This window comes from Strongylocentrotus purpuratus, unplaced genomic scaffold (genome assembly GCF_000002235.5).
Source record: "Strongylocentrotus purpuratus isolate Spur 01 unplaced genomic scaffold, Spur_5.0 spur5_scaffold_15, whole genome shotgun sequence".
In the NCBI taxonomy this organism is placed as follows: Eukaryota; Metazoa; Echinodermata; class Echinoidea; order Camarodonta; family Strongylocentrotidae; genus Strongylocentrotus; species Strongylocentrotus purpuratus.
The window spans coordinates 3375546-3438996 of NW_022145600.1; the positions used below are offsets into that span (position 1 = coordinate 3375546).

At 37.2% G+C, this 63451-nt stretch overlaps 2 protein-coding genes and 1 long non-coding RNA gene across 4 annotated transcripts; 1 reads left to right on the forward strand and 2 right to left on the reverse strand.

Annotated features, from left to right (window-relative positions):
• Positions 1–25596: 25596 nt before the first annotated feature.
• On the reverse strand, positions 25597–60514 carry LOC115918624 (nucleolar protein dao-5-like). Of its 2 annotated transcripts, XM_030985379.1 has the most exons (13): positions 60408–60514; positions 58959–59073; positions 52007–52068; positions 51257–51491; positions 50507–50596; positions 40894–41127; positions 34621–34843; positions 33856–33919; positions 31281–31379; positions 30009–30094; positions 28873–28936; positions 26783–26845; positions 25597–26124 (listed from the first exon to the last, which is right to left on the reverse strand). In XM_030985379.1, exons 2-13 carry the CDS (start codon positions 59035–59037, stop codon positions 26002–26004), a joined length of 1422 nt encoding a protein of 473 aa, XP_030841239.1. In that variant the 5' UTR covers positions 59038–59073; positions 60408–60514; the 3' UTR covers positions 25597–26001. The 2 variants fall into 2 exon arrangements, with proteins under 2 accessions (XP_030841239.1, XP_030841240.1); XM_030985380.1 differs by lacking the exon at positions 40894–41127.
• On the reverse strand, positions 36547–39895 carry LOC115923980. The gene is made up of 2 exons (XM_030985378.1): positions 39696–39895; positions 36547–39080 (listed from the first exon to the last, which is right to left on the reverse strand). Exon 2 carries the CDS (start codon positions 38953–38955, stop codon positions 37366–37368), a length of 1590 nt encoding a protein of 529 aa, XP_030841238.1. The 5' UTR covers positions 38956–39080; positions 39696–39895; the 3' UTR covers positions 36547–37365.
• LOC105442571 lies at positions 46313–47851 on the forward strand. The gene is made up of 3 exons (XR_972452.2): positions 46313–46463; positions 46817–46927; positions 47753–47851. It is a non-coding gene; the product is annotated as an uncharacterized LOC105442571 (long non-coding RNA).
• Positions 60515–63451: the final 2937 nt, after the last annotated feature.

Sequence of the window (63451 nt, forward strand, 5' to 3'; positions counted from 1 at the left end):
TCGGTCGATTGAGTTTCCGTTTGAGTATACGGTTAAGCGGCGTGACGGAAGCAATATGAAAATGACAGCGATACGCGGTTCTCATCATAATATTGCGTGACTGTTTTGATGGAAAACACGATGAAGGGTTAGATATCGTATTTCCAAGAGAAGAAGGATAGAATGTTTTTCTAGTAACATTACTATCAAACGTCCAAACCATTCATTCACATAGTCACATTGCGGCCTTGACTTTGCTCCAATATAACAATCACATACCACCTGTCACGCTTGATCTACACATTTCTGTTTCTTGCACAGGCATCGCAAACCTGGATTCCATCAGACTTTCACGTACTATTAAAGACCATCTGAAGAAATCTGGTAATAAAACTACAAGCGTTTCAAGATTCAAAAGAAACTATTTACATGATACATTCTAACAGATGATCATGTAGTATATGAGAATGTTGGTAACATTTGGTTGTTTGAAAAGGTAAATAGCAAATGACAAAATAACGTTTGCGATGAATTGGCTATTTACGACGTACCCATTGGATAAATAACATGGATTTGCAAATGAAGGACAATATTCACATGTCACCCTTTCAGTTCAAAAACCCTCTCTGAGAAAACTGCACCAATGTCTTAATATTTTTCATATCTTTTCTATCAAATCTATTCGACAGCTTAGTATTCACTTACAGAATCTAAAATTCATTATTGTTTTCTGCCTATACGATTCTTGGTCCCTCGGAGAGGACCTAAATCTGTCGGTCTTCTGGTTGCTTACTATCAAACATTTATGCTTTCTAAGCAGCAGGTAAAATAACTAACCACCACAACCGCCACTATTCTAGGATTCTAAGAGAATCCTTATTTTCCCTATATATTTTCCCTGTAAATCATGAAGACCACCTTTAAAAGTGAACGTTTTTGTCTGCACCTATGTTTCATCCCCAGCTTTTAACTTGTTCACCCTCTTGGTAAGCTGTACAAACCCATCCCGCAGTGTGACTCCGCTTCTCTTAGAAACGGTGCTGAATAGTAAAGCCCGTTCACACCACTACTCGAAGTGGGGGCTCCACCCATTGCAAAACCTGACATTCATAATGTACACAGTAATACCATAATAGGAAATATTCGTAATGTAATCAAATTTAATGCATAAATCTTTGTGAAGTGCCATGTTACAACTTATTTCATTCGCCTGTTGTGAATAATTGTATTTCAACAGTCAAATAGATCTCTATCCTCTTCTCCTCATTGCCTATTCCTTTCTTCCTTTCTTCTATTTATAAATTATTATGTATGTATTTGTGTATTCGGGCGTACCCAATACAAGTATATGCTTACTGGGATTCGCGCCTTCTCCCTTGTAATACAAGTTCTTACATTTTGTATGCTCCTACCAACACCCCCCTGCTCCTACGTATAAATTGCATTGTTTGAACAGATGTCCAAAATGTTAATTTGTTAATTGTTGCCTGCAGGTAGGACAAACATGGCTGATATATTCTACCTACACCTACTGTATTAATTACATTTGATTGCATTGTGAAAATTGTACATTATCCTTTTCGAGGCATCTGTTGTTCGAGAAATAAACGAATACCGGATTTAAAGGGATCGTTTAACAATGTTAAATCTCAGATACACGGCCCTAAGTGTCATCAGTGTCTGTGATATGGTGTAATATTGAAGCCCTAAAAAAATTGCGCTTCAAAATGATCAAGAAGTGCCTCAAAAAAGTAAAAATCTTTGAGTGACCGGTTTTACCATACTCGTTTTCCCCAATAGACTGTAGTGTTATGAAAACCGTCAGGCGAACGGTTTTCAAAATTTGTAATTCCAATCATAAATATCTTGATAATCAGACAGGCGATCGGCTTGTAAAAGTCATGGGGCTCCTGACTGACCTAAAGGTTTATAATTATCATTGCATCATGAGCTAAATCCAGAATTTTGTTTCAGAATCTGAGACAAAGTTACCGGATCCCTTTAATAGTATTTAAAAATCGGATTGGTGCACTTATACAAAATGTGCACCATCTCCACTCCCTATGAAGCACTCGTCTCATGACGATCACTGTAAAGGTGTAATGATAGTGGCAGATCCGATTAAAGTGCCTTCCGGTATGATATATGAGCACCAGGGTCCTACTTCTCCCCTGGGTAAAGAGCAGCAAATATAGATTCATGTCTTGGCAAAAGGGACAATAGTGTCGAAGCGGGATTCGAATGAATCGTTCGATCCATAGTCCCGAGAATGTATCCACTAGACTACGACTAAGGGGGCTGCGCATCGCTTTAAACAGTGACACATGTTTTATTTTGTGGTAGTGGGAAGTGGGAACCCACTATCCAGGGATGCCTCAATCCGCACTGTGTCCACACGGAACTGAAGTACATTGCGTCGTTACTTTCTAACGTGATCACTCTATGATCCCCTGTCACATATTTGCGAACCGCCAAAAACAACTGCGATTGGCGTTAATTTGATGAAATTCAGAATGATATCCATGTGTACTACATCAGCAAATTAAAGTGAATGCATCGTGATTGTGTTCGTTTCACGCTCTTGTCGCGAAGACGACCGTTTCAAATTTGTTCCGATGATAAGAAAACAGGTGCTGCTGCTTCGTACTGTCTCAAGTAATTAGACTGGACTCGAACAGGAGAGGAAAAGATCAATTTGCTGAAGTAGACATGTATAAATAGATTATAATGTGGGAGTATACATATAGAGGTACATTCCATCACTCTGTATATACATATTTTCTTTTCATTTTCTTTTGTTAGTGAACGCACCGCTCGCCCCATTGGCGACAATAGTCACAACTGACTAATCGCCATTGAGCAGAAGAAGAAGAGTAGTGAAATGGTACTTTCATGATACTCTATGAGAACCATATCTAATTTTGAAATAAGAAATAACAGGAAATAACCACGTTAAGGTAACAACCATACAATTAAATCTATCAACAAATCTTGTAAACCCAATTGTTTGTGACGAACAATAATCACGGAAACACCATGGAAATAAACTTGATGAAATTAAAACTTGAGTGAAAATTGATAAATTCTCCAAAATTATGCAGCAAAAATGTGAGTTAACTTTCCCGCACAGGCACTAATTATTAAAAGTACAAAGTATAACATTGCGATCTCATTGCGTGTGTATTTAGTAGGGAAAAAACATGGTAGTCATGGTAATAGTAACGATTTTAGTTAACCCAGGAAAGCCTCATCAGTATCACTGATGTTCTTCCAGAGGGACCTGCAATTATTATTACCCAAGCAATTGCCAGGTACCCATTAACACATGGATGGAGCGTGGCAAATGTGGATTAATGTCTTTCTAAAGGACGTTAGGACCAGGCTGGGATTCGAACCGTCAACCCTTGGATTAAGAGTCAAGGGAATGAACCACTATACCATCATGACTTCATCTCAATAATAATTATTTCAATAGGATAATGTTATTGTCTCCCTGCCTTTCATTATACAGAGTCCTTTATCCTCTGTTGCATGCGCAGATAATAATCTACATTATGGGTAAGGTATATACAATGTACATGCATATGGTGTCATGCTAACCGAGTAAACAAAAAAACAGACAATATGTGTTTACCAATTATTCTATTTTTGTTTAGCTTTCTTGTGGTTTTCTGGATGTTTTTTCACAGATGAATAATGTGGTTAAGCTGAAAATACATTTTGTTTCGAGTGACTGGCTTAGCCATTTCATAGCCGCCATAGCGAAACATCCACGAGTTTGGTTGTCCCCGCGAAACTCATTTAGACAAACAAAAAAACGCTATGTAATAACAATATCAGGCGTCGTTGTCAGGGTCTAAAAAATCCATAATTAGGTTTCCTAAGGTCAAATCAATGTTTTTCGTTATTGTTGTTCCTGCAAAATGGCAGTGCAAAGTGTAATAACAAGACATGGATTTATGGATAAAGCACCTTATCCGTCCATGATTGCTCTAATAGCTTTCCAGATTACCCTAGTCATATTAAGCTTGCTCGCACACATAGTGTGCACATTATCCACACCCTGTGGAACATTCTGATCAATCGCTCATGGAATGCATACTGTGATATCGTGGCCTATCTTACGTGGGAGGATAATAAATATTGTAATGATTGCATCAATTAGAAAATAACATATAGTTTTCATTGGTTGGTATCATAGAAAGAGGATTGAAGAGGATACGTATACTTACAAATAAATAAACACCACGGCATGATGAAGGTTGGAAATTTATCCATTTTTGTTCAGTTGTATCCGATTTATTCAGGGCTTTAATCCAAATTAATCACACAAGTCCGTGCATCAAAATATTCAAGTAGCAGAACGAAACGCACCGCTATCTGAGGAATGCCAGTTGATTAATAATCATTAATAATTCCGTAGTCAAGTCCTGGTAACGATATGGACGAGAGGCATCATTTATTGGTTATTTTAGCTCGAAAGGCGAATGGAGCCAATAAACCTACCAGTCTCAAGCTGAGGAATGTGAGTATAAGCAAAGTAACAATTCTCATTCGCCGATTGGATTACTGTCCGCCGCTTCGACACTTGATTACAACAAACTCGATCTTTACAGACAATGCGTTGCTCGCGACACCTTGGTTCATTCGCACGTGTTCTTTGATCGTCTGACTAACCGACACAGCACTCCCTTATCCAACAACTATTACGACAACATGCAGTCCAATGACCCGTGTCAGCGTTCACACCTTCCCCCTGAGATCGCAAAAGCACCGAGAGTCGATCCCCAGAGACCGTAAGTTAGACTCGCTTTCCGTCAAATGACGAGCAGGCGACCACGACGCCAAAAACTATCGCAGAACTTACGAACTTGTCACTCCGCCGACGCGTTAAGTATAGCTGCAGGCCACAGTACGTGATTTACCCCGATTCTGACAGCAAGTTGTCCGCGGTGAATGCACGATAAACTGTACAATGTCTGTCGTCTGTATTTACCTGGGAATGCTGGGGTCAGTAGTATTATTGTCATTCATAAAAGAAGTGTTTACTTCGTCTCGAGCTCATCATTATTCATGACTGTCGTCAAGATGATGACTAAGGCGGAAATACTGTAGCTGTAATGATTCAAAGTCCACTGGGTTGTAACCATATTTCAATACAACATTATTTTGCTCCTTACCTTTCATCTAATCTCTCGTGACCGTATACTTTTTTTCGTTTAAAGGTAAAGACCAGTTATGGTCACGCGATTGCATTGTGAAAGAAACGTTGTGGAATCGATCAGAAAAGGTTGATCATCTAGCATCTAGCATCTGCAAGGTTCTGGAATCATCAAAATGATAAGAAATTTGGCCCATTCTTCGTAAAGTTACAAGCACTATACACAGAAAGATGTATATGGGACTACCCTATATCTCTCACAGACCATGAGAGAAACAAATTTACCAAATATATGAATAAGTAGGCGGTTTCCCGGCAAAAATTTTATCATCATGTATTAGTCAAAACATATTCTTTCACATGATTGGTAATGAGAGCTTCCATTTCATTTTTTGAAATTGGGGCGTTTCCAATACTGGTCTTTACCTTTAAGTAAATCAGAATGGGTAACTCCCAAGACATTATGAACATAAATGTATGCTCGGAAGCTCCGATCACATGGCATAATATTTGTGCTTATCATTTTCCCTTCAATGAAATTATTATTAATTTATACGTATTAAAGTACATGTTTATAAATCGATATATATATAACGATATACAGAACACAAACAAAAAATCATGATTTGAACTTCACAAACGCTTTTGATTTTTTCTTGTATCCCTTACAGCGTTATGATTTCTACATTATATTTTCTTCTTTTTTCCAAATGAATATCGTCAGACCTTGCTCTTCTGAACATTTTCAATATAATTTTGAATGGAATATAGAATTACTTCAGTAGTAACTAAAGTATGTCACAAAACCAAGCGGGATCACTTACATTGAGACATTGATAGTCGGCTATATTGAATTTCAAGGTGTGTTTGATGCATTTTTTAAAGGATGAAACTCGTTAAACTGGAGGAATATTGTATGTTATTACTGTAGTCGATAAAGTTGTATAAGCTACAGCAAATAGTAATATCGTATGAAAAATACATACGACATTTAAGACACTGGCAATTGAAGGCTTTGCGATGAAATGTAGGTCGATTCTACAAGGTCAATTACTCATATTTGGCCGACATTAAAATTAATGATCGATTATTTGCGAGTAGCTAATTTGTTGCAAAAATCTATACTCACATGACAATGACGCGAAATACAATGCTCTAGTCAGAGGTTAAAGAAGAACACATGGATATTTTTATTTTAATTGCCTTTCAGATTCTATGGCAATATTCTCATCTCGTAGGCATCTTAGTTCATCATTGTAACTTTTACTTTTATTATTATCATCATTATCAATATTATTATTAGTATAGTTATCAATGTCATTATAATCATTATCAATATCATTAATTATTATCACATAACTATTATTATTGGCAGCATTATCATTGTTGTTGTTGCTGTAGTAGTAGTAGTAGTTGTTGTTGTTGTTAAACATTATCATCACAAATATGGGTTTAGTGTGGCTTTTTTACTTCTCATACTTAGAAACTGCTCAATGATAACAGAAAAGAACGATTTGTCTAAAGACTACCCTCCATGACCGCAAGTCATTATCTCTCGATAAACCACTAATATCTTTAACATCTCATTGGAACTATCTTTGCTTTTCTGCATTCGGCAAATGCTCTCTGACCAAAGGTTGAACTGTTAGACAGACGCCCGTCCATTCAACTTGTCAAAACCCCTCAAAGAACTTTGCTCATTGCTTTTGATAAACGAACTTAGGTGTTCGCAAGAGGGCGGTATGCTGGATTTATCATACAAGGATAGTACATTTTACAGAGGTGTTGTAAATTCGTCCAGGGTTTCTAACTCTGAAATCGCACAGGCCTACAGTTCAAAGACTATTTCCCCTATTTTCATTCGTTGGTGTATATGTTGATAAACTAGAAAACAAACCATTAACAACTATAGGGTTATGAAATTCACTTAATTATGGAGCTTGGTGCCCATATTACTTTAGAGTATTAATTTGGACTGATTTCTCACATTAGGAAAGTTGAAAGTATTTTGAACTTAGTACTCAACTCGACTATGTCTGATGTAAATAGACATTATACATGTTTTGTTTTTTAAATTACATGCCAAAATCCTTTCAGAGATTTAATGGGCTCATAATTACATTATATTCAAATTCTTACCTAATTTGTCCATTTGTGATGAACATTACCCAAAGTGCTGGTAGATCATTATGATTAAGAACATATATTTTTCTGTTTAAATAAATCATCAACTGCTAAAAAAAAATGTCAGTCTCATAATACTGTGATTAAAGGCAATCAGCTTATACCATCAACACAGCCAAATTCACTGTATAATCGTTGTTTCTACAAATTAAAGTTCATTCCTCCCAAATTATAAATAAGTACAGAAGGAAAAACACTTTACTTAAAAACGCTTAACTAATCGCCTCTTGGCTTTCGGTGTTGCACGCGACACCGTTTCGTTTGCAAGGGTGATCATGTAAATCTTGCACGAGTCTGGAAGAATCATTAAAAGTTCCTCTATCACTTCTGTTTTATATGTGAGCACCTTTGTTTTCTTTTGAAGGGATTCACACGTCGGCCTTGTAGATGGGAATGAACTTTGTTGAAAGAAAAGGGATGTGTCAACGGTCCTCTCTATATCAGGGCTCCTAAATACATAAGGAAGTGTAACAAAATTCGTTATTGTGGGCTGTCGTTCTCGTGGGCCAAGACTTGGCAAACGAAATAGTTTACTTACAAATTTTGAAAACTCTCCCAAATCTTGGAAAATGTTCCAAATTATATTTTACTGTGAATCCAACGTGCATGTGAACTTTACATCACATGACCTAACCGTCCTAACGTAATGCGATATTAAAAAAAAATTGAATCAAGATTTGATATGTCACAAACTGGGGAAATGTAGACTTTCTTCAACACTTTACAACACGGTAGGCCTACATGTAAGTATACATATACACATTTTGACAGTGATTGACTATTCCCTTTCACACAAAGTAACAATGACTTATTTTTGAACGATGCGTAACCAAGTGCGTCGAAACCGTGACTGATCTTTGTAGCAAATTATAGGTAGCCCGTGATCAACGACTATGACTGATCACCCTAACCTACATTATCACGGCGACATCGTCCAGTGAAGCACGACGACGACGGACCCATCACAGCCTTCGTATCTCTGTTATCCACCGCTACGCCATGGTTGTATCCCTTGATACTAGATGAGATTTAAGTTAGAGCCGACACGTCTACTGGAGATGTCTTTATCGTCAAGCATCTCTTTCTCCTGTCGTCCGTCTGTATGTCTGTCTTTATTTCTTCTTCTTCTTCTTCTTCCGCTCTCTCTATCTCTCTCCATTCTATCCTCTCTCTTTCTCTTAATCATTGTTTCTTTCTCTCACATTTTCTATTTCGCTCCCTATATCTATATTCTCCCCCTCACACCTAAATATATCTATATTCTCCCCCTCACACCTAAATATATCTATATTCTCCCCCTCACACCTAAATATATCTATATTCTCCCCCTCACACCTATTATATCTATATTCTCCCCCTCACACCTATTATATCTATATTCTCCCCCTCACACCTAAATATATCTATATTCTCCCTCTCACGCCTAAATATATCGGTATCTTTATCCACACCTTACAAACCCCTCTTTCTTTCATTCTCTCTCTCTCTCTCCCCCCCCCCCCCCTCTCTCTCTCTCTCTCTCTCTCTCTCTCTCTCTCTCTCTCTCATTTCTCCTTCTTCTTCTTTCTTTGCTCTTCCTCTCTCCATCCCTCTACATAATTACATCCCTCCATCTATCTATCTTTACATCTTTACCCTCCCTTATTATACATCTTCTTCGTCAAATATAATAGTGTTTGTCATCAATAGCGCACCATATTAGTATAGAGTCAACTCATGACCCCCCCCCCCCTCCCCCATAAGATGGGCTACAAAAATGATAAATCAGTAGTATTCGTAAACTCTCTGTGTGCCTATATCACAACGAGGCTATACGCCCCCCCCCCCCCCCTCGCCGTATATCAATTTTGCATAGGTCTTGTTTTTCTCTCCTGCTCATCAGCATTCTAATGCATGCTTGATACCAACTCTTGTATACTACGATGCTCACGATTATTTAAAAGCATTTAAACGTGTTTGTTTTATGGCTCACTTGGTTTTATTGCATTATTTGTATTATGCTTTGCACGGTTGCTTTACTAAAATAAAATGCAACCAGTGAAGTATACATGTTTTGGAAAAGGCAGATATTTGAGAGAAGAACATAATAGTAACGACAGTGAGTGTGTAACCATGGACATGGACCTTCTTAGTACTAGCAGGAAGATTCCTGGTACTATAGCAGGTCCATGTTGTAACATTCCTGCGTCAAAACATGACAGCTTCCGAGCTCTAGACCGGCCTACCACGCTATCCCTCTGAAGCCGGACCAGCTTACACTGATGTGTCTTCCAGAGCTGGTGTCGACATCATTATCTTTGTTTTAGGATGAGGACCAAACAAATGTGATCCAATAGTGAGTGTGTGCCTTCCAAAGGCGCCTCTCTAAATACTGCTAAATCAAATGATGGTCGGGGTGGTATTGGGGAAGGGGTGGTATTGGAGAAGGGGTGGTATTGGGGAAGGGGTTATTTAGTCGGCAATCGCTTAAAAATATTTTCTGCATTTTCAGAATGTTGTCTGTCGATCTAAATATCTATTGTTGGTATGCCTTTTTACATTTTCTCCTCTCCATTAATGCATACTCAACTACATAAAGTTTTTACACCTATTTCCCTTTCTATCTTTCTCTTTCATTTTGATAACGACATTGTTTACACTAAAAGTCATTTTGAGAATCAAACAGTGAACAATGTCAACAACATTAATGTGAGTTTTGAAGCTGCAAATTAGTGATTGGTAATGCAATACGTACTACTCATCATCATCGTTTAGAGTCCATTTGTCCCACTTTGTGGGGTTGGACATTTCATTTCTTTAATGGCCTCCTTCCAAGCTTTCCTGTCTGAGGGATCCACACGTATTACTGAATATGGTTAATGACACTTCCATTTAAAAAAAATCTTTTTCCCCTCCCTCCCTCCCCCCCCCCTCTCTCTCTCTTCTGCTCCTCCTCCTTTTCTTCCTCCTCCTTCTTCTTCTCCTCCTCCTTCTCCCCTCTCTCATCCCCCGTCTCCCCGTCTCCCCTCCCCTTCTCCTCCTCCCCTCCCCCTTCTCCAAATCAAGGGAATGGTATATTAAAGGCCCACTGCATTACTTGTAGCTACTTGCGCCCTCTATATAACAAACAATGCCTAATCGGTGACCATTGGTCCCCCATGATCCTCTTTTTCTTATGTTAACTGAGAGCTGAGTTGATGAGATAACCACCTGTCCAGTGACCTTGCAGGGCGGTCTAATCCCTCCTGTAAACTATGGCAGATAAGCTTTAAAACTGTGACATTCTGGGAATGGGGCGAGTTAGCTGTGGACAGGCTCTTTGAATCCCCTTAAATTAAATAAAAAAGTAAAAATGTTGAATTCTATACATCTACGCTAATTTTGCAACGTCATCAACCTAGATGTTAAGCGTCGATCTTCTTTCTCTTTTGTGTTAAGTTCCTTTTCTCTCTTTATAGATGGACCCCGATTCACCCGAGCAAGCAGACGTATTTCCTGGTTAAACAATTTCTTTTTCAACCGAACAAGTAAGAAACAAGTAAAGGAATATATAAACCAAATTGTGCTGAGAGGGTAAGTTTTATAGCAGTCATGATCATCTGCATACAATATGGGTATATTTATTTTTAAAAACTGTGTGTGAAATTTGCAAATAGATATTACGTTACAAATATACAACCCATGATAAATACCGAGTTGTATTGTGCTATTTCATCACGCATAATCGCCCATTATTGTTATCATTTTTGATGGAATAAACTGGGTCGGAGTACGTAAACAAGGCAGTTTTCAGAACAACTATTATAAGCATAACTTTTTAATTGTGTTTATCAATATTTTCATAATCTTATTGTATTTGGTATTTACAGGATGAAACAAGTACAACGGACTGGTATGACAACAAATACTGGAAAACTAATATTGAATTAAACAAATTGGGATGATAAATTTAATTGAACCACAATAGGCTGTGTTTGACAATTTCCTTGTTATGTTTCAAAACATTATTTTGATTTTATTTGTAATTGTCATTTCGTTTTATTTTTGGCTCATTTTATGTTTACTGAAATGTATTACTTCCCCCGATGGACTTCCACCCCAAAGCGTAATTATCCAACAGAGATTAGCACAAAAAATCTTACCTCTAAAGCAAATTTTTAACTTATCTAAAAAAGAAAGAAAAGGATAACAATTTCCCAAATCAAAAAAGTCTAGAATGAAATTGTAAAGTGTCATTCCCTCCCTCTTTCGTGTATTTCTCCTCTCACTCTCTTCTACTCTTCCAAATAATGTTTGATTACCTTTCTAACTTTATGAAAGACACAAGTATTGTGTCGATGAACTTATATCGAGGAAAACATAAATCATGACATAATTCCGGATCCCAGATTAACCAAAATTAATATTCGTTTCACCTTTCAGGACTTGGTTAAAAAAATATTGTTTACCATTCTAACATTATGAAAGACAAAAGTATTGTGTCGATGAACTTATATCGAGGACACCATAAATCATGACATCATTCCGGATACCGGATAAACCAAAAAGCAAAAATTGTTTCACAGGACACTAGTATCTTATAGCATTGGTTTTGAAGAAGAAAAGGATTTAACAAATCCGAAATCAACAAGTCTAGAATGAAATTGTAAAATGTCCTTCCCTCCCCCTCTCGTGTCTTTCTCCTCTCACTCTCTTCTACTCTTCCAAATAATGTTTGTTTACTTTTCTAACTTTATGAAAGACACAAGTATTGGGACGATGAACTTATATCGAGGAAAACATAAATCATGACATTATTTCGAATCCAGGTTAAACCTAGCCCTAAAAATCGTTTCATCTTTCAGGACTTGGAAAAAGAAGAAGAAGAAGAAGAGGAAGAAGAAGAAGAAGAAGAAGAAGAAGAAGAAGAAGAAGAAGAAGAAGAAGAAGAAGAAGAAGAAGAAGAAGAAGAAGAAGATCGCAACAAGGTTTATTCCATGCGCAAGAAATTGTGACGCGAATCAATAAACAACATATTCTTTGATGCGGATAGGCCATTTTCGTATAATGTAACCAAATGTATGCCCCCCCCCCCCCCCCCACTCCGGGGTCGGAATGACCCCATGCGTGTTACCAATGTCCGGTAAAGGGGTACTTTTCGTGCGACAAAGTCCGGCCCGAGAATTGTAAAAAAAAGGGGTGTATTAACTTTTCACCCGGAGATTACTTTACAAAGGGGGTATTTTTTCTTTTTTTCTCTCGTCTCTTTGGACTCCTGAGAAATTATTCCGAATTTAGGGGGGTACATTGAGCATTTTTCATGATTTAGGGGGTCTCCAAGGCAGGAAAAGCCCGCAAAAAGCCCGCGAAAGGGGGGTTCGGAAATGTTGGCATTCCTCAGATAGGGGGTGCTTTCAAAAAGAGGGAACGAGCATTATGCGTACCCTAAATAACACTGAGTGGGGGGGGGGGGGGTGGGGGCGGGATGTATGCATATGCCTTTGTGAAGCGCCTTGATATGAATTATTTCATTCACCTGTTATGAGTAAATGTATCTCGATATTCAGAATGCGGAATGCATACATGAGTTGTTGCTAGGTAGGACAAACATTATGGCCTGCCCTACCTAACAACACGTAATAATATGCAACTTGCATTCTGACTACTGAAATTCAATTATTCGTATCATGCGAATGGAACGATCCAGGCACTTATGTATACATTTGTTAACAGTACGAACAAAATTCCCTATTAGTGTTCATGTTTCATCGGATTGTCCACTGTCTCCCCTTTTGGACGAAGTGTCTTTAAGAGGCAGTGCATTGATCACAACACATGGATTTTTTGTATATATCATGTTCAGCGAACCAATAAGTTACGTCGTATCTCTGTAATGGTTGTTACTTACGCACACTCTTTGTTATTGCCTATTGTGTGATAGAAAGAAAAGAATTTATGGCATCTGGGTGAAAGTGACTCACTTTGAGGAAGTATCTGGACTTTATTCCACTTTTCAAAGAAGGATCGGGAGGCGCAAGATTTTCTTTATGGATTAAGAATAGAATGAATGCCAGGATAGAGGTGCACATACGTCACAGAAGTTTCCTTGTGTATAGATGAGGAAAGATGCTGAATATGGAATGATGTTCTTTGCATTTCACTTGCTCGTAAGTAAGAGGACGAGTCTGAAATATGGCACTTCTTATTCAGAATTATACCCCCTCCCCTCAAAAACGGTGAACATGGTGAAGATTTGTGAAACGTTGCTGGAAGACTAGTGCAATCATTATCATGCGATTACTTTGTGTTAATTTAGAAAACAGTTTAAAACGGGTAGGCCTGAATTTCAAGGGATTAAAAAGTCCTCTAAGCTCCTGAAAATTGTCTTTCAAAGATTACTTGGGGCGTGATTTATGTGGGGCGTTGTTACGAGTAGGCTTAAATGGTATAGGGTATCTAATAAATAAATTTGAAGAATACGAAAAGTAAGAGTGCTGTCTGACGACATTTATGCATATTACTGCATTCAATATTTCACACTGACGTTCTCTACAATCACAAAAATTAAACCTTTACCTTTAAACACCAACACCCTTTTCCGGCTATACATGTAGCTTTTTAAAACCACATGTAAGTTAAAATCAGGATATCGGATATGGCTGTCTAATGACTAGTATGAGCAAGGAGTTACTAGCACTACTAACTCCTTGGTATGAGCATTGAGTTATGAAAACAGAAAGTTTTCGTGATAGGAAGAAGCCTTTCAATGGGTCTTTTAGGTCAAATCCTTTCATGTTATACATTGATTAATCCATTGGGAAAGAGGATATACATATTGACTTTCTTGTTCAGTCACTAGATTTGGTTACAACTGAATATTTCATGGATTTAAAAGTATGCGTGATAGTAGGGAGGAAAACTAATCTTAATGTTTCCAAAAAGAGAAAGGTGAAAATGAAGTAAGATATGAAAAAGAAGGAGAGGAATGTGATGGATAAAAAGGGATTGAAAAATAATTTCATTATGAAAAATGTGATTATGAGTAGGTGTGTGTGTTTGTTTGTGTGGGGTGTGCGAGTGAGAGAGAGGGTGAGAGAGAAAGAGAGAGAGAGAGAGAAAGAGAAAGAGAGAGAGAGAGAGAGAGAGAGAGAGAGAGAGAGAGGGAGAAGGCGAAAAGAGGGAGGGGGAGAATTTGCTATCGATACTGATCACTGGGAGAGTATGTTTATTACAGGCAAACTCAAATACACTAATTTAATCAAATATAGAAATGTAAAAATAAAACACCATTCAAATCAGAAGTCCATTCATTGCAACGGAAGTTATTGGAATTTAGAATGTCCTGTCGATTGTATAAGAAAATACGGAATGATACAGCTGATCCCATACCTACCAGATTATTTATAGCTCCTTTGAAATATCGTATTCAAAGATATAGGCCTATATTTCATTCTTTTCTTTTGTGTGCTCGCTCCTCAGGAAGTAAACCTGACGGAGACTTCCTCCATGAGCAACAATAATCAAATTAATCAATAGCCAAGAGTGAAAGTATCAATTATGCTCGAGAGAAAAGGAATGCGGGTATCAGCTCTAAGCGAAATAGGGGTACGCATCAAAAGAAACAGCTGCCGGGCAGCTGCGGCGAGGAATCGGATGAGAACGCGATGGGATATCCGTCCGGTCTCTCCACGGGTGGAAAGGAATGACAACTAACAAGAAAGGACGTACCTAAATGTCATTGACACATGGAAACATCATGAATCTGTAAAATTTCGAGGTAAATTATACAATTTATGGTACAATCGATGTCTTGAAACATGACAACATTATCATGAAAACGATGGCAAAATCTCAACAAAGCGTCGAGTTGATAAGCACAAATATACATGAAGAGTGGGCGTATTTTGTGCATTAACCGTGGTTGTAATGAAATTGCCTGCAAATGAAACAGTACTTAACAACAGCAAAACATTTAAAATAAGTTTCACAGCTCACCTATAAAGCAAATCCACACAATCTGCAGCCTAGTCGACTGTTTGAACTCCATTTTGAAAGCGTTGATAAATATTTCACCGAAGCAATCGTTTAATATAGTTTCGAAGGCGCCAGAAAAGAGGTGCGCCAAGTGATGAAAAGTTTTATATCCGTCGGTAGACGTGCGTAGATACAAAATCAAGCTGCACTATCATGACTATCGATTGCTTTGAGATAATTTACGATATCTCTGCGATGTCGTCTGCACAATGTTCAACCATGCATGCGCACACAATCACACCCCCAATACAGAGTACAAACGTTCAAAATTGCACCTATTCATTTGCAGTGCTAAATAGATAGTAAGCCTACAATAAATTATAGAAATCGGTTCTAGGACAACCAGGCGCGGATCCAGGGGGGGGGGGCCGAGCGGGCCTTGGCCCCCCCCCCCCGCAAAAAAAAAAAAAAAAAAGAGAGAGAGAAAGGAAAAGAAGGGAAAGAGGAGAGAAAGGGAAAGAAAGAAGAAGAAGAAGAAGAATTAAAAAAAAGGGGGGAAGAAGGAGATCGGGGGGACCGAAAGGGCCTTTCCTCCCAGGCTGTTGACCCCCCCCCCCCCCCTCCAATCAAAAAAATAAGAGAGAAGGAAGGAAAGGGAAATAAAAAAGGAAAAGAGGAGATACTGGCGTACTAATGGGGGGGGGGCGGGGGGGCTTTGGGGAAATCAAATTCAAACGTGGTTTATTTATAATTCCACAACGGTGGATTACAAATAATGCTGAAATGACATAATTTCCGAGATTTGTCCTCATTTTTTTGGTAAATTATACGTTTGTATATGTGTTTGTTAGAAAATGACAAATTCCTAAATTTACAGCCAGGCACGAAATATGATTCTTGAGATTCCTACATGTCAGGGCCCGAGGTACGGCAGGGATCGGGAGCCTCGAGCTCCCTCCCCCCCCCCCCCACTTTATTTGAAAAAGTATATTAAAGAGAAAAAAAAATAGAATGAGCGCAAGAAAGAACGAATAGTTAACTGCCAGTGTTAAAAAATGAGTCATCAAAATATGCTCATCTGACCGTGATTAAATGCCTAAAACCCTTAAGCTTCCGGAGCTCTGCCCCCTGGATTCCACCTAGGGTGCTACGGCGGGCCCTTAGATGCTCATCTGACGGTAATTTAATGCTTAAAACCCCGCTTTTGGGGGGATCCGCCCCCTGGACCCCACGCCAAATAGTGACCTGCCAGTGTCACAAAATAATAGGTATTAAAAAAAAATGATCATCTGACCTTAATTAAACGCCTAAAACCCCTGAGCTTCCGGAGCCGGACAAGTTATCAAAATGTGTTTATCTGACCGCAGGCGCGTAGCCAGCCAGGGGGGGGGGCGGTCCCCCAAAATCGGAAGAGGACGTAGAAAGTAAAAGGAGCAGACAAAGAAAATCTTTGAAATTCAGACACGGATTAAGAGTATAGAGAACAGTACAACGTATCGTCTTCTTTCTCTAATAGTTTAATGAAACGTCAAAGCTTCGCGCAGGAGGGGAGGGGGGGGGGGACTGAATTCAGACAAGGATTAAGAATCGAGAACGGTACAGTGAATCGTCTTCTTTCTCTCATAATCTTATGAAACGTCAAAGCTTTTGCGCAGGAGGGGGGAACCTGAATTCAGACGAGGATTCAGAGGCGAGAACGGTAATAATAATCTTTAATGAAACGTAAAAGCTTCCGCGTTTTGCGCGAGGTTGGAGGGGGAACTAAATTCCGACGAGGATTATTTTCGAGAACGGTACAACGAATCTTCTTTTTTCTCTATTGATTTAATGAAAATTAAAAGCATCCGCGCGGGGGGGGGGGGGGAACCTGAATTCAGACGAGGATTAAGATTCGAGAACTGTACAACGAGTCGTCTTTTTTCTCTAATGATTTAATGAAACGTAAAAGCTTCCACGCTTCGCTCGTGAGGGGGAACCTGAATTCAGACGAGGATTAAGAGTCGAGAACTCTACAACGAATCGTCTTCTTTCTCTAATAATTTAATAAAACGTAAAATTTTCCGCGCTTTGCGCGGGATGGGGAAAAACTAAATTCAGACGCGGATTAAGAGTCGAGAACGGTACAACGAATCTTCTTCTTTCTTTTATAGTTTAATGAAGCGTCAAAGCTTCCGCGCTTCGCCTAGGAGGGGGAGGGGGGCTGAATTTAGACAAGGATTAAGAGTCGAGAACTCTACAATGAATCGTCTTCTTTCGCTAATAATTTAATAAAACGTAAAAGCTTCCGCGCTTCGCGCAGGACGGGGGGGGGGCTGAATTACGACAAGGATTAAGAGTCGAGAACTCTACAACGAATCGTCTTCTTTCTCTAATAATTTAATAAATCGTAAAATTTTTCGCGCTTCGCGCGGGAGCGGAAAAACTAAATTCAGACGAAGATTTTGAGTCGAGAACGGTACAACGAATCGTCTTCTTTCTCTAATAATTAAATTTAATGAAACGTCAAAGCTTCCGCGTTTCGTGGAGGAGGGTGGGGGAAAACTCGCCCCTCTCTGCACCGACCCCCCCCCCTCCGCATTACGTCACTGTTGGTCATCGTTACGTACCAATATTTGACTCGCATAATTTCAAATTTGGGCCCCCCCCCCCTAAGAAATCCTGGATCCGCGCCTGAGGACAACCCCCCCCCCGGCAATCACCTTCGGAAAATTACCCCCGGAAAAATTACCCTCGTCGACAATACCGACCCCCCCCCCCCCCGAAGACATTTATCCCCGAAGATAAAAGTCTACTTGTATTGAAACAAACTTATTTAATGAACAGAGGGGTCATTTTCGGGGGGGGGGGTAATTGTCCTCGGGAGTGGTTGTCCTTGGTTATCCGGGGTGTACTTATCCTACGGGGCTATTTTCATTAATTATTAGAGAAAGAAGACGCTTCGTTGTACCGTTCTAGACTCTTAATCCTTGTCTGAATTCTTCCCCCCTCTCTCGCGCGAATGGGGGTAATTGTCCTCGGTGTGGTTGTCCTAGGGGGTTATTTTCAGGGATGGTGGGGGTAATGAGGGGGGGGGGGTGTCTTTGGGGACATTTTCTAAGGGTTAATTGTCCTCGGGGGTACGGTTGTTTTCGGGGGATAATTTTCCAGGGGGGAGGGGGGGGGGGAGATGATTGTCCAGGGGGTAATTGTCCCGGGGGGGGGGGGTGTTTCATAAAGAGTTCGTAAAGTTACGCATGACTTTACGAACGGCTTGTTTATGAAGTGCCAGATAGGATGCCCACATATTAAATTATGGCAAAAAATATACTTTGCATTAATTTTTTTTTGTTATAATAAGAATGTTAATCTACATCTGCACAGTTCAACTGAATAAATAAAAATCAATAATGATTGAGCATCCCATGTGGCTTTTCATATACAAGTCGTTCGTAAAGTCATGCGTAACTTTACGAACAGCTTTATGAAACACCCCCCTGATACGATAGAAAGCCCTAGTGAACAGGGACTTTTAGATTTGCACGTCAACAGCTTTGACTGCAACGTGTGACGTCATTTTAAGGCACTGCGCATGCGTTACGTCGTCTCAGTCGGCGATCGAGAATGCGTCAACCTTGATTTTCCTAATATAGCGCCGTTACATGCTCAAGGTACTAGTATGCCGCGTGCGCATAAAATATACAGTTCCTCAGGTAGACAAAGGAATATCCCTTCCCTGCTATTATGTAAAAATGTGTAGAACAGGTGTCACATGCATATTCACCTGTTCTACACATTTTTACATAATAGCAGTGAATTAGGGATGTTCTTTTGTTGAGGGTAGAATGAGGAACTGTATACTTTGTCCTCTTTCTTTGTCCGTGATGTTCATCGTCGATTGCAATCTACAAGATTTCTAATTGTAGTCAACATGGGCAGTTAAGTACGTTAACACGCATGATCAGTCGGCGTTCGTCGTGTTCTTGTCCACTTAATCTAAAAGTCCCTAATAATACACTATCAAGAACTAACCATGTTTGGTATGATAGTTTTTCATACGCCCAGGAATGACGAACACGAAACCAATTCAGGGAACAAAAGAACAGATTCGCTCTTTGCATAATAATGGAGGAACTTTAAATTAGTTGCATTGTCCCAACCAGGAAATACCCTTTTCATGCAGCTGCAGAAAAGTACAAATGAACGAGGAAAATAAATATTTGGATGCAGGGTGAGGTTCAGGAGGAGATGATTTCCAATATAACAGTTACCGAAGCATGTTAATACTATAGACCTGTTTACTAATGAGCACCGTGTCACCAACTCTATTTGATTCACCTGGGCCCCGCCTTACAAAGAGTTGATATCAATCGCAACTTATTCGTGATTGATATCAATCGCAATTATGTACATAAGAGGTGTGAATCTGCAAACTTGCGATTGATTGGAGGACTTGCGATTGATTTGGATCAATCGTAACTCTTTGTAAGACGGGACACTGCTATACAAAATAGCCTCTCTGTGGATCAATTTCACTTGACACATAAATTGTTGCTATGTCGGAAAGTCTCTGGTAAGCACGTCTAGTCTTTAAGAGAAACTTTTGTTTAAAGATTATGCACAGATTAGTAAGAATGTATATTAATGGTGCAGCACTCCACATGCACTGCATCAGATATTTCTTGCCCCGGACCCCAAATCTTGGTCATTTGATTTGATTTGATTTGATTTGAGTTAATTTATTGGTTTGTGCATCTTTTTTCTTCATCATACATTTTCATTCGGTATATACCCCTTGTATCTATAACATGCTTCATTTCCTACCCGTTGCCGAGAACTATACCCCTCTTGTCTCTATAAAGGCTCCGTTTCATCATGCTTATACAAAGTTAAATGTAAAACAAGGTAATGGAGAATAACTTCGCAACGGAACGTATATATTTTTACCATCTATACAATTGACTAACTCTTCTTTTCGAAACTTTCAAGCTATACATTGGTTGCGCTTTGGGGACCACATCCCTTTAATGTACAGTGTGAATCATATACATCATGGCCAACGTGATGGAGATGTATGTAACCGCTACCTATCAGAATTAATCTACCAAGAGCGAAGAGGAAGGGAGGGGGTCGCTTGCTCTCGCATGATAATGTCCCAGGAATCACCCCTACCCGAATAGAGAAAATGGTCAAAAGAATTTGCCTAAATCAATTGAGAGAAAAATAAAGAAAGGTTTGGACATTATCAGTATTGGATTTGCCTGTGTGATCAAAAGTAGGTCTACTAAAAATGCATAACTTTCATAATTGAAAATATTACATGGAAACTATTCACACTCGATAATAAATGTAGGTCTAAATCAATAAATGCGTCGCTAAAATGCATTTGTATTAATGAAAAAAATGTGTGTCTTTTTTGGGGGGGTTGGTGTGGTGAGGGGATCCCCTCGTAGACCCTTCCCCGTTCGGTTACTAAGATTCATCGGGTGTTGCCCCCTTCCCTTTCCCCACCTGCTCATGATATAATATAAGCAGCATTTGATCGGAAATGAATCGAGAAAAATTTGCGCGCGACTGTCTTCGATGTTTACGGGGATGTTTATAACTGAACTTGTCTTTCCCTATAAAAGGAATGCTCACAAAATCATTCTCAATAATAATATTTCGACGATAATACTCACGTTACTATTTGGAAACTGAATTAAGAAGATTTCTTTTTTTTGTCTTAGATATTACACTCTAAATTTGTGAAAGTCTTATAATTAACAAAGGAAAGTCATAGTAAAGATACTTTTGAAATTATTAAAAAGTCTACAACTTTATGTTAATGTTGAGTAGGAAATCATAATTGAAAAAATGAATCTATGAACCACCGTCGTCCCTTCAGAGTTACTAAATGATGAAATACACAAAACGCCTTTGCCCCACTGTTTCTCTCTTCCTCCTGCTCTCTCTCTCTCTCTCTCTCTCTCTCTCTCTCTTTCTCTCTTCCTTCATCGATATTATCTCTTTAAAAAGAATACAATGTTCACGAGACCATTCGTTTCGCATTATATATTTAATAACACGGAGTATAACAACTCTTTCTGTGTAACATACATCATTTCAGCACGAATCCATGCTTTTCAAAGACCTCATGATAATCAAGATGAACAAACATTCTTGAAAGAGACTTAAAAATTAAAAAAACAAGAGATAAAGCATGAGCAATATGGGGGCAATTTTTAAAAGTGGCACAGTTCATTAACATGACTTGTACTGAACAAATATTTAAAGTTTTAACATACAAAAATTGGAAAGGGCCTATAAATCCTAACGAACAAAATAAGGCACTTTATCCAGAAATTGTACGGATTCTTGCTTTTGAACGTTTACAGTAATACATCCCATTAAATAATGAAAATATTCATTGTATCTCAAAATAATATGAAGAAGCATGAATTATATCAGTAGCTATCAACTAAGCAAATCAACTGTGCTAAGTAAAACGATCAAATACACTTTTTTCTTTCTTCTGTATCTTCATAATCTCACATTAACACATCGCCACCTTCTCCACTTTTGTCAATTAGCCAGAAGGACGTAATAACTCTTTGTACTAAAAGGTACATGGTTCAATGCCCTACTGGTTCCAAACACATGCTTTGTTTTGTTTACAACCTTTGATCAAAGATTAGTAGTTGTATCAAAGTCTGCATTTCTACCAATCAATTCATGTTTCGATACTATCAATACTGATGTCCATTAGAAGCTGTCACTTTAAATAATTGTCCGCAGCCTTTTAAATGTCAGATTTAACAACAAGAAAATATACAGTTTTTAAAATATGATTTATTTTGTCATAATCTATTCTAGTCTATTTAAAAAGTAACTCACTATTTGAAGAAAAACAAGCTTCATGTACAATTAAAAAACATATTTTAATTTTAATTCAATAACAGTTTATGACTGTTGCATTAAGTTGCATATCATTCAAAAATACTTTCATCTTCACTAATTTTGCATAAAATGAAACACTGAATCTAATTTGGCCCTCTTTTAAATATAATAAATTTGAATTACACTATCATAAATTCCTTGCCTAACATATTACTTTTCAATTAAACACCTCCATTTGGCACACATCACTGGATTGCATATTACGCTGATTGGTGTCTATGTTCTTAAAGGGGAAGTCCACCTGACATTAAAGTTGGATCTAATAGAAGTAGAAACGTGAGAGTAACAGATACGTGAAAGTTTGATAAAAATATAAATACAAAAAGTAAAGAATGTTATGAATATTGAAGGCGCAATCAATCAAACACAAATTGGCAACTCTGTTATGTATCTCGCAAGCTCCCCTCCCATTTCCCCTGTACTAAAATACTTACAGTTTCCCTAAAGAAATTTTCAATCATACATTCAACATTTTTGCAAATATGTCCCTGTATGAAACAAATCTGTTCCGTCTTTAATAACTAAGAAAATGAAAGTTTATGGAATTTTCGGAAAAGAGCAATTTTGAGAAGAGCTTGCAAGATAGGTCACAGTGTTTCCAATTTATGTTTTACTGATGAAAAATTCATTACTTTCCTAGTTTTAATCGGATATTGCTGAAACTTTCAGCTTTTATTAAAACCAACTTCAGGGTGGACTTCTTTTTTAACTAAATAGAAATAAATTTGTCCATTCCTAACACATACTATTTCCGTTTTAAGACATGTAATATATAACTCAATTTTATGCTACCATAGTCTTACTGTAACCTGACGAGTTACACAATTTAAGGCTACTGCACAATATATGATTTAACTTGGATGAAATTTTACTGCAAATAGCAATAGTATGTTATGACGGAGTTCTACTTCTCTCACTCTCTCTCTCTCTTTATTTTTGTAAAAGACGCATAGTTCCTAGTTAGAATTGCATGTATACTCCTTCACACAAGGCATACAGACTTAGATATTTCGAGCGGAGAAAACATGATTACCTACAACTCAAAACTTTTCTTTGTTTGAATAAGTTCCTTTCAGTTGCGTTTATAAAACACGCTCTAAACTCTCTGTATACCACATACTGAATATTTACGATAGTCACATATCAATAATATTTGTACAAAAATAGTTCACTTTCTGTGTATATAGTATTCCTTTTCTATGTATATATTTATATATTTATAATTTGGAATGATATGACTCAATATGCACAACTATTTACTCCTTTTCCACTGTATACATATCTATAATTTGCCATAAAAACATAGCTTACATATTTCTAAATCATTGCTACAGTAATATATACATTTCTCATAAAGATGGATTACATTACAAAATATACACATATTGATACACACAATGCCTTCATCAAATTCATTTTCATAAAGGAAGACGTTAAAATAGTAGAAACAATTGGCAGTTCATACACCAGATTCATATTGCTATATATCACAATCAAGTAATGAATTTATTTATTTTATTACGTTAATTCAGCCTTTAAATATCATTCAGATTTAAAATCACATATTCGTTTAGTCTGCCATCACTTATGAAGAGTCAAGATTGCTTTAGCTTCAACCCATTAATAACACAATTTCATATTTTGCAGCTTTTGGATAATCAACTTTATAAGCTTATGATAAAGTTTCGATCGATCGCAAATCTGTACTAAAAGAGATAAGAGTTGTTAATTTTGTGCCCGATTGGAGGACTTACGATTAATCTGGATCAATCTGGATCAATCGCAATTCTTTGTAAGACAGGTCCCTGGACTGGTTGATGGCACACTGTTTAAAGCCTGTCTGCACTAATTTGGCCAGGAGGGATTAGACCTCCCTGCATGGTCACTGACAGGTGGTTAACTCATCAAATCAGCTCTCAATTAACATAAGAAAAAGGGGACCATGGGGGAACAACAGCCACCGCTTAGGCATTGTTTGCTAAATAGAGGGCGCAAGTAGCTATAAGTAGTGCAGTGGGGCTTTAAAGGACTGTCTGCCATCTTCTGCACGCAACTTTCACATCTCAAATCAAATACATCAACTGCAAACAGATTATATACCCTTTATCCCAACAGCACCAATAAGACAAACCTGTCAATTTCAGAGCAAATGTGTGTTACACGTGTGTCGCAACTAAGAAACCTAACTAAGAGCTGCAGGAGAAAAGTCTCCACTCGTAATAAGTCTCTGTTTGGCATCTAATTTTGGCAAGTTCCTTTCAGAAGAGTGTGGGTCATATATAATTTATGTCACAATGTTATATCCTATTAATTCTATCTTTGAATGTATTCTCGGAATAATTGATTTAAGATTACTACGCATTTCATGTGCTTTTATTGTAAACTGAATGTAATTCAGTCCCCAAGCTGCAGTGTTCAGTATTCTCAATAAAGCATTCAATTCAATTCAATTCAAAGTTCACACGATTGAATTAAAACCGTTGGAAAACACAACTGGAACAGATATATGTTGTGTAATTCTTTCCTGAGAACAAGCATGGCTCTGGAACTGAAGAAGTAGAACAAATGTGTGTCCAGCTAGTTTGTACACTCGAGCTGGACTGGTAGGGGCTTCTCTTACAGGACGCTCCATGAAGACAGACACCATCCTAAACTAAAGCAGATGAACTGTTAGGAAGTACTTAAATGGAAGGAGAAGAACGTGTCCATCACAGAATCTGCATCTTAATCCTGTACCCTGATGATGATGATGAACCTCAAGGGTCTCCAATTCATATCCAAGATGACACATTTGCTTTGCTCTCCAGCAATTTCTAAAAATGCATCTGGGTCTGATCTCAGTCATTCTTGGTGCATCCTCCATTTACCGTAAATAACGTTGTATAAACCGCCCTCGTGTATTAACCGCACCCCTCTTTTTCGCCCTTTAAAAAAAATTTAAAAAAATTTAAAAAAATAAAAAAAAAAAAAAAAATTTGCTGAGATTTTTTTTTTTTTGTGTGTGTAAGATCATTACGGTAGTGTAAATTAAAAAACAGTAGGGACCTAGGATAGAACCTTGTGGTACACCATGTAATAGAAGAAAAATTGGAGGAATTATTATTATAAACTACATATTGAGATCTATCAGAAAGATTACTTTCAAACCAAGATGACAGACAAATTTGAGTGTTGTTCTAGTTTCCGAGTGGTGGAGGGGCATAAATTGAAACTTTATTTGTTTTTGTTTTTGGTGTACCGTGTATAAACCGCACCCCCGACTTTGAAATTTTTTCGGCGGCAAAAAAGTGCGGTTTATACACCGTTATATACGGTAAGCGAGGTAATTTTGTACGACCTTTTAACACCACAAGTCAATGACTCTAGGCATGATCTTTCTGCCTGCCTGAGATGATGATAAACTTGTCTCTCTCAACTGCAGCATCTTGACAAATCAGCAAAATCCCACTATGCCATTCATTCATCTGAACATTATAGAAATGAAACGCTTCACATGGTCTTGTATAAGAGCCTCACTATTCAAAGTATCATCACAAATTTGGCCAACTGGGCTTGGGATATTTGTAATTTGGTTTAGAACTATACTGCTTCAAACAGTTCAAATTTAAGATGCCTTTACGTAGATCCAACATCGGTATTTGGCTCTGTAAACAGGCATCTCCATGGGGCTCCAGAGTCTTTCACCATCAACTCTCACATTCCATGAGCTATGTCATCGAGGCTAGACGCAAGCATCTGTTGCCATGGTAATATATTTAAATGACACGATGGTGAGCGCACCAGCAGAGAATCCCAGCTTCAGAGTGGTTTGATTGTTTGTTTTCCTGCTCTCAACCAGCGAAAGCTTTCTGGAGATAGAGCTTGCTGTTCGGTAATGCGTTGGTCTTGTAATGTTCTAGTAACTTGAGTATGTTGTCAAACTTAGGGACATGGTCCAAGTGAAGATTGGAATCCTGAGGGGAAAACATGGAGACAATCATGAGTTGATGAAGCTACGACTACAGTGTTGAACAACACTAACAGTGAACACATTAAATTTTTTCTTGAATGCTGTGAGCACCGAAATCGGTAACCAGCAGAGGGTAATATTCGAGTGCTTTGAGCACCTTGCAGGGTGGATATGTGCACTATATAAATATCCAATATTATTATATATATCAGTACATTTACTAAGAGATAACTCAGAATGTGACAATGTGTGTGCAGTTTCTAAATTCTTACTAGACAGAGATTAAGCATGGGTTACTGAGATAGGATTGAAAAGGTTCTACATAATATTAAGGTGTCAATAATGACAAGAATATCAAGGATGGTTATAACAATCACACATGTTTATAATGATAACAAAATTATGGTAGTGATGATGATGATGATGGTTATGAATATGACAACAGTCAATGGTTACGTTGATGATAATGCTGATAACGACAATGATAGATAATGATGATAAATGATGATGATGATGATGATGATGATGATGATGATGATGATGATGATGATGACAATGATGATGATGATGATGATGATGATGATGATGATAATGATTACGATGATGATGATGATAAATCTTAGGATATCGATAACAGTAATGATGTTAATACCAATATTTACCTGATCTTGAAATATTTTATAGTGTTTACATCTGCAGTTCTGACTGTCCCATACCATAAGAACCTGCATGAGAGAAAAAATTGAGTTGATCTATTTGTTAAACTTTAGAAAAATGAAGAAAATTCACAAATCTCACAAAGAAAATGTGCTCATATTCATGTACCTACCATGATTGACTTCTGAAATAAAAGGGAGTTTTTTTTATATGACATTCTTTCATTTCAGGTCTAACTTTCTGTATTTTTCTCTTCCCCTCCTTTGCTACAAGAAACTCTTTATTGTCTCATATATCTATGCCTTTTTTCTTTCCTTATCTCTCTCTTTCTCTGTCTGTCTGTCTGTCTGACTGTCTATCTCTCTCTCTCTCTCTCTCTATCTCTCTGTCTCTGCCTGTCTGTCTGTCTCTCTCTCTCTCTTTCCAAATCTTGCTCCCAATTGACACCCAGTTTCTATCTTAAAAACAGCTGCTTAGGCTGGGAGAGTCACCGTGTTTAAATAAATAAATGAAATGAAATGAAATGAAATCTTATCAAACATGTATGTCTGCATAAATCTCTCTGCATTTTCTCGCTCTTGTGTGTCTTTGCCTGTCTGTCTCTCTCTCTCTCTCACATTAATCAAATCTGTTTATCACTGTAGTATCATTGGTTCCATAGGAGCTTGTTTGTTGTCTCATGTATCTACGTCTTTTTTCTCTCTGTTCTGTCTCTCTCTCTGTCCGTCTGTCTGTCTGTCTCTCTCTGTCTCTTTCCAATGCTTGCTCCCATATGTCTCTGTGTCTCTCTCTCCTGTCTCTATCTGTCTCTGTCTGTCTCTGTCTATGTCTGTCTGTCTCTCTCTCTCTCTCGCTCTCTCTGTCTCTTTCCAATTCTTAGTGCTCCCAATCGACACCCATTTACATTCTTATTATCTCTCCCTTACTTCCTCTCTTTATATATTGAACATGTATGTGTGCATGAATCTCTCTGCATTTTCTCTCTCTTTTGTGTCTTTGACCGTCTGTCTCTCTCCTTTACTTCTCTCTCTCACATTAATCAAATCTGTTTATCACTGTAGTGTTATTGCCTATTTTGTTCCATAGAAGCTTATATTTGTTTGTTAAATGAGCTGTGAAGAAATCACCACGGTAGTGTGCCACATCAAATGAGCCTTCACGACCTTAACCCCAAACAACCAGCAAAATCAAGGTAATGAAATCGATAAAATCATGCTGCAATGACTCAGTACAATGGCTCAGTGGTTTTAGAACTGAGAAGTGTTTCACAAAGGCTAAGATCGACTTAAGTTGAACTTGAACTATGGCAGGCCTTTCATGCCACTAGTTCCTTTAACCATTCCTGACATTGGTATCTCAATGGATGTACGAATCGCGGTCACAAATCCACAGAATTCACATTTTTTGATAGTTTATTATTAAAGGAAAAAAAAAAAAAATTCTAAGGTTTTTTCCCTCTAATTTTACAGCTGGTTTAAGACTTTTAAAGGGCATAAATTGCCTACCGTAGTATAAGTCCAAGTCTTGAATATAGCTTAAGTTTACAATGTAATGAACTTTTTTTTTCCACAATGAACTACCGGTATAACAAAAAGAGGTAGATTCTGTAGATTTATGACATCCATTGAGAGACCAATGGTGAGAGCAACCAGTGACATGAATGGCCTGCCATAGTTAAAGTTCAACTAATGTTGATCTCACTCTTTGTGAAACACCCCCCTGGTCTGATACACTTTCTGGGTTCAATATCCTAGCCTGTGAGTTTGTGCCTTGGATGTGACATTATCTATATCTCTATAGCCCCCTAAATCTTTACCTAAAAGTATCAAAAACTTCTTGTTTTCTCAGCTATAACAATCAATCAATGAATATATTCCCTAGTTTTTAAATTGCTCTAAATGCTACACATCTTTATTGGAAATATTTCATCTATATCAAGTTTTGGTTAATTTGGTAGGTTTATTTGCAAAGTTAGGTTAAACAAATTGTTCAAAATTGCACTTTGAAATAAGTCAACCCAGCTATAGCAGAATGAATAAATGAAATACATCAAATTAATTAAAGCAGATTGAAAGAACTAAAATCTAGAACATACCTGGCCATGTTCTGATCCTAGTCTTACTAGGTACATCCCATCACAGCGATACTTCCGTAAAAGACTGGAAAAATGAAAAGACAACAAAAAATCTATGATTAGCAACAACTCCCTTATTAATGACAATGTAATTGATTGAAACACATCTGCAACCCCTAAGGTACTGCCAATAATAGATTTCATGTTTTAATAATACACAATATCACTTTAAAGTAGATATTCATTGATTTTAAAAACTAACTTTATTTTCATTATTGCAAAGTTGAAACTTTGATTCGACAAGGTTATCAAAATTCAATGCCTGGAAACATTCGAAGTAATGATTATTATACATTACAAAATGCTTAAATACAACCCCAGCATAGCACCTGAAGAGCTCTCCGAACGCTGCTGAGATGTGTGAGATCACAGTATGGACATGACTTGCACAAGCAGACGATGTCCCATGACATCTCACACATTTTCAGTGCCTGCGTTTTCATCTTCTCTGGAGTTCTTTCTCTTACTTCACTACCGTCAGGCTAAATGTATAATCTATTGCCTCACTCTAAACCCCGCACATGGTTTTATTTTGATAAAAAATGCAGCGATACAAAAATAAAGGAATCTGTCGCTTGTAAACAAAATAAGACACCATTGTATATTCAGCTGCACACACCGGGGTACGTTCGGTGTTTCAAGAGGGAACAAATGTCGTCCTTAATATCATTCCGGGGCTTTTTCAATTTGAAAGTCTGGTTTCTTTGATTGTTAATTAACCCCTATCCTGTGCATTTACAAGCAAAAGATTTTAGTTATCAGAATCAGGTCATATCCCCTTTTGAATGGTTTGACATGCCATTACATTTATATACACTAAACTCGTTATAATTTGAGAAATAATAGCTTTGCAATTATGTTCATTCTCTATGGGATGTCATCTGCTTGGGCAGTGTTGGTCCATATAGTGACGTCATTGAATGTTTGATGTCAAGGAATCAAATTCTTGATATCAAGAATTACCATTGTTTCACAACAGAAAATCTTTTCTTGATATCAAGAAATAGGAATAAATGTTAAAACTGCTTTCCATGAATACGCAAGCCTAATACTCAGAGGTGAGACTGAAACATTATGAGCAGGGCTATAGGTCTTACCCTTCTGTGTGGATCTTGTCTGAGGACTGGATAGATGCTGCCTCAGGAAGCAGCACTGCAGGGGCTGGTCCACCTGATGGCCTGGGCTACAGAACAAGAAAAGATGAAACAGAAAACTTGAAACGAAACTTGTAACGAAACTTGTCATATTTTTCTAAAAATCGTGATATTGGTAAATCTGATCAAGTTTATTTGAAAATGGGGTATTAATTACAATTTAGAGGGATTTTTGGACAAATCAACCTGTTAGAAGCAGGATTAGATGGGTTGGAATTATCTCATGGAATTTTGTTGAAACTAATTTTCTTATTTTTTTTAAAGCAGGGTATGAGAAATCATTCTTGAATATCAATTGTTATTTTTCCCTATTTTTCAATACACATCGATCACCATTGCTCAGCGCTACCAAGAAAGGAATTTTATAGCGCATTGCTTTAAAAATAAAATAAAATGCTATTGATATGAGTAAAGTCCAACCTGTCTTAGTGGCCACTTCTCTATAAAGGCCACCTCTCTATAGTGGCCAAGTATTTTGTCTCCCTTGAGACAAAAAATGTTTATCGTAGAACCTGTCTAGAAAGGCCACCTGACTACAATGGCCACTTTTACTGTGTTCCTCAAGTGGCCTTTATAGACAGGTTTGACAATGCCCTTGAGTCCCTGCCTATAAAAGAAATAATAGGCCTGTCTTCATCAGCTTGAGTAAGTCAAATAACCCACTATTTTCAGACTCGGGATATTATCCCGAAGCGTGAAATTGCGTCTTCACCAGACCGATACGCTCATCCCAAACTAGCTCAGACGGGCGCAAATTAGCCCGCTATTTCCCAAATAGTGGGATATTATGGAAACAAGACCAAGATTTTTCAGGATATTTTCTCGACCAAATGTCCCGCTAATTGCAACTGTGGGCTGATGAAGACGCAATTTAACTGGTTAATTTGCGATCGGGATAGTTAAAATAGCGGGTTATTTAACAAACTTAGCAAACTCGAGATGATGAGGACAGGCCTTACGTTACCATTGGTTCTTCTTCGTATCCGGACACCTAGCCCCTGGACATTCACCCCCGGATAACCACCCCCAGGACAACTACCCCCTAGGGCAACTACCCTCTAGGACGACTACCCCCCAGACAACTACCCCCCAGACAACTACCGTACCCCCTAAGACAACTACCCCCCGGACAACTACCTCACAGACAACTATCCCCTACTAGGACAACTAGCCCCTAGGATAGTTGTCCGGGGGTAGTTGTCTTTGTCTTCTTACCTTGACTGGTGGTTTTGGTGTGATAATCTTAGGCTTTGGTCTTGTAGCTGGTTTGATGGCATCTGAGGGCTTGGCTGATACTAGTGGTTTCAGTACTGGCTGCAACCAAAATGAGGAAGAAAAAACAGTATGATTAATATTTCATGTGCTTTTCATTATTACAAAAACAAACACTACATATAGATACATTTTATAGCAACTGTTGTATTCTAACATATTATTGGTACTTTATCATCCAAGAAATGAACACCAAAAAACAAAACAAAAACAAACAAAAAGACTGTGAATGAGACATGCGGCACAATTTTGTTTATCTTATGATTGTCTACAACTTTCCCATATTATAATTACATCCAAAAGCTAATCCTGTATGCACTAAATTTGAGGTTTGCATTCAAGTCGATTCATATTTATTTCATTTCCAACAGAAAGATAAACTAGATGGAATTTTGACTGCGCGCAGTCGAAAATGATGCCTCCGCCATAGAGCAATTTAAACAAGTTTGGAGTTTAAATCTCCAGTGGTTCTTGAGATATCATGATAACAATCTCAATGTATGGCATTTCGTAAGTTGACCTCTGTGACCCTTGACCTTTGACCTACGTGCTCCAAAATCTAATCAGATTGTCTTCCTATGGTGATACACACTATCATTAAGTTTGAAGTTTAAATCTCCAGTGGTTCTTGAGATATTATGATATGGTGATACATACTATCATTAAGTTTGAAGTGAAAATTCTCCAGTGGTTCTTGAGATATCGCAATAACGATCTCAATGTATAGAATTTCATAAGTTGACCTCTGTGACCCTTGACCTTTGACCTACGTGCTCCAAAATCTAATCAGATCGTCTTCCTATGGTGATACATACTATCCTTAAGTTTGAAGTTTAAATCTCAAATGGTTCTTGAGATATCATGATAACAATCTCAATGTATGGAATTTCATAAGTTGACCTCTGTGACCCTTGACCTTTGACCTACGTGCTCCAAAATCTAATCAGATTGTTTTCCTATAGTGATACACACTATCACTAAGTTTGAAGTTTAAATCTCCAGTGGTTCTTGAGATATCATGATAACAATCTCAATGTATGGAATTTCATAAGTTGACCTCTGTGACCCTTGACCTTTGACATACGTGCTCCAAAATCTAATCAGATCGTCTTCCTATGGTGATACATACTATCCTTAAGTTTGAAGTTCAAATCTCAAATGGTTCTTGAAATATCGCGCTAACAAACTCAATACAAGGAATTTCATAAGTTGACCTCTGTGACCTGTGACCTTTGACCTACGTACTCCAAAATCTAATCAGATCGTCTTCCTATGGTGATAAATACTATTTCCGAGTCTTAAGTTTAAATCTTAAATGGTTCTTGAGATATTGTGATAACGGTCAAACGGGACGGACGGACGGACGGACGGACGGACGGACGTACGGACGGACGGACGTACGGACGGACGGACGTACGGACGGACAACCCGAAAACATGATGCCTCCGGCACCACCTTCGGTGGCGGAGGCATAACAAAGGTATTACATTTTTTTTTCATACATAATTCATTTTTTTCTTGGTAACTAAACAAATACAATTTTCACGTGATAAAATTATTACAAGAAATTCTTAATTTCTGAGGAAATGGGGGGATCCACTTAAAAGCAGTGCTTGTAGTTTGTGGATCCCCCATTGTTTTAATAGACACCATACAAAACTTATTTTCACACAGACTAAATATGTATTCTTTCCCATCATCTGCAAAATCTTGATCATGATTAATAATAATAATAATAAATTTATATAGCGCAGCTTTTATACAAAATATATTTAGCTGCGCTGGTTAAGAGCTCCTTTTTACTAAATTCTACAAAAAAAGATCTCTTAGTTGAACAAATAAGTTTTTAAATTGGATTTGAAAACATTGAGAGATGGAGTGCTTCGTATTTCTATTGGCAAGCTATTCCATAGTTTGGGGGCAGCAATAGCTGTTTTGCCATGGGGAATCTGAAATAATAATTTATCCGTGGAACTGCGCAGGCTATGACTGTGACTGGACTTTGAGTTGAAGTAATTCTTGGATGTAATTAGGAGCTTGACCAATCAATGATTTATAAACAATGAACAATATTTTGAATGAGATTCTTTGACGATTAGATGATTAGCTACCAGTAGGTATCACAGATGAAGGTTTCATAATGTAGAGACTTGTTCATGATCGACAGAAAAAGCAAAAAAAAAGCAGGGGAGTGTTTCACAAAGATCCTAAGTTGAACTTATCTCTAAGTTGGACTTCACAATTATTGAAAGCCATTGGCATCTATGAAAATATTTTGTAAAAGTTATTTTAAAAGGCATAAAATAATTATTCAAATGATTCATATTTCTATTATCAAGTTCTTAATGTGGAATTCATAAAAAAAAGTATAAAATACTTTAATTTTCGGTTTTTAATATATTTCATCGTGATGCTACAAATGGCTATCCATAATGTTTAAGTCTAACTTAGAGTTAAGTTGGCTTTAGGATCTTTGTGAAACACCCCCCTGGAGTCATTACAAAATGGCCAATCTTACCTCAGGACCACGAAAAGGTCTTTCTGTGATAGGTTTCCTGAAACTGTTTCCCTCAGGTCCTCTCCTGCAGATGGATAAGAAATAGTAGATTTTTTTCCTTGTTTCTGTTCCAAAATACTTGAACAAATCACAGATTTTTGGTTTAGGATGGCCCATCTTCTTGGTAGTACAAAAAAGGTTATAAATTCAGGAAAATTTGAGTTATGCTATTAAAAAGAAATGCACTGAAAAAAAATTCTTCAAATATGTATTATTGCTCTGGTATACTCTACTAGGACTTAATGAGATATATAACTAAATACACGTTGCATTGCAAAATATTTACAAATTAATTGTGAGACAAGTACCCTGGCCCCCTACTCCGGGAAGGAAGGGACCGCATTCATGTTCCCAAAATGTCCGGTAAAGAAGTACTTTTCACGCAACAAAGTCCGACTCATAACACACACAAAATCGGCCCGAATTTACTTTACACACCGGACTTAAGGGGGTGTTTTCAAAAGGAGGGAACTTCATACACGTACCCTAAATAACACTGAGTGGGGGGGGGGGGGGGGACAAGTACTCATCAAACACATCAGTTAGTAGTTGTAAATTGACAATCTACATTTAGAAATAAAGCCATAAACAAGATTTTGATCTTATCGAATATATGAAATGAATGAGGACTTCTTTTCCTTTAATTTCCCCGAAAGGCCAAGCAGAAACAGTTAATTTGGGATCAGCTTGAGGTCAATTTGATGGTTTGCACGAGGTATCACTCACCTCAACGTTGGTTTGTCTTCTTCTGATCCCTCTTCGATGGACGGCTGCCTGTTGGTCAGTCTCTTGCTTGGTTCTCTCCTCTTTCTATTCTCCAGTTCTTGTTGAAGGCTCTTTCCCATCGGCATGATCATCTGACCCATCTTGGGGGTACCAGGCGTCGGTGGTAGAGGTCTGCTTGGTGACTGGGCATCCATCTCAGGCGTGATGTAGTCCTCATCAAAATCTGTAACATCAAAGAGACATGATATGAGCAATAATAATAATATTCCACTTATATAGCGCTTAATACAAATGTCTCTAAGCGCTTGTAGCGTATAACTTGCCAATCGGACTGACTGCACTTCAATAAATAGCGACAATTTCAAGCATGATGCGATACCGTTCACAAAAGGCGATTCAACCTGAAATTTAATCAGAATTATAAACAATCATAAATAATATGTCGATTTTCAACTGTGTTTACAATAATCTTGCATCAAATGAGTTGTATGATTAATGCACGTTTACTGAAATGACACATTATACTGTTCCAAAATGAAATATCAATGCCCACTAAATATTATGTTCTATTTCCTTATAGCAGATGAATAAAAACCTTTAAGATACCCTAATATGGCTGCTTCTATTTCCTTTGTTCACTAATATTTGTGTGCATGATAAAACAATAACCCTTTTGGCTCTACACATATTACCCTATATTCCTCTTTACATACATGTCTACAGTAACCAGAATTTATCTTCATTCTGTCCTTTTATACGACTGCCTATATATAAATGATATTAAAATAACACAACACGTTCTGTACAACAGACTATCCCCATAGCGCTCACACATGCACCGTATTATGTAACTGCACGTGTAATGCATCATAAAAGTTACTGTGCATACGAATCACTTTCATAACAAATTTTATACATCAATTATCTGAAAACTATGAACTGTATAAAACCAACACCCAACTCAAACTGACGGCTAGTTATCAATTATCAACATCATATGTTCAAATTATACTCACAACATTGGGCTTGTCTGGAAATACTAAATATTGATCGCAATCAGAAGGATGACTTTTCCCAAAATTGAGAATCATTTGCAGCTAACTTACTACGCCCCCACTCGGCAGACTAAAATTCAACCAAAAAACCATCGCTTCTGACGTCATACTCCGATCGTCAACTGAAATAAAAAATGTCCTCACAAAACAGAGATTAGTATCTTACATTCCGGCCCCTAAATGTGAAGATTTTACTGAACATTTACTTCTCTAATCTCTTCTTATTCTCAACCTGGACTTACAGGTATATACTTTATCCAAAATTCCAAAGGAATCCCAAAATTTAAAACATAGCTATCTATACTGAATGCCTTCATGCACCAATTAACAAATAATCTAATTTACATTAATTTTCATGAACACCTAAGCAACCAAACAACTTTCTTTGCAAATGAAAAAGAAAAAAGTTGTTCATGTCTAGATTTCCTTGTTACAACACCAAAAAGGACTACAATTTCCTTTTCAAATAAACTTACAACAAAGTTGGTTGCCATACTACCTGTATCAATGTATAACATGCTTCAATAAATTAACTTTATAAATTCTCACATTAAAATATGAAAACCAAAATTTCACTCTAAAAAATCTCTGTTGGCAACTGTTACCACTACAACCACTTCTTTCAATCCCATACAAACTAAAAGAGAAATCTTGTTATGTGTCACCCAATAAAAGGAAATATTGATTCTATAATCAACACTATGTACGATTTCACAGATACTGTTTAAAACTGAATTGAATTCACATACCAATTCCAGTACACATAGAGTCATGTTGTTGTATCCAAATATAACTTCACAAGACATTATCTGCTAGAAAATATAAATTTTCCTAGTCGAAACTTCCAAATCCCTACATAGACAAATACATCATCTGCATATACCATTTAATCTGCATATATGACATTATCGATTCTGGTATTACATATTCTACCAAATAGCCAACGCCATGTAATTTGGTTGTCACGGAAACAGTAATAAACCACATATCATCAACATGTATAACTGATTTGAATGTATTCATTCTGCAACTTTAAGCTTTCTCCTCTGGAAATAAACCTAATATAGAATACATACAAATGCATTCATCATATGAATATAAAGGAAAAGCACATTTACCATTTCTAATGAATATGAGTTTGTTTAGAAGGTTGAAAAACAAAAACGTTACTTTCCAATATCATAATAACATAAATTACACCATGTCAGTCTTGCATTATGGTATAATCCATTTTCTTCAAAAATCTTGTTCTTCGACATTCTCTGAATTATTAGAGGATCAGAATAATATGTATTTCCTCTTATGACTAAATATCAACTTTGTCTTGCAACATATTTTCTTGCTTAGAACTTCTTCTGAAACGCTGAACTTTCCTCAAATTTCTTGTAAAAGTCTCTAAAAATTCTCTGAAAGTTGCTCAAATGTTGACACTCTGTCCATGATGCTGAAGCACAAAAATTCCTCAATTTCTCGACTGATCAATGTTACTCTAATACGCGATAAGATCGATGTCAGTTCCGCTTTCTGGTTTTAAGAACACAAAACACAAATACCTCTACAATTGGCACGGGACAGCGCTAGGCTTGACCCCTCATCTTAGAAACACAAAAATGTTTCTAAGAATCTGCCTCCAAAATTAAACAGAGCTTAGTAACTGGTCTCCCGCAGTACGCTGGTTCAGGTCTTCACTTCACACTGTCGATCGAAGCCTTTCTCGTCTCGCCATGTCTGAAGGACTCTTCCCAAAGGCCAAACATTGCGGGGTGTGTGCTCGTCGACTGACAGTACCAAATCGTAAACCTGGATGAGGGAGGTATCGACATGTTACGTCACCTGGTTGACAATCTTGCTCTTCCACCTCCTCGGCATAACCTTCTGTGTACTTGTTGTGCAGAGCATCATCTCTACCTAGCTTCCTTCTAAGACTCCGCAACCTTTGTTCTGCTACCCATGGTTTGTCTGTCAAGCTACATGTAGGTCGTTTCTCCTTGAAGGGTATGTGAAACTGGTACTGTTCCATCTCTGTGCACTTCCCTTCATTCTGTATTTCAAGAGCCTTTCTGTCCTTCACCGACATTCCTTTGTCTGGAATAGCAGCAGCAGGGCCATGCAAGGACCATATAAGTACAGTACGTACATTCTCTAAGGGCATCAGGGCAAATGGCGCATCTTGCCCTATCAGGAGTCCCACTTCTTGTCCGCAGGCAAATGGTAGATCCAGCCCCTCTAAGTGCTGCCATCCTTCTAAGTCTCGCATACTGGCCATGTCATCACTCAGTAAGTCGGTCTTCCTGTTGGTAGAAACCTTCTGAAGCTTCACTCTTTCTGTCATGAGACCTGTGTCGACCATACGACTCACATCTTGAATCTGGATCCTTCCATCAGGATCGTCCAAAGTTGATATGGAAAGTATGCGCTCTTCCCCCTGTGCCGACACTTTCCTTACAGGGCTCTCTGTGCAGAAGGAAGTGGTCGAACCTGAGTCCAGTAGAGCATAGGTACGAACACATCTATCTCCATCTGCTGCCTGAACATGCACTGGACCTATGGGAAGTACACATCGCATACCGGCCCCTATGGCGATTCCATAACATGCTTCTGACCCAGTTAGTATGGAGCCATTCTGTTCTGTGGTTTCACTCTGGTTAATGGTGGTATCATACTTCAAGGGCTCTCCATGCTGGGAGAAGTCCTTGTCTGTAGCACTGACCCTGTTGGGTTGCAACTCTGAGGGCTGTCTCAGCTGGTAGACACCCTTCTCTAAATCTATAGCCACGCTGGGCTCCGTCGTCAAGGCCCCTCTTCGTTGAGAGACATCTTCACCTGCAGCAGCAGTCATGCTCTCTCCACGCTGGGAGAAGTCCTTGTCTGTAGTGCTGACCCTGTTAGGTTGCACCTTTGAGGGCTGTCTCAGCTGGTAGACACCCTTCTCTAAATCTGTAGCCATGCTGGGCTCCGTCGTCAAGGCCCCTCTTTGTTGGGAGACATCTTCATTTGCAGCAGCAGTCATGCTCTCTCCATGCTGGGAGAAAACCTCTTCCTCAGCTTTTGCCATGCTGAGTCTTGTCTGTAGCTCAAGCTTACTCCTTCTCTGCTTCAGCTTAAACTCCTCCAGTTCAAGAGCTTGTTGTTGATGGAGAGCTGCTGCCTGGGCTGCCAAGGCCGCTCTCTTCACCATTGCTTTGACTCTAGCTCTGGAGGTACTGCTCGTGCTGCTCTTGCCAGTCTGGCTTGCTGAATCCCCGGGCTTGACGGACTCTTGATGGGACATATCGCTCATGTTGACTTAAAGCACTGTTGTTGAACTTAATGTAGCGTATAACTTGCCAATCGGACTGACTGCACTTCAATAAATAGCGACAATTTCAAGCATGATGCGATACCGTTCACAAAAGGCGATTCAACCTGAAATTTAATCAGAATTATAAACAATCATAAATAATATGTCGATTTTCAACTGTGTTTACAATAATCTTGCATCAAATGAGTTGTATGATTAATGCACGTTTACTGAAATGACACATTATACTGTTCCAAAATGAAATATCAATGCCCACTAAATATTATGTTCTATTTCCTTATAGCAGATGAATAAAAACCTTTAAGATACCCTAATATGGCTGCTTCTATTTCCTTTGTTCACTAATATTTGTGTGCATGATAAAACAATAACCCTTTTGGCTCTACACATATTACCCTATATTCCTCTTTACATACATGTCTACAGTAACCAGAATTTATCTTCATTCTGTCCTTTTATACGACTGCCTATATATAAATGATATTAAAATAACACAACACGTTCTGTACAACAGACTATCCCCATAGCGCTCACACATGCACCGTATTATGTAACTGCACGTGTAATGCATCATAAAAGTTACTGTGCATACGAATCACTTTCATAACAAATTTTATACATCAATTATCTGAAAACTATGAACTGTATAAAACCAACACCCAACTCAAACTGACGGCTAGTTATCAATTATCAACATCATATGTTCAAATTATACTCACAACATTGGGCTTGTCTGGAAATACTAAATATTGATCGCAATCAGAAGGATGACTTTTCCCAAAATTGAGAATCATTTGCAGCTAACTTACTACGCCCCCACTCGGCAGACTAAAATTCAACCAAAAAACCATCGCTTCTGACGTCATACTCCGATCGTCAACTGAAATAAAAAATGTCCTCACAAAACAGAGATTAGTATCTTACAGCGCTTTACAGATATACTATTACCCCGGTCATTGGATTCAGTGCTGGGGGTCCCTGGGGAGCATTCCAGCCAGGTGTTACTTGACGCTCTCTTCTCCACATACCCAGAACATCCACAGTGACAGATGAAAATGCTTTTCGATCATATGCGCCTCGCCTCTGGAATCAACTGTCCCAGAACAGCGGTACAGCAGCACCCACACTAGACACCTTCATGAAGCACTTGAAGACTACTTATTTATTAGTTTATTTAGTTCTTTTCAGATGCATTATCATCAAGCATCATGAAAGCATGCAATGTACCACATCCATCTATACAAGTAACCACAAAGCCTGTGAAGTTGAAAAACAAAAACACTTATTAGTAACGTATGTCCTAACGTGCACCACGAATGAACTAAATGATGATTAATATTTCCGAAGCTACAATGAACATACCAACTGAATCTTTAATAAACAATAAACACATGTATAGTGCATATGGTGAACATGAACGACAGAAAACAAGTGAAGATGTCACTAAAAATCACCTAAAAGTGGTATGCACTACTAGTATACGGATTGAAACCCACATCATGCCTGAATTGTTAATTTATTTATGTTCCTGCCATCCTGGTTTTGAAGCTCATTAAGAACAATCCTTTGTAAGCAGCAACACAGTATAACTCATCCAGTGACGAAGTTCTGCAGATAAAAACACAAGTAAAATCAACTCAAGGAAAAGGTCTTCATAGGCAGGTGGTCTCAATGCGCAGGTGGTTTTAATGGACAGGTTGGATTGCACTTCAGTTATGATGGGTTGAGATTCTTTCTTGATCTGCAAAACAAAAGCAAAAATGGATAAGAAGGAACATGGAAAAGAACTCAGGCAGGATTCTGCAAGGCCACGACTAACAATCCATCTACAACACTACTAGTCACTATTAAAGAACAATCATGCGCGTGCCCGAGGATCGATCCTTTCCAAAGACGGAGGATGATCCCTAAACTCACGGTGGATCTTAAGCGGTTCCGGAAAGCGCGGTCGACTACTGGGTGAGCCTGGCGCCGAGTTAGAGGGGATCTTAAGTCTCGTTCCTGGCGTGGATGACCCCCTTCTAGACCCAGATGATGATGAACAGGAGGAGGATGACGAGGAGGAGGAGGAGGAGGAAGAGGAGGAGGAGGAGGAAGAGCTGTCATTTTGATGCTTGGTGGGATCGGAGTGAGTTCTAGATCCTAGACCTACTATTGATATTAAAGGGGTACAGGCATAGAAATAGAAATAGCAACTTGAAGATAAGATACAGAAAATCCTTAGTTATAATGAACTAAACTTGACAATCAAAGAAAAGCGACAAGACAAACAGGATGATCATCAAAAGAAAGAAACAAGAACAGCTGCAACAATGAGACAAACATACTGGTGACTTCTTCAATGACATACAGTAGACACTGACAAGATGGTTGAAAACAAAAGAATGAATAAGAAGATAAGAAACAACAACATACATTATTACATGTGACACAGATACAAATACCGGTAAGGAATTGTGAAACAAATCCTCTTCCTGTTTATTGCGTATGATTTGTATTTTGTTTGTTTCTCACGGTCCCTCAGAAATGATATAGAACAATCGATAATGACAAAGATGTTACAGAACGAGGGATCAATAAAGGAGATTCATCCTCACTACATACGAATAGATGAGAATGTGACATATACGTACAGATAAAGGATTGCAAATTTTTTGATATTGGTTATGACGTGTACACATTATCATCACCATCAGAACTTGCCTCAAACCTTTGCAATATCGGACGTCAAAATCTCTACAAATCGAAAAATGTAGGAAGACAGAGATTATCTTTCAAATCTTTTGAGTTTGCCTTAAACCATTATGATATCTGACATTTCCATCTCTAAAGTTTCAGAAAAATTTAATCTATAGGAAGGAGCCAAATATCTCTCGTAAATCCTCTTTGGATAGACATGCTTGTTGAGTTGGATTTTTGTCAACAATGAAAACAGCCAACTCATACATGGTAGTCAAGGTACAGAAGTTCCACTTTTTGTGACTTTTATCCCATTGCAAATCCATTGTTATATCCCTCATGACAAGACAGATATTTTGTGAGAGTCTGATCTATTTAGGATTAAGATATCGTCGCATCTGTTGTAATATCCCTTATGATGAGACAGTATTTTATGATGGAATCATTCCTTGAGGCTAAGATTTGATGTTGTCAAAACTGTTCTCGTATCCCTTTTAGATTAAGACACTCCTGAATCTGTTATTTCATACTTTATGACAGGATAGTTTTGGGTTGAATTATTATCCATTTCGGCCCATTTGTTCTCAAACCCTCACATCTTAAATATCATCATTACTTTCGATGAGACATTATTTCATGTAAGCGCTATCAAGTTTAGGTTAAGATATCTTCAAAGTCAAAGTTGAATCTTCTATTAAAGATAGATGTAATTTGATAAATGCATCTTTTTAAAGTTTTGCTAAAATCCATTGTTATCACCCTTATGACAGAACAATAATTGGAATAAGCGGTATCTGATCTGGCTAAGGATATCCTTGAATTTGTTGCAACTTCCAAAATGACTGGATTGTATTTCATGAAAGCAGTGTCCCTGTTGGCTTATGATATCCATATAATCCTTGATATATCCTTTGCTATGACAGGCTAGATTTTTTTTGTATCAGGTTTGATTGACAATGTCCTGCCTGACACAAATACACACAAACAGATAATATGAATATACAACAATAGAAGAGAAGTTGACAGTACTTTGACCATAGGAAATTTCCTTGAAATGTATAAGAACAATATAATAAAAGTAGAATAAAAATTGGCATTTTCATTGGTAATAAAATCACTCTTCCAGATTTGAGCAATTTCCTCTAAGAAATAATCACAATGCCCTTCATAAATAAGCCTGTTTTTATAGCCCCAATGGAATTAAAAAAATGAAGTTAGAATTTTTAAAGGAATACAGTCTGTTAATACCAGAAACCCCCTGAAAGGAAATGTAATACTTTTTTTACTTTCAGTATATGGTTGCAAATTATAAACTCAAGATTCGGACTTGATCTTTTTCCTTGTTATTATGTTGACTGTTAATTTGTTTTTATCATTCAACAATTGTTCATATTTTTATGTTTTAATGTCAGGACCTACATGGAAACTAGATGGAATTTTGACTGCGCGCAGTCGAAAATGATGCCTCCGCCATAGAGCAATTTAAACAAGTTTGGAGTTTAAATCTCCAGTGGTTCTTGAGATATCATGATAACAATGTCAATGTATGGAATTTCATAAGTTGACCTCTGTGACCCTTGACCTTTGACCTACGTGCTCCAAAATCTAATCAGATTGTCTTCCTATGGTGATACACACTATCATTAAGTTTGAAGTTTAAATCTCCAGTGGTTCTTGAGATATTATGATAACAATCTCAATGTATGGAATTTCATAAGTTGACCTCTGTGACCCTTGACCTTTGACCTACGTGCTCCAAAATCTAATCAGATCGTCTTCCTATGGTGATACATACTATCCTTAAGTTTGAAGTTTTTATACATCTCCAGTGGTTCTTGAGATATCATGATAACAATCTCAATGTATGGAATTTCATAAGTTGACCTCTATGACCCTTGACCTTTGACCTACATGCTCCAAAATGTAATCAGATTGTTTTCCTATAGTGATACACAATATCACTTAGTTTGAAGTTTAAATCTCCAGTGGTTCTTGAGATATCATGATAACAATCTCAATGTATGGAATTTCATAAGTTGACCTCTGTGACCCTTGACCTTTGACATACGTGCTCCAAAATCTAATCAGATCGTCTTCCTATGGTGATACATACTATCCTTAAGTTTGAAGTTTAAATCTCAAATGGTTCTTGAGATATCGCGCTAACAAACTCAATACAAGGAATTTCATAAGTTGACCTCTGTGACCTGTGACCTTTGACCTACGTACTCCAAAATCTAATCAGGGGGGTGTTTCATAAAGCTTTTGACTTACGACTATAACAAATCTGGTATCTATGACAAATCTGATTACGACTATCGTAGCTTGTTATTGAAGTGAAAATACGTTTCATAAAACTAATAACAAAGTGATCGTTTAAAAAACGATCATTACGATTATGCGCGTGCGCAATAGCTCCATTGTGCTTTGCCGTCGTCTGCAATCACCGTGACAATGAACTCAACTTCGGTGCTTGAAATGTTTTTTTCATAGAAATCCCGTAAGTACATGTCATATTTATTCCATAATACGAAGAATTATATTCATAACTCGACATATGTGTGCTTATTTATATTTAAATACTTTTCCAGCGGTTAAACAAAGATTGATTATGAGAGCTCGCGTGCGAGTGTTTGTCAAATTTCATGCGCCCAAACCGAGAGCGGGAGCTGCGTGTAACGCCCGGGCTGGTGGCGGGCACTTATGCATCGGTCCTACCGTCATTCGATGCTGTTGTCTGGAGTGACTGAGCTGGCTGAGCTGAGCTTAGTGTCGGATTTAATAAATTTAGAACCGAATATTACAGTTCTATTTTATCCTAATTATTGAAACAGCAACTCCTGCAGTAAACTGCAAGAACCCAAACAGTGTCTAGATTTAGATTTCAATAGACTCTAGTCTAGATCTAGACTAGACTAGAGTCTAGATCTAACTTAGACGTTATAGTTTTAGAGACGAGTCTAGTCTACTGTCTGAAAGATCTTTAATGTGTGTGTGTGTGTATTGGGTTTTTACAGACGTGTAATACAGACCTGCCAACCAGTACGATTTAGTAGTATTTAGTACGATTTTTAGAAGCAAATACGACAAAAATACGATTTTCCAAACAAAAACAAAAAAACAAAAAAAATGTTTTTTTTTTTTTTTTTTTTTTTTTTTTTTTTTTTAAATATATATTTTTTTTTTTGGCATTTTGTGTGTGTGTGTGCCATTTTCAATGGCAAAATGCCCATTCTGTCCTATAAAGCATCTCACATTGGCAATTTGGGGATGTTCATTGGTTCATCGAACACACCAGTCGTGACGAAATCATGCATATTCAACCAACGATCAATAAAAAAATTCTTCCTGTATGTAGGAACTGTAAGAGGCATTAATTGATCCACGTAACAGTTCATGTTTATTTTTAAGAATACAACTTTTGTCAGCAAAATACAACTTTTGGGATTAAAGAATACAGTTTTTGAACTCCAGAGGTTGGCAGGTCTGGTGTATCAATCAGATATGATTATTTACGTCTGGGACCGACCTTTAATAGTAATATAGTAATAATAATAGTAATAATAGTAATAGTATATATTTTTAAAGCGCTTAGAGACATTTGTATTAAGCGCTATATAAAAATTAAATATTATTATTATTATTTAAACGTCACCATCCGAAAGACGTGACTCAGTTTCGAACCTGCGTCCTCGGCTGAATCAGTTTGTAACTTCCACTTTTTAGCTGGATTACAGGCGCACGCCACAACGCCTAGTTGTTTTTTGCATAGTTTTTGCGTAGGGTCTAGTCTTAAGACTAAAGAGACTAAAGCTACTGTAGCAGAGAAAAAATATTTAAACACTTTCGGGGGCTACTTTTCAAGATTGGTTGCATGAAAGGGGGGGGGGGGGGATAAGAGCACATTTTTTTTGGTCCAGGATTGATAAAAAATTTCGCAACGACTCAGAGAGTCGCTGAATAAGCGGGGGGAGGGGGGGGGGGGGGGGGTAAGAGCACCTTTTTAATTATTATTTTTTTTGTCCTAAAAATTTGGTCGATTGCTATTTCGATCTGTTTGGGGGGGGGGGTATAGGCTTAAATTAATCCAAGGCCATGGTCGTGGATGCCCTTTTGATTGGCCTCAATGCCCCTCTCATTGGCCTTGGAGATTTTTTGTGCCCTTTCCAATTCTTTCTATTTGTGCTGTAATAAAGGAATGTGCCCCACAGAAAAGTGGCCTTGCCCTAAAAATATTGAAATTTAAAGCCTGGCCGGGTAAGTCAGGTTTTTTGGGTCACCCATTAGTACAAATTTTTTTTGTTTTTTTTGTGTGATTTTGTTGGGGGGGGGGGGGGGGTTTCCTCCAAAACACACAACAACAAAAATTTGAGGGGGGGGGGGTTCAACCCCCCAACCCCTGCGTACGCGCCTGAGCTCAATATCTGTTAATAAATATACCTTGGCCAGCTATATTTAGCATGACGTCATTTTGGACAAAAATATCAAAAAATTAAAAATTAGTAAATAGTAATGCCCTGCCTCCTCCTTTAATAGAAAATAAAGGACGAGTAACTCCCATTTTTGTTAGTTGGCCTAATAATGAAGGAGGTTTTTTTGTGTGAAATCCAAATTAAAACACGTTAATTCTGCAAATGCTCATCAAACATTAAATGGTCATACTCAGTTTTCATTCTAAATATTAAATTCCCCCTCTCTTTTACAGGAAAATGTACATTGAGACTTGTCGCAGTATCAAATGCTTGCCTCCTCTGAGAATGTGCTTGAAACAAGAATGACCTGGAGAAAACAGACCGTCACAAGAGAAGGTAAGCATATACAGTCAAACCTGCTTTAGTGACCACCTGTCTTATAAAGACCACATTTTTTGTCTCCCTTTAAAATGGTTTCTCATTGAAACATGTACTAAAGGAACCTGTGGGGATGCAAAGGGGTGGCTATGCATCAAAATGTCTAGTAACAAGTTGCTGTATAGTGTTTTAACTTCCAATGTATCTCTTTTTAGAATTAACATTTGAAGTTAATGTAGAAAGTGGGGGGGGGGGGGGGGGGGTCAATAATATGAAAAGGAATGGCAAGCAATATTTAATAATGCTATTATATTTGTATTTTCTTTCATATTTTGTCAATATTTATTGAAGTGTTTATAATTCTGTTCCAGAAGGAGGGCTTCCTGTAGAAAGATCATGGGGTGCCTTGAGGTTCCGGCCTTGAATTTCTGCCCTTTACCTCAAAGCGATGGCCTCTTGGAGGAGCAAAGCACAATGGACTGGTAATTCATAATAAATATTACATGTTTTTTAACCAATCTGGGTAATAATTCGAGATAAATTCATAGGATTTGAGTCTGTCATGGCATTTTTAGCGAACCGACATTTACCCCTGCAACGACTGCTCCAGGCTTTATTTCGTCAAATGTATAGGGTTCGGTCGAGGGCTGCAATTGGGATTGAGGTGGTTTAGGGTTAGGTTTTGGTCGAGTGTTGGGTCCAGGATAATGTTAATTATTTCGTTTAACAGTGTAGGAAATTGACGTGGAGCTGTGGTCACTGGATGAAGTGTCATCCAACACAATTTTGCAGGTGCTGGTGAAGCTGCATGTATGTTGCTCATCATCTGTATTGTGATAGCAGCTTAAACATGATGAAGAGTGGAAGGGGAAATAGTATACAGACTTCTTTCCATCATTTACAATAGCTTTAGTAAAGTAATAATACACTGACCTGCAGTTTGTGAAACATGTATTGTAGAAATGTATTACCAATTAAAAGAAGTAAGCGATTTTTACGACAATGGCAATTGTTTACTGGTTATGCTGTAACACAAAATTAATTCTTAACCTTAATCCTGGATCTATTGCAAAACATAAATTTATTTAAACATTCTGTACCCAAAGTTTGGTAACCCTAAATCCCTTTCTACATACCGGTAGTCCGGTACTGGTATTGTTGAAAGTTGATATTTTATTACACCTTTACTTCAAGTTCTAAAATTTCTGCAAAAACATACCCTGCTGTTAAATTTATAGTTATTATTTTACACTGCTTTCATGAACATGCCATAAAAGTGAACTCATTGTATGTCTCTGTACAAACAGGTGCCTGTACATGTAATGCAGAAGCTCATGATGATATGGCAGACAAGACAAGGACCTTGCTGTCTAAAGCTCAGAGACCAGATGACAGTGTCTGAAGTAAGTTGCCCAATAGAAGAGCATGAACTGTCAGTTGTAATTGTCAACCAACCCATCCATGCTTCCTGCAACCCATCCCACTTTCACAATATATTCTCTAGACAACAGTAACCTACAATCAACATTTGGTTTAGTGATTAAGAAAGGCGACAGAATACGATTTAATCTCCTTTTTCATACTCCTATATAGGAATTTGTTGTTATTGATTTTTAGAACTAAAATTGTTATTAATTAAATTGTTTATTTTGTAATTATTTATTTATTTCATTATTATCATTTTTTTTTTCTCTCTCCTTTTTTTTTTTTTTTTTTTTTTTGGGGGGGGGGGGGCAGTCAGCCCATCAATACAAGGCCTTATTATCGCATATGGCTATATCCTGGAGGTAGTCGCCCCAAAAGTGTGATAATAACAAATATTTTTGTTTACAAAAAAATCATGACAAAAAAGCATGAAATATAGGAATGTACTCCTGTCGAGCAAACAGTATGTTAATGATAATAATAATAATAGTGTAAACTTATAGAGTGCACACACCGTCCATGGACACTCATGGCGCTAGCTCAGCAACAGTTCTCTTTAATATAAGTAAAGTAAATGTTTATTTGATCATAGAGTTATACCATCAGAAAATCAAAAACAATTTTGCAACATTATATAAAACTAATAGCCTTTTGAAGATTACTAAAAGAAGCAGAAGAACAAAAAGGAGAAGAAATACACTGATGATGTTAGCTTTACATCTTAAAGTGCTTGTACAACATTTGATTTTTTTTTCTTTTTCTTCAACTAATCTTTTGTTCATGAACAGCCAGCTTGTCAGCATTGGTTACAAAGATGCAAGTGGACTTGTCTTCAGTAGTTAAAGAGGAGCAGTCAGCCAAAGGAGCACGCAACTCCAAAACAATGTGGATACTGGATATTTCTCTCAAGTTCATCTCTAATCAGACATGGCTCTTCAGGAATCAAGATGAGACAGTGGGGGTAGAGGAGTTTGTGACTCTCCTGACTGTGGACTACTTGCAATATACATGTACTAAATTAATGGATTGTAGAACTACTGCACAAAACTCGACCAGTCATGCTTGAACAAATCGTAACAAACACTTGTTGAAGCATTGATTTATGTAACTGGTATTAGCCTTAAGGTAGGGTTAAGCTTCTAAATTTGATAAGAAACTTTGTCCCAAAAGAACCTCAAGCTGCGATCCCCCCCCCCCCCCTCTCTGCTATTCCGTTAACCTTTCGAGGAAGGGATCAAATGAATTAAAATCCAAACTTGATTAATAACGAATTGATCTGTTAAATATTGTCATCATTTCAGTATAGTTCTTTGTGTGGAGATCAGTGAATGGATATTTTCATGTACAATGCAAGTGAGGTGTCTATCTTCATTGGAATTCAGGATGTGAATTCCAATGAAGATGGCTTGTTTTCAAGGAGCGAAGCAAGATGAATTGCTGTGAACTTAATGACATAGGGAATGTTTCCCTGTATTGTCAGATTGAGGTTTGGATGGCATGAATGTTGAATAATGTGAAATTAGTGAAAAGAATGGCAGAATATACTAAATTTGTACACCAGCCTATGGGAAATTTAAAAAAATTGCTTTATTTGAACACTTTTGTACACAGGTCTATGGAAAAACATAGCAATAACAACACTTACCGCACCTCATGAAGCTGCGGTAACTGTTACCGTTGGTATGACCACTTACCGCTGCTTTTTTCAGCGGTAAAGTTTTATGAAACGGAAAGTTACCGCTGCTTCCAAATTTACCGCTGAAACTGGAATTTACCGCTGAAAATGGGACTTACCGCTGCGGTAAATGCTTTATGAAACGGGCCCCAGATCGTCTTCCTATGGTGATAAATACTATTCCCGAGTCTTAAGTTTAAATCTTAAATGGTTCTTGAGATATTGTGATAACGGTCAAACGGGACGGACGTACGGACGGACAACCCGAAAACATGATGCCTCCGGCACCACCTTCGGTGGCGGAGGCATAAAAAGTAACATACTGATCTTGTGTTCCTGTATAAATATATTTGAATAAGATACCAGTAGATAAAATATTAACAAAAAATAAGATCTATCATAAACTATGGTGACGAGAAGCGAAACCATATCGGCATGGTTTGCTCATTTAATCAAGAACTGGCTATCATTTCTCATATCTGATTCTGAAGTATAGATCTCTCCATTAAAATGCTACAAAGGCCAATCATATAAGTTATTTTTTAAATCAAATATCGTCTGCTGAGAGCCTGCAGAGCGTCAAGTCTGTGCGAAAGATAGCAGCTAATGCTTTTCTGGCTATCAACAGACAATTTTATCATCATCTACAGTTTCTTAGAAAGCAGATTTGTGGAACAACCATGTCGATAGTCCTTAAAAGGACTGTTTGAATTCTTTTGTGTTGATTGAGAAGGCCTGATAAAGACAGAGACTCATTAAAGACTTGATGTTATGGACAGTTTAATTGTCTTGTCAACAGACAACAAGAATACAAACAGTCCTTTTAAGGACTTCCACATGGTTGTACCACAAATCTACTCTCCAAGTTATCTTCTTGCCCTGCAAATCTGAACTTCCAAACAACACTTACAGTTGCGTTAAATAATAGCAACACCCGATTGGAGGCGGAATCGTTTCTTACCTGCCTGATCTGCATCCATTGGTGATCTTGTAGACAATTGATTTGGTCTTTTAATGCCCGACATAGCACCAGCTGATGACCGCCTTGGACCTGATGATTAAATGGGGATCATATTTAGCAACAATCCTTTTCTTATTAAATTGTTTTCTTATTAAATTGGGATCATATTTAGCATCAATTTTTGTTCTTATGCTATGGTTTATGTGCACTTTTCAAGTTAAATAATCACACATAGAGCTCTGAGAAAATCTACTAGAGGTTCTATCGCACATGACATACATGTAAACCACCGAAGGAAAGCAAGACAGGTGGTCTTTGAAAGCAGGTGGTCTTCTTGTACAGGTTCTTTTAATACATGTGTCAATGACAAACACTGGTCAAGTGAGACACAAAATATGGTCTTTAAAGACAGGTGGTTGCAAAAGCAGCTTGACTGTACTGCTCTTTTTGATAGAAAACCCTATCAAGACAAAAAAGCTCCTACCTTAATTGTTATACAGTCAAACCTGTCTGTGGCAACCACCCAAGGGAAACACAAAAAGTGGCCTTTGTATACAGGTGGTCTTTGTAGACAGGTTCTTTTAGTACATGATTCAATGAGAAACCATTTTCAAGGAAACAATAAATGTGGCCTTTGTAGACAGGTGGTCACTAAAGCAGGTTTGACTGTATCAGGGTTTTACATTTGTATAAAAACAACAGAGTATTACAACAACAACAAAAATTCAAAGAAAAAGAATGAATCCTCACACGAATCAAAATCGTCTGTAGGTAACGATGGCAGGGGTCTATGGAGGGGTGCGTTAGGACTGGTAGGACTCGCTGTGTCATCGTAGAGGGGCATCTCGATATCCTCGTAGACCAAGGGGTCATTCGATCCGCTTGTTGACCCCCGCTGCTTGACCCCGAGTGCCTTGACTCGTCCTCGAAGAGCGTGTCTCGATGGCTGTTCTTGTATTTCAGATCCTGAAGGATTTTTAATGACCTTGATAGAAAAAACACAGAGAGTAAGTTCATGTGATGATATTGTAGAAGTTCAGTCGTGTACTTTTTAGTGAAATGTTTAATGTTCTGAATCTATATGTATATAAATGTATAACTCATGCTTGTCTACAGAATTTTAAATGAAAATTGCAATAAGAAAGATTTATTGTGTCACATGAAGTTTTTTAAACACTTGAAAATATTCTTGCAAAATACAAATAAAAAATGTCTCAATAGCTTTTCTTCTATTTCAAACCTTGAAGATTTTAATGACTTTTATATATGAAACAATGATGGTTTTAAGCTCATATACAAAAAGGGTTGATAAGACTCTAAACATTCTAGTATACAAGGTATACAAAACTGACACTTACAAAATAAATAATCTCTCTACATGGCTATTTTTCTTTTCTCGGTCACACATGATTCTTAACCCTTCATGGGGCCATACTTGGGAAATATTTCTTAAGATTATTTTTTCAATTTGTTCCATTTCACAGTCTGGGAGATACTTACTTTTCTCTTGCTTTTCCATGAATTGCTTGTTCCATAGCTACTTTGAAATATGCCATCCATAGCTGTATTAAAGGAAACAAAATAGAAATTAATAATCAAACTAATATTGCATGACGAAATATTGAATGGAATTTAAATGAATTGAATTGAATTGAATTGAATTGCATTGAATTTTCATATAACTTCACCAAATCCTACTCAAGAGGCTATTAAACTCATTTTCTGTCTCGCCAGCAGAACAGTTAACACTTTCTTTCTTACAGATACAGATAGAAACTGAAAGTTATTAAGTGATTTAATCAGCAATTACATCTGGTAATTATACTTAACAAACCATTGTTACATTCAGACTTTGCTAGAGAAAGTTGGCAAGGGTCATAACCTTCCCCCCCAAATATAGAAGGATGGAAACTGAAAGTTATTAAGTGGTTCAATCAGCAATTATATCTGGTAATTACCCTAACCCAACAATTTTCACATTCAGACTTTGCTAGAGACAGTTGTCAATGCTCATAACAAAATATTAAGCCCAGCCAGAGGTATTAAAGAAAGTAAGTAAGTCCTGTCTAGCGTGAATATGTCTGACAGTTAAGGAAAGCAGAACAATGGGGTATAGAAAGAGAAACTGTTGCCAATGGCTGATTTCCGATTAAAAGCTACTACTACAGAGTAGTACTACAGCTACTACTACTAAGTCGATTGTTCAAAATCAATGCACTTGAAATGAGTGGAGTTTAGAAATGTTAAATACTGCTTGAATAAAATTTTGGGTATATCAATTTGACCTCTTTGTCACTTCAACAAGTTCTGAGCATAATGACTTTGTGCATGCACTAAAACATCACAAAGACATGCACTTGAACTTGCCTGACAAAGTGACATTTGGACAGATAGGATAAGGTGAGTCGCTAATTATGAACGGCAGGCTATGACATTATATGGATGAGATCACTGTCAAAGAGGGGGTGCAAGGTTCATCTTGATTGACTTCAACTCATCTACCTTGCTTCTTCATATGTCCCTCTTTTATTTTACAAATAAATAATTTTCTTCTTTTCTCCTTCCTATGCATTCTCCCTTCCCTCCCTTCTCTGTTTGCTTCCTCTATCTATCTCTCCTTCTCTCCTCCCTCCTTCTTTCTCTCCTTCCCCTTTAGATTAATACTCCCTACAGAAACATACAAGCAGGGATTCAGCAATGATGCCCTGGGCCCTCTTGCATAAAGAGTTGCATTTAAACGCAACTCTAAAAATCAAACGGAGGTCCGCCATTGCATAAAGAGTTGCGTTTGATTTTAAACAAATCTTTCAAGCAGATAAAAGGATCAAACGCAACTTTATGATAGATATATGACCAAACACAAAGTTGTGTTTGATTACAAGTTGCGTATGATATTTGCGTTTGATCTGAGTTGCGATCAATTGCAGCTTGACTTTTATGCAATTAAGTTTCCAATTATTACAAAGTGGGATGCATATTTTCTTTCTTGCTTTCTAAGTAAAAGGTTTCTAAAACAACAACTGGTACTATTGCCAAAAATATGTGAAAATACATTGAAATCTGTTAAATGATATGATAGTAAATTCATTCTAACAATTTGGTATCCATTTCCTTTCTTGTCAGAGAAAGAGTGGATATGAGTACAAGACCATAGATAATATTTAATGCACTGCAAATAAGCACCTACGCCAAAATCCTTAGCACGACATCCTTCTAAAAGGAACCTGCAGAGTATTGTCATAAAAGTATACGGTAAGTCTAAGTATAAGTATAATTACAAGTTTAAGTATTAGTATTTAAATATAAATATAAGTATAAGTACAAGTACAAATACAAGTATAAGTATAAATAGAAGTACATGTAGAAGTAGAATTAATCAAGACTACAATTATCACCACTAATTTGATTCTAAATTTATGTTCTAAGAGTAGTATTATGTTGACTTTTATAAGAAAAAGCAAATTAAACAATGGCACTTTCCATATATACATATACTGTATATCAGGATTAACGCTAATATCCATAAGTGATTCTAAATATATTTTACATGAGTGGTTATCTAATGCTCATAATTCTTTTTCAAGGAAAAGTGGTTATTATTACAATGGACATACTCAAATGCCGAAAATACATCAAAATTTCAATTGAAATTCATGCCCGTACTCCCCACTTGGACTCTCGCCATGATAAACAGAGCCTCTTGCCAACGTCCCCAACCAACTACAACAATTTGGGATTGTCTGTCGTTTCCTTGATTTCCACAGTAATACCCTCCAAATTGAATACACATTTCTTAAAGATACATGATATCATAGGCAAATATACCTAGTGAAAACAAGAAGACTTGAATATATTTGATGCGCATGATTCGAAGGAAACAAAGACGGAAAGAAGGCGTACGTGTATTGTTTATCGAGGAGCCTCTTAAAGACGGAAAAATAATGAAATTCTATTGTTATTTCAGCTGCTAAATCAATATAACACGATTGAAGTTACAGTAACATAATCACATGGTGTTATCATTTAAAACTATCTAGCTATTTCTGTTTGCTATCTATTGTGGAGTGTTTTGTTTAAACTTTGACCGATACGTAATCTATATATGTATGTCTTACGAAGTAGAGGGAATTCCAGAAAATGGTAGCAAAATTTACCATTTTGAGCTTATTCATCTTTTTTTTTTGGGGGGGGGGGTATATAATATTTCATGTGTCATACTGAAGCCGATCAAGGGATAAAATTCTCAACATTTGGAACAGTAACTGTCATCTTTACCAACTATCAAAATACCATGCATTAATAAACGAACTACTTCATTATTGCAAAGAATATACTAAAGAATATGTTCTAAAAGAATATCACAGAATTTCTTATATTCAGCAAAGGCAGAGACTTGAGATGTAGTAACTATGACTGCATCCCCCTTCCCTTCCCTTTCCCCCTTCCTATCAAATGACATGCAAAACTTATTGCGTTCATTCATTGACTAAGGTTTTGTTCACATATGATATGATAAACAGCCTAGGCAAGATGAAAGCTCTTTCAGATAAGAAGAGCTAAAACACTGTAAAAAAACAACAATGCTGCATTATTTTATGTGTTAATGAATGGTAACTGCGCACAACACAGGTCCTACATGTACTGAGCTCTGTGTTACAAGATACATAAATGTGAATCATATTACACTTTAAGTCATCATTAATTTAAAAAAAAAAAAAAACACCTTGGGGGTGTTTCACAAAGATCCTAAGTTGAACTTATCTCTAAGTTGGACTTAACAACTATAGAACGCCATTAGCACCTTTGAAAATATTTTGTAAAATTTATTTTAAAAAAGCATAAAATGTGGATTCAAATCATTCAAATATTATCAAAGAGATTTCATGTTCTTGATTTGGAATTTATGAAAAGTCTAAAAATACTTGTTGCTTTTGAATATATTTTTTATTTTAAGGATACAAATTGCTCTCCATAATGTTGAAGTCCAACTTAGAGTCAAGTTCGACTTAGGATCTTTGTGAAACACCCCCTGCTGATCTGTTAAACCTATATGTGAACGAACCGTACTACAGGACCCCTACTAGTCAGTCATCGGGTCGGTAATAGAATCCTTTCCTCTCCTGTTCAAACCGGGTGACAAGCTTCCGCTTTCCCTGGGAAACCCACGCTACGGATCGGAGCTTCGACTCATCTCTTACTCGTACGTGTGACGTGTGACATGACCGAACAACTGCTTTATAGTCTCCCTGTCAGTCGTATTAGAGGTACTTCAATCCCATGACGCGGTATTGAAGTTTTGAAGTTAGAATATGATCTACGTCTAATGTATTCCTTATCATAAATGACTTGAGCGATGTTGCAGGGTATGGCACTTACTGGGATCCAATGCACATGGGCCCTGGGGAGTATTTCACAAAGACTAAGATCAACTTTAAGTTGGACTTAACTATGGCGGGCCGTCCATGCCACTGTTTACTCTCACCATTTACTGGCATTGGTCTCTCAAGAGACGTACAAATCATGGTCACAACTCTACAGAATTGACATTTGTTGATAATTCATTATTGAAGGACAAAATATTATCTGAAGAGCATTATGATGAGAGCAAACAGTGGCATGAACGGCCTGCCATAGTTAAGTCCAACTTAAAGTCGATCTTAGTCTTTGTGAAACACCCCCTTGGTTTGATATCATCTCTTAACCATAACAATTATCTGGACCCTTGTGAAAAAGGTAGTTGGAAACTCTGGATATCATTACTCATTTACGTTGGCATTATCTTACTTTATCCCTTAAAAGAGTATAAACTCAGTTGTTCATATATCAATTATGAGTTATTGAACTCAATGACTACATATTTTTAGACTAAATAGAAAAAGTGGAAAGTGACTCTAACAGTAAAACCTAAAAATCATCTTAGTGGTCATTCTTACCATCATCGTTATCATCATCATCATCATCAACATCATCATCATCATTATCACCATCACCATCACCATGATTACAATAATAAATACAGCATTTTTTATGCGCCATCGATCTAGTAAACTATTCTGAGGCACAGTATCACTATCATCATCATCATCACCATCATCATTATTATTATAACCTTGGAATCAGCATCATCACTATCATCACCATCATTATTATTATCACTATCATCATCATCATCATCACCACCATTGTTATCACCACCATCATCATCATCTTAAACTTCATTACATCACTCTCAATATGACATCATTACTCTATTCATAACATCATCACTTCTCAAATCACTTATTTGAGTCTACCGATACTTTGAACTACACTGTGTCCTTGCGTACGTGACAAAGAACTACGATTAACGAAGCCTTGGAAGAAGGCCAGTGTTAAGAGGTACCACACTGCAGCATGCACACTTGTTTTACAAGTCACATGTTCCCCATGAAACTCATTCTAAATGAGGCAGTCCGATTCACCACTACATGTAAAAATAGTTTAAAAAACAATGTAAGTTGGTAATCATCTTGTATGAAGTACTTGAGCTAAGGTTTTTTCTGTATTTTCATCATTTATATTGTAAATGATGATCCTTTTTTTTCTTGCTGGAAACAATATTTCTAAAATTTCTTCCTAAAGGATTGATTGTCTTGTTTGTTATTGGAAATGATAATTTAATTTCAGTTGTTATTTCAATTTACATCCTGAAATGGAATGAAACATAAGCAAGCAAGTATTACAAAAATGTGTTCATTTTGGTGATAATAATAATATGCCTTCTTTTTTGCATTTGCTTCAGATTTGGATTATAATCTTGAAAATATTTTGAAAAAGAACCTACCTAAACTAAATGCATTGACTACATGATACATATGTTTGGACATTTTCATTGTACTGAAGACCGGAAACATGCTTTCTTTTAATGCTAAATATATTACTCATTGAGGATATAGTATTGAAAATAATATCGCTAGTGATTGCGAGACAACGAATATCACTCAGATAATATTTTCGATGCTTTCTTTTGTTTGAGGACAATTACAAGGAATAATCCTAAGCAAGGGGGTCCTACTTTACATTTCCAACAGGTGATTATCAATAATTAGGGGTCAATTTTCAAGTTCAGAAGGCCATTTGCTTATCAACAATCATTTTATGTTGATGCTTGCCAAACCATCTTAATAATTTCACTGTATACTCACAAATACTAAATATATTACTAGCGATTTTAGTAAAATAAATTTGTAGGGATTGGGTTGGAAAGTTTTCCACCTTATCACCTTTGTGGGTCAAAAACATCCATTGTTTAGCTCTGCTGCCGATTTTTTCTACATTACTATGGCGATGTATTTTCTATCATGCATTATAATCTGATTGGAAATTATGCCATCTCTCCTTCTCTATCCCTCCCCTTTCCCTTTGGACCCTTATCAACTCTCCCTATATTTCTCTCTTTTATCAGTCCTTCGAGCTTGAGCTCTCTTTTCCTTTCTCTTTCAGCTCGTATTTTGTGATGCTGCTTGTCCTATTCTACTTTCATATTCACATTTATATTCATACCTGAATTTATTCATGATGTGATTCAGAATGGTATTTAAAATTCTTGCTATGTATAAGTCACTGTCTTGTCATGACTATTGTTTTATTCTGAAAGCCGGAGGACCGTACCTGCTCATAGACTTTTCCTTTGCAGTCTTGACGCTCTTCTGGCTTTCAGCACACGACACCATGTTTTTGTCTTATGTTTTATATATTACATGTTACACCAATGGAAAACAAATTTCTGTATATTATGGACAAATAAAATCTTGAATCTTGATATCCTTTTAAAACAAATATTGGATAAAGATTGGATTGAATTGGAAATAGGAAGAGTATGTCAAAATCATCTTTTTATCACTCTGTCCTTTTGGGTCATCTCTCGGTGTGCCTTACCCCTTGAACAAATTAGCGGATGTGACCCACTAATGGGACACACAGGTAGCAGTTTAAACTTTCCCCCTCCTTTTCATTTCCATCAAAACTTGGTCAACAAAAATTGAGTCATACAGCCTCCAGCGTAGAAATTAATATTTCCTTGTAGCCCTGACCAGTCAATTTCAGGAAAAGAAAAAAATGCAAGGAAAATTTTAAGATGCTTATAATTCAGACCAGGATTTCATACTTGACTTTATGACGCCACCAGGCTGTCAACCACAAGGAAAAGGGTTAATATCTCAGCCACAGTGCTAGGACATTAATCTACATTTGACACACTCAACCCAGGTGATACAGATAGATATCTAGTATAATTATTCCTTGAAACGCACAGTGCACTGGTAACAGTTGCCAGAGCTAAAGCAACATGATCACATTCTAAACTCTTTGGAAGTGCAAGATTGTAACATCATATCATGAATTGATGTGCATGCACTTTACAAGAAAGGAATAATATTATCTTCCAAGAATTTATAAAATATGCAGGACAAACCTTCATTTCTTTTTCTGATGCTGCATTGAAGTACCATGTTCTGGAATCTGACCTCAACCCAATGATCTTGAAGGACCATTTTCTCTCGTCTGACACTGCCTCATCTCGCATGACCCTTGATTCAAAGACATTAAAAATAGAAAATATATTTATTATACTAACAGGTATGGGTAGTGTGGACCAGTGTTTTTATTTTTGGGGGGCCAATTTCCTTATAATAAACAATTTAAAAAAAAAAAAAAATCATTTTATTTAGTGTGGGAATTACCTTGATAGGCCTGTTGGCCTTTATTATTCCCACCACATTATGAATACCAGTAGTACATGTATTTCTAAAATCTTTGTTTTATATACACACACCCATGTTGATTGTATTTCTTTGATTTTTTAACCAAATCTGGAAATAAACTTGAAACTTGAAAATTTCTTTGAATTGGTGTTTGGTTATCATGACAGAAAAATACATAATTCATTGGTTGCAAGAGGATGTGTTTTTCATTAGTTCATCTTCATTTGAAAAAGCATAAACCATGAATGTTACACTTACTGTATCATGGAAAAGGAGTCTGTCACTGAATTACAAAAATAATGCTATTTTGAAGATAAACAATAGCATTAAATTAATGGGAGAGTTCTAAATGTAACACATTTTACATCATGACAGAGTTACGAACTGGAGTTTCCACATATCCTAATAGTGATCTAGTACCCCAGAACTAAATTTCAATTTTTTTTTTTTAGAAGCTTTTGCATCTTATGATGTGACAAAAATATTTTGTCTTCCTTCTTAAAGATAAACTTAAGTTCTGGTAATGCGATTGCATTGTGAAAGAAAATGTGTGGAATGGATCAGTAAAGTTGATCATATAGCATGTAAGTAATGGTGTGTAATGCAAGGTTCTGGAGTCATCAAAATCATCATAAATTTGGCAGAGTCTTGGTAAAGTAACAATCACTTACACAGGAAGATGTATATGGGACAACACACATGGTGTCGGGGCTGGTACTACCCTGATTTCCTTATCTTTCTATGCTCATTACTCAGCCAGTATACATTGTCTTCCAAAATTGTTTGGCACATGAAATTTATTTGTAATCTTGAACATTCAGTGTAAATTTTGTTAGATTCTGTGAGAATTCATTTTCTTTTTTTTACCAGAACTCAAGTTTATCTTTAATTTGGACTAATCCTGACAAGAGGACCTACAAATAAACCCTATATATAATTGTATGTGTGTGTGTGATAAATTTTTGCTGATTTTTGAACAATTTAACATTGGCAAATCAAATTAAATCAATTAAATCAAGTAACCTCCCTTACCTTACTTATTATAAACCCAGTGTATTTCCACTTCTTCTGTATTTTGTTCTGTAAAGTGCATAGAAACATGCAATTGTGCCTGTGTGTTTATACAAAAATTACAGTTAAATAATCATCATTATTATTACCTGTTGTAGCCTGTCAGGGAGAAGACTCCCTGTGGCTTCTTGGCCTTGTCGTCCCTGAAGTACAATACATAGTGCTGATAGATGATGACGTAGCGTAGCTGCCACCTTCTTGACCGGTCCTGGAACCCCAGAACCCTGCCCACATGCTCCCCGACCTCTCCTAGGACATCCACCTTACGATCCTGAGCCTTCTTGTAGAGGAAGCCAGAGTGCATGACATCTCGGAGGAGGATGTCATGAGCACCTGAACGGAAGGAGAGAATAGTCATTAAAACAATGTGATCCTGGACCGGTCCTGGAACCCTAGAACCCTGCCCACGTGCTCCCCGAGGAGGATATCATGAGCACCTGAACGGAAGGAGAGAACAACCCTTAAAACAATACGTTCTTGTTGATCCATTATTTCAAGTAGTTCAATACAACTGCTCTGTGCCAAGCTAGTCAAGGTGAAGGAATCGTGTTCCTGGTTCCTGGTTCAGAGGAACTCATAGACCAAGACATCTTGGAGAAGGATGTCAAAGGAACCTTAAAGGGGGTGTAGCATGGCAAATACTGGTTAACGCCATCTACAACTTCTTATGGACAACTGCACGTTAACGAATGGACTTGATAAAAGTTCTCATCACGCTTCGGTTTCACGTACTGCGGTCCCGTTGTCCGTAGTCATATTATACCCGATTGGCCCCTATTGAGGCCACAGGAAAGACATGTAGTCTCGTCATGCTACACCCCCCTTAAGTGAGAGAAATTGACCATTAATACCAACAGACTATTTCAGTTTGTACAGGACATCTGTTCTGTGCTTATAATAAAGAATTATAGTCTTAGCTAGGGAATGTTATTTTGAAATTGGTTTTAGTCATGTCCCAAAGCCATCATGGAGGAACTCACAAGACAAAATGTCTTGAAGGAGGAGGATGTGCCATCTATGAGGAACATTAACTTATCAATGATTCAGATATACATAACATACACAACCAGCGCATCGTTTCATGGTGCCAGCAGCTCAATGAAAGGTGTCATGTACATGTACCTCTGGGTAGGAACTGCATGTTTCGACACACTTTGAAAGCAATGCAAATTATATATATTCCAGCAGTGAGCAAATATAATTTGACAGGTTTCATATCATCTTAAAGCCCATGAACAGTTTTGATAAAACCCTAAAAACTTTTTGCCAGCTTTCTTTTCACTGTATTTGATAAAAAGCAAAATACCGACAAACCTACATGTATAAAGCAACCATGAAGTTCCGTCTCCTCCTCATGAGTAATATCAAACAAATAAGATTTGCAAAATAATTAACATGCCTGGACCAGACATATAAAGTCCTTCATGCAACGGCTACATGTAAAACATACTGTAGCTGTAGCTGTGGATCTAAGAAACTTTGTAAAAAATATCTGTGAGGTTCTAACGTGGGACGATCGAGGCCTGCTCCCAGGCCAACAGCAGATGTTTTGTAGCCTAATAATGACATTCCTTTAAAGGTAAAGACCAGTAATGGTCATGCGATTGCATTGTGAAAGAAACGTTGTGGAATCGATCAGAAAAGGTTGATCATCTAGCATCTAGCATCTGCAAGGTTCTGGAATCATCAAAATGATAAGAAATTTGGCCCATTCTTCGTAAAGTTACAAGCACTATACACAGAAAGATGTATATGGGACTACCCTATCTCTCTCACACGACCATGAGAGAAATAAATTTACCAAATATATAAATTAGTAGGCAGTTTCCCGGCAAATTTTTTATCATCATGTATTAGTCAAAACATATTCTTTCACATGATTGGTAATGCGAGCTTCCATTTCATTTTTTGAAATTGGGGCGTTACCAATACTGGTCTTTACCTTTAAACATAATTTTATCAAATTCACTAAAGAATAATCTTCCACCAGAAATCTTAGATGGAACATCCAACATATACCTTATGATACAAGAGTTACAATATGTGGATATATGACAAGTTCCATTCCAATTCCAGTTTTGCTACCAGGGGGGTGTTTCACAAAGATCCTAAGTAGAACTTAACTCTAAGTTGGACTTAAAACTTATGGACAGCCATTGGAGTCTTAAAATGAAATATATTCAAAAGCAGAAATTCAAGTATTTTAGACTTTTTATAAATTCCACATCCAGAACATGAAATCTCCTTGATGATAGAAAATATGAATGATTTGAATAAACAATTAAAGCTTTTCAAAATAACTTTTACAAAATATTTTCAAAGATGCTAATGGCTGTCCATAATTTTTAAGTCCAACTTAGTGTTAAGTTCTACTTAGGATCTTTGTGAAACACCGCCCAGAACTAGATATCAACTGTTAGGATCCAGAAGGATATAAACTTGTATACTTAAAGTCTTCAACATCAACTTAATCCCTGCTGGTTCTCAAAAGAAGATTCTTACTTTTAAATGGTGTCAGCAGTGGGATATATTAGTACAGTAATCAAGTATTTTGATCTACTTTATCATCTTCCCACCTTTCAGTTGGTAATTACTTGCAGTTAACAACAGAATTATTCATACCTGTTGTAAATTTGATACTTTTTGTGTGTATTTTCTATGTTAAGTTCAAGAATGAAAGGTGGACTGGTTGAATTTAATAGGGCCTTTGTTGAATACTTTTAGATGTCAGCTTTCATATGTCACATTCTCAAAAAACATAAATTGGGACAATCAAATTTTCACAAACTTGTTTTTTTTTTTTACAAAACTCGATATTAAGGGTATGAATAATTCTGGTGTTAACTGTATGTACTACTACTACTAATTTAATGTATAACAATGTCCCTCCAGGGAAAATAAACCATTTGCAAAAGAAGTGATTAACATTTTCCTCCCATGGAAATGGCACATTTCATCAAATATGAATCATGAATCTCTTTCTATTCATATTCTTCTCAGGGAACAAGAGAAGTGAATAGACAGAGATTCTCGTTAACAACTAAAATCATTCATACCCTTACCAAGTTTTGTCATTTTTTAAGCATGTGAAAAATTGATTTGTTCAAATTTATGTTTTTCAAGAATGTGACAT

Bases quoted from the DNA above. Each gene is read 5' to 3' on its own strand.
- LOC115923980 (XM_030985378.1), bottom strand. From the start codon at position 38,955: ATGAGCGATATGTCCCATCAAGAGTCCGTCAAGCCCGGGGATTCAGCA.
- LOC115918624 (XM_030985379.1), bottom strand. From the start codon at position 59,037: ATGGTCCTTCAAGATCATTGGGTTGAGGTCAGATTCCAGAACATGGTA. The intron at 50,597-51,256 runs GTGAGGATTCAT...TTTAATCATCAG, and splicing joins TACAGACGATTTTGATTCGT to GTCCAAGGCGGTCATCAGCT. The intron at 28,937-30,008 runs GTAAGACCTATA...TCATTTTTCCAG, and splicing joins GACAAGATCCACACAGAAGG to TCTTTTACGGAAGTATCGCT.